This window comes from Hakea prostrata, unplaced genomic scaffold, assembly GCF_041222555.1.
Source record: "Hakea prostrata isolate BN-2017 unplaced genomic scaffold, UWA_Hpros_2 contig_64, whole genome shotgun sequence".
Taxonomy (NCBI): Eukaryota; Viridiplantae; Streptophyta; class Magnoliopsida; order Proteales; family Proteaceae; genus Hakea; species Hakea prostrata.
The window spans coordinates 183,918-252,042 of NW_028291183.1; the positions used below are offsets into that span (position 1 = coordinate 183,918).

General features: G+C 39.3%; 2 protein-coding genes and 1 long non-coding RNA gene across 5 annotated transcripts; 2 read left to right on the plus strand and 1 right to left on the minus strand.

The window, feature by feature from the left end:
* Positions 1-29,527: 29,527 nt before the first annotated feature.
* Positions 29,528-32,601, minus strand: LOC148999026 (putative inactive purple acid phosphatase 27). Its single transcript, XM_089141524.1, has 12 exons — positions 32,303-32,601; positions 32,108-32,195; positions 31,713-31,979; positions 31,506-31,614; positions 31,277-31,391; positions 30,989-31,121; positions 30,520-30,894; positions 30,352-30,419; positions 30,180-30,273; positions 29,873-30,061; positions 29,685-29,771; positions 29,528-29,620 (listed from the first exon to the last, which is right to left on the minus strand). The coding sequence occupies exons 1-12, from the start codon at positions 32,584-32,586 to the stop codon at positions 29,528-29,530; spliced, it is 1,902 nt and encodes a 633-aa protein (XP_088997650.1). The 5' UTR covers positions 32,587-32,601.
* A 6,895-nt stretch (positions 32,602-39,496) lies between these two features.
* On the plus strand, positions 39,497-42,426 carry LOC148999027 (uncharacterized). Of its 2 annotated transcripts, none has more exons than XM_089141526.1 (2): positions 39,497-39,762; positions 40,014-42,426. In XM_089141526.1, exon 2 carries the CDS (start codon positions 40,022-40,024, stop codon positions 41,438-41,440), a length of 1,419 nt encoding a protein of 472 aa, XP_088997652.1. In that variant the 5' UTR covers positions 39,497-39,762; positions 40,014-40,021; the 3' UTR covers positions 41,441-42,426. The 2 variants fall into 2 exon arrangements, with proteins under 2 accessions (XP_088997652.1, XP_088997651.1); XM_089141525.1 differs by having other exon boundaries at positions 39,940-42,425.
* A 4,616-nt stretch (positions 42,427-47,042) lies between these two features.
* On the plus strand, positions 47,043-51,858 carry LOC148999028 (uncharacterized). Of its 2 annotated transcripts, XR_016171060.1 has the most exons (4): positions 47,043-47,767; positions 47,908-47,992; positions 48,087-48,209; positions 51,670-51,858. It is a non-coding gene; the product is annotated as an uncharacterized LOC148999028 (long non-coding RNA). The 2 variants fall into 2 exon arrangements; XR_016171059.1 differs by having other exon boundaries at positions 47,043-47,992.
* Positions 51,859-68,125: the final 16,267 nt, after the last annotated feature.

Sequence of the window (68,125 nt, forward strand, 5' to 3'; positions counted from 1 at the left end):
TTGAATCAAACATTTCCTTTCGCCCCAGACCATCACTACACTTAGGATTAACTCCTTTCCCGGTAGTGCCCCTTTAGGTCGAATCTATCATGACCATAGGTAACACCCCAAAGTAGCCACATCAATCCTTCGTTTCATGATGTTGTTGAAAGTCACTAAGAACACTAATGGACCATAAGGTCCAAGACTCACACAATGAGAGGGGCAGGGATCCATCCTCTCATTTCCAATGATCGCTAAGCACACATAGTATGATATACGTGCTATGGTGGAGCATTCTATATACAATAGAACGTATGTCCATCTCAACACCATACAGGTCTTAGTCCAGTCGCAACCTCTTGCGCCTAACCTGAGTTTCTTTATTGTCGCCACCCTAGCGCCGCATAAAGTACTCGCACCTGGCTCCTATAGGCAACATGAATAGTGGGAACATTCATGTCGATTCTCTTCACAATAGAGAACTTATCTTGATTCCAAATCAAGGCGACATCATAATTATGAATTGACCTACACAAAGTTATTCACAATCCGTCTCATCTCTACTCGCCTCCAAGGCGCCAGAGGCGAATGCTCGTGTGAGTGAGCCATTCTCTTGCCTATTAACATATCTTGTTTTATGCTAGAAGAAACACAATCACACAGAAAGTGAATAAAAATAAATGCTGGAATGAACTCATATTACTCATTAATAAGAAAGTCTCAGTACAAAAGTAAGTCACAATCTACACAAGCCCAAGGATTTTACATGAGAAATAAAAACATCCTTGGCTATAGGTTTGGTAAGAGGGTCAGCTACCATCTGACTAGTAGATATGTGCTTAAGTACAACTTTCTTCCTTAATGTAATGTCTCTAACAAAGTGATATCTCAACTGTATATGTTTGGTCTTCCCATGATACTTGGGATCCTTGACATAGCTAAGAGCTGCCGTACTATCACAGTAGACAAGGGCAACCTCTTTGGATGTCATCACAATCCCAGTATGTCGAAGGAATCTCCTCAACCAAACAGTCTCTTGAACCGCAGCTGAGCATGCCACATACTCTGCTTCCATGGTCGAGAGGGATATACAAGTCTGCTTCTTGCTACACCACGAAATGGCCCCGCCATTCAGCAAGAAAGCATATCCGGAGGTTGATTTGCGCTCATCAATGTCTCCATCCTAGTCAGCGTCGATATAGCCAATCAACCGCAAATCCGATCCTTGGTAACATAGCATGTAGTTACTCGTTCCTCTGAGATATCTCAATATCCTCTTGACTGCTTTCCAGTGCTCTATGCCTGGGTTTGATTGGTATCGACTAACCAAACCCACTGCATAACAAATATCCAGCCTAGTACACATCATAGTGTACATAAGGCTACCTATTGCACTAGAATATGGAACTCTTTCCATCTTGGTTTTCTCCTCTGGAGTCTTAGGACCCATATCAAGGCTCAAATGCAAACCATTCTCCACTGGAGTATCAATTGGTTTGCAATTGTGCATCTGGTATCTCATCAAGACATTGTCAATATAGGTTTCCTGAGATAAACTCAGTAATCTCTTTTGCCTATTTCTGACAATCTTGACACCAAGCACATAGTTTGCTTCACCCACGTCCTTCATATCAAATACGGAGGACAACCATTTCTTAATGGTTTCCAATAGCTCCTTGCTATTGCTAGCCATAAGTATGTCATCTACATACAGTGTCAGAATGACATAATTACCATCAGATCTCTTAGTGTAAACACAGTGGTCTTCCTCAAGCATGGAAAACCCATTTTCCATCATAGCTTGGTGGAAGCGCACATTCCACTGTCTAGATGCTTGCTTTAAGCCATATATGGACTTCTTAAGCTTGCACAATTTGCGCTCAAGTCCATTAGCTTCAAATCCTTGAGGTTGATCCATATAGATCTCTTCCTCAAGTTTTCCATTGAGAAAAGCAGTTTTTACATCCATCTGATAAAGCTCCAAGTCCAACTGAGCAACAATGGCTAGTATGAGGCGAATTGAGGCAAACCTAACCACAGGGGAAAAAGTTTCCTCATAATCAACGCCCTCTCGTTGGGTGTATCCCTTAGCCACTAAACGAGCCTTGAATCTCTCAATAGATTCATCCGCCTTTCTCTTGATTTTTAGAACCCACTTGTTCCCAATTGCCTTTCGGCCCGGCGGCAAGTCAACCAAGTCCCAGACATGATTAACTTTCATCGACTCCAACTCTTCCTCTATTGCTTTCAACCATTCCTTTGAGCTTGACCTTGCAAGAGCTTCCTGCACTCTCTTTGGTTCATGCTCATCGACTGAAGTCATCTCACAGTCGATCTCTTCAGAAGTTACCATATAGGCTTCATCCTCTATGTTGAAACGTCGACGAGGAACTTGCCTGCGCCCACTACGGCGCAAGTGCATGTCAGATTGCTCACCCTCTGAGGTAGCTATCACATCTGCACTCCCACTCCCACTAGGATCTTTTGGATGAACCCCAGGTTTATTATCCAGAATCTGAATCCCTGGAGTGACAAGACCACTATCTTGTATTTCAAAGAATTCCGATGAGTCTTTGTTAACTCCTAAAAGAGATGAAGAATCATTCTCCAAGAATGTTGCATCCCTAGACTCAAGTTCTGTTTTCCTCTCACTCTCATCTAGTCCGTTGAAAACATGGCCCTTTGATGGTTCAGAGTATCTCACAAAGATACACTTTCTTCCTCTGGGTCCAAGCTTTCCATATTGGTGAGAAGTAGAGTGAACATATGCTGCACATCCCCATGTGCGCAAGTAACTCAAATCTGGCTTCCTTCCAGTTCACAACTCATATGATGTGGAAGGAACCGATTTGGTTGGAACTCTGTTAAGATATAGGCCGCAGTCAAGCAAAGCATCTCCCCAATAAGAGATGGGTAGATTTGCCTGCGCCATCATGGATCTCACCATGTCCAGCAAGGTTCTATTCCTCCTCTCAGCAACCCCATTTTGCTGTGGAGTCCCTGGAATAGTAAGTTGTCTAGATATCCCATTTTCATCACACAACCCTTTGAATATATCGGAGAGATACTCTCTACCTTTATCCGTTCTAAGAGTTTTAATCCTTTTATCTAACTGATTCTCAACTAAGCTCATGAATTTCTTTAAACATTCTAGAGCTTCTGACTTATAAGAAATTAGATAAATGTGACCATACCGTGTATAGTCATCTATGAATGTGATGAAATAAACCTGTTCTTTTCTAGCATGCACATTCATGGGTCCACTTACATTTGAATGGATAAATTCTAAAGGAAGAGAGGCTCTCAAAGCCTTTTTAAATGGTTTTCTAGTTGCTTTTCCTACTAGACATGACTCATAGGTTGGCAAATCAGATAGTGAACCTTGGCCTAAGAGACCTTCTCTTGCCAACCTGTTCATCCTATCTAAGCCAATATGTCCTCGTCTAGCATGCCACAAATTAGAATCAATACACACAGTATTTTGGCAAACAAAAACATTACTAGGATTAGATAAATTATCAATTGTATCCAATACACTAAAACCATTATTAAGAAAACCATAACCATAAACTATATCACCTAAATACAAAACCAAAGAATTGTTTTCAAATACAACTCTAAAACCATGTCTCATAAACCACTCTTTTTTTTGTTCCGACCTCTGTTACTTTGCCTAGACCACTGAGGTTGAGCTCTCTCCTTCTTGCGCTTGAAGCCTGCACCCTTACTAGTGCTTGCTTTAGCAGCAACTATTTTAGTGGGAGGGACATCGGCCAACATCCGATCCTCCTCTAGCTCAAGGTGCTTGGCAACTTGATCAAATGTCTTGACCTCATCAACATGAGTCAAGAAGATCTTCATATGCTCCCAAGACTTAGGCAATGACCTGATGACTGCAGAGACTTGCTCCTCATCAGTCTTTTGGCGCCCACATGCACTCAACTCACTAATTATGTTGGACATGATGGTTATATGATGCCTCATGGTGTGACCCTGGCGCATCTTATAGCCATCAAATGTGAGTCTAAGCTGGCGGCCTCTTGTGGTGGAAGTCCCTCCATACTGGAACTTCACAGCCTCCCACAAAGACTTTGCAGTCCTATGCTTCTCTAACTGAAGCATCAGGTCATCCCTCATGGAGCTTAGGATACTAATCCTAGCTACCCAATCTTTCCTCTTCCAGGCATTGTAAAGCTCAAGGTTCCTTCTATACTGTGCAGTGGTACCTTCCTCAGGTGGGGACATGGTCTAGTTTACGGTTTCCAGCATGTTCTATTCTTCTAAGAGATACTGCACTTTTCGGTGCCAAAGGTCATAATACCTCTCATTCAGTTTATCTCCTTTCGCGAAGTTAGCAACAATGCTCTTGGTAGCAGCCATTTATTCTAGAGATATTACATACAATAATGAGTTCAATTAATGTAGCATAAAACAAAACTCATGCAACAACAAATCATACTAGCATAGTCAACCTACGGGATAAGCATTTAAACCAAAAGAGATGCTAACAAACATTCAATCAAATTCTCATGCAAACCCACATAGACTTATACATTAGTTTCATTATGTGCAAGAAACATGACTGATAGACCAATAAATAAAAAACAGTTTATTAAAATAAAACATGCAATCATGTTAATGCTATGAGGTGGTTCACACAGAACACTTCTACCTCATTAGCTCCCACTAGGCCCCATTAGGCCCTCACTACTCAAACATCACATAGATTGTGAGCCATTGATGTCCAGTAAATAGAAACACATTATAAAATATCCATAACATAAGCCCCCCCCCCCAGCACTTGGTCACGTTACTTCCATGTTCGGGACCAAGGGACTAAGTTTCTTTTAACCATGATTCGGTCTAGTTGAGCGATTTTGGCTTGACTTATGCTCAATCAAATTTGAAGATAACCTATGCGGCTTATCAATTTGTAGAGTGACCTTTGACCCTGGCCTTTATGATGACCTCATAATTGCTTAATCATCTTGGATAGTCAGAGAGTAGAATATTTTGATTTGGTTCATCAACCACCATTTTCTATAGTCAAAAAAGTGTTCTATACTTGTTCGAGAAGTCACCATGTTTCTATGGCTGAGAAGCCATATGCTAAATCGCAAGGCGAAGAGTTGTTCAGCCAACGAAATATTTGCATTACTGCTTGTGTTGGATCAACCACTTTTGTTGGCCGATCTTGCTCGGTCCTCTTATACTTTATTTTGTAAAATTCCTTAACCTTGATCATGGTTTTCACATTTTTCGCAATTTTATCGGAGACTCCTTTGCTTTGTCTTCTTGATTGTCTCTTTGGCTATTGAATAATCATTGATCGTCCTCCTCTTTGATTAAAGATTTTTTCCAATTGCCATGTTTACCCGCTCATTATACATAGATATATGTTCGACTACTTCCTCCGAGCATGGTAACTTGTTGTATTTACACACTACAGTGTTTGTGATTTATTTGCACACTACGGTGCTCTTGACATATTTGCACACTACGGTGCTCGTGACGTATTCGCACACTACGGTGCTCTTCACGTATTTTCCCACTACGTTACCGGAAGCCTAAATTTAGGTCTTATACCTTTTTTATTTCCGGAAGCCTAAGTGTCACACCCCACCCATCGGTCTCGGTTACCCGCCCGACAACCCGTGGGTGCGATCCGTCACAAGATCCAAGGTTTTAGTCAATCAACAATATTTAAAACAAATACAGATAATCATGAGCAAAGAATATTCAATATCTGAATTAAATGAATTACAGAAGCCCAAAATGCTCCAATATCAAAGGAAAGAAAATAAAGAATAAAGAATAAAACAAAAATGAGGGCAGCGGAATAAAAGTAGTTATATCAGTTTCTTTCCAGTTTGTTTCTCTAAGTCAATGAACTTAGATTCCAATTTAATAAGGTGAGGGGTTCTCCAATTCTTCTCCAGTCTCAGTGCGAACTGCCTGACCACCTTTCGCCTCTGACCATCAACCGGTGCGATAAGCGCACTCCATGCACCCGTAGGAACTCCCGCACATGCTATTTCCATCTCCCATTGGCGGTGCTACATCTTCTTCAAACGGGATGGTTCCTTCATAGGGAACCAGCCCATCTTCAGATACAAATCCTTCTTCTGTATTGGCTAAAAACATACAAAGAATAAAGGAATGAGTTCTAAAGAACTCAGTAAGAAACAATCATATATCTCATCCATCATCCAAAAATGCCATGATACAACAGTAATATGAATGAATGCAAAACATGAATGATGTTATGATTTCTAACTATGCAAGTCTCTAAAAGCTGACATGCTTTAAGATATACACCAGCCCTCCTCTGAGTAAGTCTCATCACTCTGATCCGGCAAGGACTGGTTACCTCTGTAGGGATCCAGGGAAAAAGGGAAAGTCCACACCTGGCTCACGAACCATGGTTAGGGGGTTAAGTCCACACTCTCTCACCACGACCATTGGTAATGAGTACTGGCGCATGTCTGGGTTTCTAATCCAATGCAAGGTCATAATGGTTACATGTCTACATGAAGTCCAGATACATCCCCTATGGCACCAACCAACTCGGTTCAGTATCTTTCGCAACCTAGGAGTAAGAATCCTCACGGACTGGCTACCTCTGTTGGACTCTACTCCTTAACCCTATGGTCATCCACATATCATTGGGGCGGATACTCTCATGATTCCTCCCGACACCCAGTCCGGTCCTTGGACATCCATGAGCCCAACCCTAACATATGCAACCCTACCATTTCATGACCAACGGTGGACCACCAAGTCACATCACTTGTCATCACGGGTCACTCGGTTTCAATTCCCCTACCGAAAGGGTAGTAGCATGTGGGGTACCTAGCCATGCAATCTAGACTCATCCTAACAATGTCATCAATTAATCATGATAGTGCTAAAGGCATCAGCAGGCATGTGTCCCATTCCACAGCCTCCTGATAACATCAGCCAAGATATCCCAAAAGGAACTCCCCAACTATCATAATCACAAACCATAAAGTAAATATGAAATCAAAGTAAACAGCGAGTAGTATAATAGAATTATATATGAAACTACAGCAGTTTATATTGGTACAGATTAAGAATAACAATTAATAAATCAACATGCTAAAGTATACATAAATAGATGAGATAGACTGTCCTTACTTGCATACAACTGAAACGTCTGTAAAATAGAATCCAGTAACTATTAGTAGACTTTTCTTTTAAACAGTAATCACCTAAACACAGGGTTATTAGAATATATAAGTCACATAAATCAATTTGAATCAGAACCGAAATCCATTTGGTCACTGTTTACCAGCCGGTCGCTTGTGCCGGTCGCGTAGGTTAAGCGACCGCCACTAGTAACCGCCCCAAAAACAGTGAGTTTCAATCCGAAACTCAGGCTTCTGATTACTCGATTTCAATCCGGTTTTCGAGTAATCTCATCCTAAATCTCGAATTAAGCACTCCCTAGGCCAAAAGGTTGAAAGAAAATTAACCATCACCATCAATAGATTACCCCTGACCCTCTCCTTGATTGGATTTACCATCTCACGGAAGTAGGGTTCCGTTTACAGTTATTCCATCTCAAGTAGATTAAAAAGGAAGGTAAAATAATCAAGGGGTAATCACAGAGACGAGGGAAAAAAGGTAAAACCAATCTAACGGAGAAAAGAGAGTAGAGAACGAAGGGTTAGTTCAATTCCTCACACCAAAAAGCCAAAGAAGAAGAGAACTGATCTTCCAAGCCACTGTCAGTACTCCAGAGACTCTTTCGGATCTTCCCCGCAGCCGTCTAAACTCCCAAATAGGCAACCACGAATACAGTAATCGTTAATGAGACGGAGGTTGCCTTTTATAGAAGTCTGAGGGCAAAATAGGGCAAAATCCCCGAAAATAGACCGGGCGGTCGCTTGGGCTGGTCGCTTAGGTTAAGCGACCGCCACTAGTAACCGCCCCCATGTAATTTGCCATACAAGGGTGCTTTTACTAGGGGCTGATACCCAAGGCCAACCTAGCCCTAAATAGGAGATGGGGGAGATCTTACCTTCATTCTGGACATCTCTGAACAACATCTGACTTCCGGAAATCCCCGCTCCAGTCAAGATAGACTCTTCAGAAAAAGGATCCAGATCCATGGGTCCTGGGTATGGATCATGGGCTTCAATCCGGATACTCCACAAGTTCACCCGACTAGACCTTCGGGTTCTCGGACCTGGAATACGGATCTCGGGTTAGAAATACGGGGGGTATTACATTCCTCCCTCCTTAAAAGAAATTTCGTCCCCGAAATTACAACGTACCTGAAGGTCCAAAAAGGTGAGGATACTTGGACCGCATCTCATCTTCTTTCTCCCAAGATGCTTCCTCAAAAGAGTGATTCTTCCATCTAATCTTCACCAAAGGTATAGTCCGATTTCTCAATTGCTAGTCTTTTCGATCCAAAATCTCAGCTGGTTCTTCATCATACGTCAAAACCGCACTCAACCCTTCCGGTTCATGCTGAAGCAGCTGTTCTGCACTTGTCAAGCATTGCCTTAGCATAGATACATGGAATACATCATGCACACCAGCAAGAGACGGGGGCAAAGCCAACCGATAAGCTACTGGTCCAACCTTCTCAATAATGTCAAAGGGACCAATATACCTAGGGCTGAGCTTTCCTTTAACATTGAAATGCATGACTCCTTTCATCGGCGAAACTTTCAAAAACGCACGCTCACCAACTTGAAACTCAAGGTCAGACCTTCTTTTATCCGCATAGGACTTCTGTCAAGACTGAGCAGTTTTGATCCTTTCTCTAATCATATCCACCATAGTGCCGGTGGTTTCGATTAGATCGGGGCCAAGAACACGCCTTTCCCCCAACTTCATCCCAATACGAGAGGAGTTCTGCAAGTCTTCCCATACGAGCTTTAAACGGGGCCATTCCAATAGTAGGCGATAAGCTGTTGTTATAAGCAAACTCCACCAAGGCTAGGTGGTCATCCTAGTTACCACTCATATCTATGACACACGCTCTAAGCATATCCTCTAAAATCTATATGGTCCTTTCCGATTGGCCATCGGTCTGAGGATGATGAGCAGTACTCAAATTCAGCTGAGTACCTAGAGCTTTCTGCAGACTATTCCAGAAACGCGACGTAAACCTCGGGTCTCTATCTGACACAATGCTAACCGGAACACCATGCAATCTCACCACATTATCAACATAGAGTCGGGCTAACTTATCCATAGAATAGGTGATCTTCATCGAAATGAAGTGTGCCGATTTGGTTAATCGGTCCACTACCACCCACACCGAGTCATTCCCTTTTTCCGGATCGGGGCGGACCGGTGACAAAATCCATAGCAATGTCTTCCCACTTCCAACTAGGTCTTGGAAGAGGTTGCGAAAGGCAGACGAAGGCTGCCGGACAGCTTTCACACGTTGACAAGTCCCACATTTAGCAATGAAATCTTCCACATCATTCTTCATGCCGGACCACCAAAAATACCCTTTCATATCATGGTACATCTTCACGCTTCCGGGATGAATAGTAAAGATGGACTGATGAGCATCGATCAAGATTTTGCTTCGAGGTCTTCCACTGCGGGAACACAAACTCTTCCTCGAAAAACAAGAGCACCATCAAAGGCTAGGGAGAAATCTTCCACGTCCTTAGTCTTTGAAGTGATCAAGTCGATCTTCTTCTTCAATTCTGGATCAGCCGATTGTAGAGCAACAATTCGGTCCCTCAAACTCGGTCGGCCCTGATACGGTGCTGCCAAAACAGCACCAGAACTTTTCGACAAAATCTCAAGTCCAAATCTTACAATGGAGAACAATAAGGGCTTCTCGAGATACGTCGAACCACACTTCCTCGATTACTCTTTCTACTTAAGGCATCGGCAACCACATTAGCTTTCCCTGGATGGTCTTGAATATCACAATCATAGTCCTTCACCAGTTCTAGCCATCTTCTCTGTCTCATATTCAACTCCTTACGAGTAAAGAAATACTTGAGACTCTTGTGGTCGGTGAAAATAGATATCTTTTCACCATAAAGATAGTGACGCCAAATCTTCGAGCAAAAACCACAGCTGCCGGCTCCAAGTCATGAGTAGGATAATTATGCTCGTAGTTCTTCAACTACCTAGAAGCATAAGCTACCACCTTCCCATGCTGCATCAAAACGCAACCCAAACCAACCTTAGAGGCATCAGTATATACTGTCAAACCTCCAGAGTCATCTGGTATCGTCAACACAATAGTGTTAGTTAACCTTTTCTTGAGTTCTTGAAAACTCTCTTCACAGGCTTCCTTCCACTCAAACTTGACTCCTTTTTCCGGTAAGCTTTGTCATAGGTGCTAAGATTCTGGAGAAATTCTCAATGAAACGCCTATAATAACCTGCCATACCAAGAAAACTTCGAATTTCCGTGATTGACTTAGGTTGGTCCCACTCAGTCACAGCTTGAACTTTTGCGGGATCAACTTTAATTCCGTCGGCGAAACGATGTGACCTAGGAACATAACTTTAGGTAACCAAAAGTCACATTTGCTGAACTTGGCAAACAACTTCTTCTCTCTCAACCGCTGCAAGGCAAAACTCAGATGTCCAACATGTTCTTCTTCGCCCTTTGAATAGATCAGAATGTCATCAATAAATACAATGATAAATTTATCTAAGACATCCCGAAATACTCGGTTCATCGGATCCATGAACGCTGCCGGTGCATTAGTAAGACCAAAAGGCATAACTCGGAATTCATAATGCCCATATCTAGTCCTAAATGCGATCCTGCACACATCACTTTGGACTTTACTCTTAAGCGATGGTACCCGGATCTCGGATCGATCTTCGAGAACACAAAGGCACCCTTCAACTGATCAAACAAGTCGTCGATCCTAGGGAAAGGATATTTATTTTTTATTGTCAACTTGTTTAATTCCCGATAGTCATGCACATTCGCATACTACCGTCCTTTTTCTTCACAAACAATACCAGGGCTCCCCACGATGAAACACTGGGTTGGATAAACCCTTTGCTCAACAAATCATTTAACTAAGTCTGAAGTTCCTTCAACTCAGTCGGAGCCATCCGATGCGGAGCTTTCGACACAGGAGCTGCTCTAGGAATTAGATCAATTGAGAATTCTAACTCCCTCTCTGGAGGCAAACCAGACAAATCATCGGAGAAAACATCAGGAAAATCCCTGACAACTTCGATATCGGACAACCGTCTCACACCTTCCGAAACATCCGAGAAGAGGAAAGAAGTCCAACATTCTTAGTCCACTGCCTGACTTTCACAGTCGCAGCCACTATCTTCTTACTCAACTTCTCCTGACTACATTGATACTCAAACGGACTATCATTCGCAGGATGAAATAGTACCCTCCTTTTTGAACAAAGGATAACTGCACCATACTTAGATAGCCAATCTATTCCAAATATCACATCAAAATCAGACATGTCTAACTTGATCAGACGGGCTTCAAGGGTTCTACCAGCAATAACCACTGGACAAGATTCAACCACTTCATCTAATCTAACAACAGATCTGGTTGGAGTACTAATTACTAGTCCTCTTTCCAACTTCGCAAGTGTAACAGGAATACGACTCACAAAAGAAGATGCTATGAATGAATGCGATGCACCAGTATCAAATAATACGAAAGCAGAGGTAGATGATACTGAAATGATACTTGTCACAACATCGTGATCCGTCTCAGACTCAGAACCAACAACACTGTAAACTTTACCAGAGGGAACACTCGAAACAGACTTCAAAGCTGACACCTGAGAATTCGGCTTCTGAGTGCAGTTGAGAGAATAATGACCCTGCTTCCCACAGTTAAAGCAGATCAAATCCCTACCACTCACAGGAGCTGCTGAAGAAGGATATGCAGACCTCTGGTTATTAGCCACTGGACGAGGGTTAGCATAGATCGGCCCAGTACCCTGACTACCTGCAACAGGACGCACTGGTGCACCACTAGAACCATAGCTTGAAGCAAAGCTGAAACTGGAACTAGCTCCTCTAGGCTGAAACGAAGGGGCAGTATAAGGAGCAGGCCTAGAGAATCTGCGGTTACGGTCACCCGAATGATTCCTGTTCGAAACAACGCTGGAGCAGATAATTCTCTCTCTCATTCTCTTCTACTTTCTTCGCATTCTGTACCATCTCGGCATAATTCACAATAGGATGAATTGCCAGGTAAGTCTTCAGTGACGGCCTCAAACCTTTGAAGAACTTCTTTGCCTTCTCACGGTCACCTTTGAAAGCATCAGGGGCAAAGTAGAACAATTCTTCAAACTTCTTATGGTATTCTAGAACAGTACTAGGTCCTTGCGTGAGTGCCATGAACTCCGCTTCCTTAGCATCTCTCACAGACTCAGGAAAGTAATTCTTGCAAAATGCATCCTTGAAAATTTCCCAAGTAAGAACCGGGTGCGAAGCTTCCAAAATAGGTCTGGTAGCATTCCACCACGCATCAGCTTCATGCTGCAGTCTCTACTTTGCACAAAGAATCTTCTGAGCTTCATTGCAACGGAGGTTGCGAAAAGCTTTCTCCAACTCTCGGATCCACTTGTTAGGGAACAATGCATCCGATGAAATACCAGTAAAAGCAGGGATCTGAAGCTTCAAGAAATGCTCCATCAACCTTGCATGCGGACCAGGGGCAAAACCGTCCACAACCAGTACCAGCTGCGAAGTACCGGCTCCATTAGGATTAAGAGCTGCTGGGTATTCTCTCTGAGTAGTCGCAAAACCTTGCATCATAGTAGTAAACTGATTATGCTGCTGATGCATCATATTTCCCAGAATGTTCATCACATCCTGAATAGAGACTACTTGCGGTGCCAGTGGAGGATTCCCACTGGTGGAAGGAATTTCAACTCGGGGAGGATCAGTTCCAGTGTTTACTGTAGGTATCTCAACACGGTTCTGATTCCCACTACCTTCTTCTTCACCTTGACCATTAACAGCACGATTCCTTAATTAAACCATTCTGCGAAAGAATTCCAGAGATTAGCAACACTCAATGATTAAGTCCGGAAAAGATTCCACAAGTCAAAATTACTTCACAACATGGCCAACATTCACAAACAGAAGAAGCAGCAAGCACAAATTCCAAAAATCAACAAAACAGAGCCAAAATCCAAAATTATGTGCAACAGTAACTGGACCGGTCGCTTGAGCCAGTCGCTTGGGTTAAGCGACCGCCACTAGTGACCGCCCCAAAATACGCGCGACAGCAACGTTTCAAATACGGTTTTTGGGTCTCATTTCATTTCTACACTTCTCAAAACGCAATTTGGGCTTTGGGGATTTCGTGCAAAGGGGTAGGAAGATATTTTGGGGACTCCGTTGGCTTCGGATCTACTTCCCACGCGACGCATACACGCTACACAGGTAAACATCTCATGAAACCCTTTATTTTCATGGTTTGCATGATAGAACTACAATGTGTAACTATTTTTAGGTTTTCTTTTGTGCAAAAATGTTTCTTTTACATCACATAACATGTCTAGGCATAGATCTACTGTTCACTATGCATTTTACACAAATAGGTAATTATTAGACATCTCATGGCTTCTCATTTTGCATTCTTTTTCGCCTAAAACAGATTTTCTCACTAGATGGCTGCCCGTGGAGGTAGGAGAGTACCCATTCGCGGCCGAGGTCATGGTCGAGGTAGAGGTGACGCACATGACCCAGTCCATCCAGACTACTTTAGATCACTGGAGGCACAGGAGCTATACTTTGGCCACTTCAGTCATCGCGCGATCGAGTATGGTCGACCAGTAGTGACTTCAGAGGTAGCACAGTTCCAGATCGAGAGTAGATTTGAGGCTGTGGGTTGGAGAAGTACCTTGTTTTTGAACGAGGATGCCTATCCCAAGCTAGTCAGGTTATTCTACAGCAACTTTGACCTTCCACGAGAGAGATGGATGGAGAGCACGACACTAGGCTAGTGATTGAGAGCCGGGTGAAGACCACAGACATACGCTTCACCACAGAGGAGCTGGCTCACATCCTAGACGTGCCATACATCCACGGTGACAGGAGATGGTTCGAGCCGGGGGCTGAGTCGGACGATGTCATACACTGGGAGGAGAGAGCTCTCGTCTTCTCGAGCATTTGCCCACAGGAGTGCAGCGGGGTAGAGTCAGTGACTAAGTTGTATCCCTCATGCAGGATCATCTCTAGGATCATAGCACGAAACTTGCTGCCAAAGGCAGGTCATCAGAGTGAGATTTCACTCATGCAGGCTATGATGACCTTTTCAGTGTACACTCGCTACCAGGTAGACTTGGCTTACATAATCCAAAATGCCATGATCTACCGAGTGACACATCCGGGGGGAGCAAACCTTGGATACGGGCGGCTTCTGACACGGATCTTTGAGCACTTCGGGGTCGACTTCGAGGGGGAGGAGGCTATCCCAGTTGGGCATGGCGGTACGATAGGGTACAGATTGGTCGCTCAAATGCACTTAACGGGCGGACCAAACTCACCAGAGATGCCAGCCGAGCAGGAGGACATGGATGTAGAGACTGATGATGAGGATCATGCAGACTCGCCACCACCTTCCCAGTTCAAGACAGGAGGCACATCCGGGGCTCAGGATACTTCAGAGGTTGCACCACCTTGGGCTAGGGGTCTGTTCACTCGGATGGACCAGTTCGAGCGAGGGCGAGGTAGAGATGAGGGGCCGAGATAGCGAGTGCCTTGACATACTCCGCCGGATGAGACTAGCTCCACCACCACCACCACAGCAGATAGATAGATCTAGGTTTTGATTCACTTTGATTCAGTACTGACCTTAGGGTTTAGATATGTTTATTGTAGTTTTTATTCAGCACATGTTCATTCCCTAACATTTTGTAAAGCGTAGAGTACGCTCCAAGTTATGTAAAGCTTTATCTTATTAATGAAACACAATTATGTTTATTGCACTTGTATTATTGTCTCTTATGCATTTTCTTGATAATTACAGTGTGAGAATATATTTCACTTGACTTATTGTAAGTTATTCAAAATAAGACCCACTTACTTTATCCGTTTGTTTCTAACAAAAGGTGTTCTATTACTCACTCTAATTCTTTTGAGTCACTTCCGGATCTATGACTCAGATTGCTCATCTAATACTTGTATTAATTATTATTGACTTCGTAAAACCATGGCTCTGATACCACTCTGTCACACCCCACCCGTCGGTCTCGGTTACCCGCCCGACAACCCGTGGGTGCGATCCGTCACAAGATCCAAGGTTTTAGTCTATCAACAATATTTAAAACAAATACAGATAATCATGAGCAAAGAATATTCAATATCTGAATTAAATGAATTACAGAAGCCCAAAATGCTCCAATATCAAAGGAAAGAAAATAAAGAATAAAGAATAAAACAAAAATGAGGGCAGCGGAATAAAAGTAGTTATATCAGTTTCTTTCCAGTTTGTTTCTCTAAGTCAATGAACTTAGATTCCAGTTTAATAAGGTGAGGGGTTCTCCAATTCTTCTCCAGTCTCGGTCTGAACCGCCCGACCACCTTTCGCCTCTGACCATCAACCGGTGGGATAAGCGCACTCCATGCACCCGCAGGAACTCCCGCACATGCTATTTCCATCTCCCATTGGCGGTGCCACATCTTCTTCAAACGGGATGGTTCCTTCATAGGGAATCAGCCCATCTTCAGATACAAATCCTTCTTCTGTATAGGCTAAAAACATACAAAGAATAAAGGAATGAGTTCTAAAGAACTCAGTAAGAAACAATCATATATCTCATCCATCATCCAAAAATGCCATGATACAACAGTAATATGAATGAATGCAAAACATGAATGATGTTATGATTTCTAACTATGCAAGTCTCTAAAAGCTGACATGCTTTAAGATATACACCAGCCCTCCTCTGAGTAAGTCTCATCACTCTGATCCGGCAAGGACTGGTTACCTCTGTAGGGATCCAGGGAAAAAGGGAAAGTCCACACCTGGCTCACGAACCATGGTTAGGGGGTTAAGTCCACACTCTCTCACCACGACCATTGGTAATGAGTACTGGCGCATGTCTGGGTTTCTAATCCAATGCAAGGTCATAATGGTTACATGTCTACATGAAGTCCAGATACATCCCCTATGGCACCAACCAACTCGGTTCAGTATCTTTCGCAACCTAGGAGTAAGAATCCTCACGGACTGGCTACCTCTGTTGGACTCTACTCCTTAACCCTATGGTCATCCACATATCATTGGGGCGGATGCTCTCATGATTCCTCCCGACACCCGGTCCGGTCCTTGGACATCCATGAGCCCAACCCTAACATATGCAACCCTACCATTTCATGACCAACAGTGGACCACCAAGTCACATCACTGTCATCACGGGTCACTCGGTTTCAATTCCCCTACCGAAAGGGTAGTAGCATGTGGGGTACCTAGCCATGCAATCTAGACTCATCCTAACAATGTCATCAATTAATCATGATAGTGCTGAAGGCATCAGCAGGCATGTGTCCCATTCCACAGCCTCCTGATAACATCAGCCAAGATATCCCAAAAGGAACTCCCCAACTATCATAATCACAAACCATAAAGTAAATATGAAATCAAAGTAAACAGCAGTAGTATAACAGAATTATATATGAAACTACAGCAGTTTATATTGGTACAGATTAAGAATAACAATTAATAAATCAACATGCTGAAGTATACATAAATAGATGAGATAGACTGTCCTTACTTGCATACAACTGAAACGTCCGTAAAATAGAATCCAGTAACTATTAGTAGACTTTTCTTTTAAACAGTAATCACCTAAGCACAGGGTTATTAGAATATATAAGTCACATAAATCAATTTGAATCAGAACCGAAATCCATTTGGTCACTGTTTACCAGCCGGTCACTTGTGTCGGTCGATTAGGTTAAGCGACCGCCACTAGTGACCGCCCCAAAAACAGTGAGTTTCAATCCGAAACTCAGGCTTTTGATTACTCAATTTCAATCCGGTTTTCGAGTAATCTCATCCTAAATCTCGAATTAAGCACTCCCTAGGCCAAAAGGTTGAAAGAAAATTAACCATCACCATCAATAGATTACCCCTGACCCTCTCCTTGATTGGATTTACCATCTCACGGAAGTAGGGTTCCGTTTACGGTTATTCCATCTCAAGTAGATTAAAAAGGAAGGTAAAATAATCAAGGGGTAATCACAGAGACGAGGGAAAAAAGGTAAAACCAATCTAACGGAGAAAAGAGAGTAGAGAACGAAGGGTTAGTTCAATACCTCGCACCAAAAAGCCAGAGAAGAAGAGAACTGATCTTCCAAGCCACTGTCAGTACTCCAGAGACTCTTTTGGATCTTCCCCGCAGCCGTCTAAACTCCCAAATAGGCAACCACGAATACAGTAATCGTTAATGAGACGGAGGTTGCCTTTTATAGAAGTTTGAGGGCAAAATAGGGCAAAGTCCCCGAAAATAGACCGGGCGGTCGCTTGGGCCGGTCGCTTAGGTTAAGCGACCGCCACTAGTAACCGCCCCCATGTAATTTGCCATACAAGGGTGCTTTTACTAGGGGCTGATACCCAAGGCCAACCTAGCCCTAAATAGGAGATGGGGGAGATCTTACCTTCATTCTGGACATCTCTGAACAACATCTGACTTCCGGAAATCCCCGCTCCAGCCAAGACAGACTCTTCAAAAAAAGTATCCAGATCCATGGGTCCTGGGTATGGATCATGGGCTTCAATCCGGATACTCCACAAGTTCACCCGACTAGACCTTCCGGTTCTCGGACCTGGAATACAGATCTCGGGTTAGAAATACGGGGGGTATTACACTAAGTATCTTAGGTCTTACACCTTTTTTATTTTCGAAAGCCTAAAGTATCTTAGGTCTTACACCTTTTTTGGAAACCCTTAGTTCTTACACCTTTTCTGGAAGCCCTTAGGTCTTACACCTTGTGTTTGGTTATTCCCCGAACACGACATTAGTTGAAGTAAATAGATCTCTGTGTTCGGTCAAATGTTGTGCCTATTTATCATCCAAGACATGCTATTCGGTAAGGGTTTGTTCGGTCATAAGGCCAAGTATTTGTTTGTCAACAACTGCTCGGTTATAACCAACTACCCCTCGGGCATGATAACTTGATGAAAAATCGTTGAAGTTTTTGTGCCTAAGGAATTTTAGGGCTTGTCTGCCTAAGTATCTTTAGGTCTTTTCTGCCTAAGTATCTTTAGGTCTTTTCTGTCTAAGTATCTTAGGTCTTTTCTGTCTAAGTATCTTAGATCTTTTCTGCCTGAGAATCTTAAGTCTTTTTTGCCTAAGTATTTTAGGTCTTTGTGCCTAAGTATATTAGGTCTTTTCTACCTAAGTATCTTAGGTCTTTTCTACCTAAGTATCTTAGGTCTTTTCTGCTTGAGAATCTTAGGCCTTTTCTTCCTAAGTATTTTAGGTCTTTATGCCTAAGTATATTAGGTCTTTTCTACCTAAGTATATTAGGTCTTTTTTGTCTAAGTATCTTAGGACTTTCTGCCTAACAATAAATCTTAGGTCTTTTTGCCTGAGTATTTTAGATCTTTAGCACGCAGAGTTCCCTTAGGATGAGAGGAGATGGAGGAGAGAGAAACTCTGGAGAAAGATGGTGCGCCTAAGCATCAATGTTTCTGCGTTTGCAACCTTTGAAAAAGGCTGGTAATGGCTTCACTCAAATGGTGGATGGTGGGAGATCTTTTGCATGGGTGGTAGGGACTTCAATTATGCCTGAGATCGATTCCCTCCCATCTCCTATGCAGGCAGGATCTTATCGGCGCATTGTTATTCCTCAAACTGAGTATGAGCTGTAGCGTACTCAATTTCGTTTCTCCTTGATTGGGAGGGTAAACTTTCGTCAGATGACAATGGATGCTCTACGTGATCTGGCATCAAAATCTTGGAAACTGAAACAAGGAGTTTTTTTTACATTCTTTGGGGAAGGGTTTCGTGATTTTTCAATTTAGATGTGAGGAGGATTTGACAGAAGTTTGGAGACGAGGTGTCTGGAATATTGGCAATCAACTGATTTGTTTCCAACGTTGGCGTCCAGATTTTAACGTTCATGCTCCCCAACCTTCTGCTAAACTGGTTTGGATTCGCTTCTCTGATCTTCCTCTTGAATATTGGCACCCAAAGGTATTACTCTCTATTGCCAAGATGGTAGGTGGTCCGGTTTCCTTAGATCGTCGTACTCATCTAGGTTCGGTGGGACATTACGCTAGAATTCTGGTGGAATTAGAATTGGAAGCAGAGCAAGTGCCTGAAGTTCAAATAGAACACCTTGAACCTGGTTCTACACGTGTTTTCAGCTTTATTCAAAAGGTGATTTATGAGGATGATATTCAGAGATGCTTTCGATGTAATCGGGAAGGCCATTTGGGCCAAAATTGCACTATTAATGTTCCTTCTGCGAAAGAGAAGCTTGTTCCTCAACAACTGGCGCATGAAGATGATATTCAGAATGAAGGTCCTACTTCTATTAGGAATGCAAAGTCGCTGGAGGTTGAAGGTGAAAGAAATTCGTCCTCTTTAGTGGTTCATGCGGCTTTAGTGGAGGCAGGTTTGGTGGATTCTCCGTCGGCCAATGGGAATTTAGATAATTCCTCTTTAAATCCAGAGTTATCTGCTAATGAGGTTCTGGATTTGGGTAAGGATTCTTCTCCTAATCAATCTTCTTCATCTCCTACCCAAGACAACGACCCTTTTGAAATTCAAAAAAATACTAGATGCGGGACAAAGTTCTAAACTACTTGGAAACCCTAATTTGAGGAGTTATCAAGTGGGCCCCAAAGATGAATTGGGGGTTAGTGGTTCGACCAACAATTTTGAATTTAAAAAATTCTTAGATGCAGCTAAGAGTTCTAAATCAATTGGTAACTTTCCTCTGGGGAGTTCTTTTGTACCTGAATAGGAGCCATTTCCCCTCCACTCCCATATTGGGCTCCTCTCCCACCTGACCTCACCTTCATTTTTCCCCAGCAAGGTATAACTACTATTGGATACTAGTATAATTTGAATGTTCCATTTGACTTTTCACATAAGTACTCTAAGAAAAAAATGTCAAACAAAAGAGAGAACCATTCAACACTAAAAGGTGGTGTCATGACTCATGACTTTGCTATTTTAAGACAACGTAGTCACATGGGCAATTGATTATTGAAGTTGTTAGGTTTTTTATTAAAATCTATATTATCTATATATTAAGTTTCAAAATTAGTTTTGCATTTCTTTTATTTAATTATTTTGTTAGTGTGTGGGACCCATGAGGAAAGGGTGGTAATAAGGCATCATGAGTAAAGGAGGCCTTTCATGACCTTGGTTATGAGGCTCTTCATGACATTGGTCATGGGTCTTAAAGGTCTTGATCATGGTGATGAGGTGGGCTTACTTGAATGATGGAATTTATTGAAATTCTAACTCTTGACCTTCATTTCTCATTTCAACTTCATGACCATTCATGGCCATTACCATGAGTGGGGTTAAGGTCTTTGAATGGATTAAATCCAATTTCTTTCAAAGAAGTGAATATGAGAGTTACTTCTCCAAGTAGTGGGGAGGTTAGGTCAAGGTGGTTTATTCTCATTAGTGGAGGAGGGACAAGCATTGATTCTCCATTAGTGGAGAATTGATTCTCCAATTCATTGCCTTAAGAATCCTAAGGGGTGTAAGGTGAGGTTTGGGCCTATATAAACCCAACCTTTCCTTGCATGTGGTGAGTAAATGAGACACTCCTCACACTTGCATATAATTTGTGTTACAAAGTTAATTTCTTTCTTTGAATTTGTTTATGAATTCTGCTCTAGCTTTTGGCTCCTTGAAGGGACTAGAAGAACTACCTTATCTTCTAGTTGGAGGTTGCTTTATCTTGGAGGTGGTGGTGCGAAGAATCCTTGGTAGTAGGGTGCATCAATTATACCTTAAACACAGCACTCAAGGTGTGACTCAACCTCATTGATCGGTGGTTCGTTCGGTTGCAACTTCAAGCTCTCCGGATTGTCTAAAGATCTTCATCTCTCAATTATATTGCAATTTCATTTTTGTATGTTTGAAGAATTTGTAATACAATTACCCCAACAAGTTTAAGGTAATTGATTTCTGAAAGATCCAATGACAAGTCTTGGAGATGGCAATTTCAACAAAGACGAGAACAACACCATTGAGGTTGTTGATGGAGTTAACACCGGAGGAGATCCTTCAAACAATACCGTTGAAGGCAAAATCAACAAACAAGGTGACGACACATTTGTTGCCATAGATGGTATGAAATATCCATTCCTTGCTACCCATGATTCAATTCCCACTAATGTAATTCCAACAGTGACAGATCTTATCCCAAACTTGGGTAAGATGAGGATTGTCTTTTAGTTTGACAAAGTCGAACAGTTTGGAGGTCAAAACTTCAAACGGTGGAGGCAAATGTTGTTGTTTGCTTTAGCCCAAATTGGGGTGGCATTTGCCTTGATTGAACCCATGCCAAAAAAAAGTATTGATCCTATTAAGGATGGCAAAAGGGTGGCTTGGATTCAAGCGGACTACCAATGTAAGAATCGAATTTTGAATGCATTATCTAATGACTTATATCATGTGTATAGTTCATTAGAATATGCCTATTCGATTTGGGATGCTTTGATTAAAAAGTATTCTCTTGAAGATGCTGGTTCAAAGAAATATTTGGTGGCTAACTTTCTAAATTTTTCTATAAAAGATAATGACACCATATCAACCCAAATTGATTTATTTCAAATTGTGGTTGGGAAGCTAGCGGAAAGGAAAAAATCGATCTCTTGAAGAGATGATGAACTCCATGTTGTTGAGTTATAATGTACCACTTGATATGTGGGGGGAAGCCATGTTGACATCTTGTTATCTTTAAAAAAGAATAAGGTGTACAGTGGTAAAAGGATGCATATACGCCTTAGACACAATCTTGTGTGACAGTACATAGATGAAGAAATGATAGCTATTGATTATGTGAAGTCAGAAATGAATCAAGCTGACATGTTCACAAAGGCTATGTCTATCAAAAACTTGTGTATTGCATCTACAGGAATGAGGTTAATGTCTAATCCTCAGGTCACATGATGGATACCCTACCTATGTGAAGAGGCTAAATACTTGAACTAGGTTCAAGAGGTACAAACGAAGTCATGGGAAGACTAGTTTAGTTCTACTATTTATAATTATTCCATTATAGGGTGTAGATGAAGGTAATAGTACTACCACAAGGGTAAGGTTGAGCAAAGCTCTTAATTAGTCTAATCCCAAGGAATGTGGGGGTGTGTTAGTTGTGGTGCACATCAAAGACTAACCTAAGTGGATGTAGGTGGTTTGGCCGCCGCCAATGAGAACTTATACGCGAGTTCTCTGAACATTCATGAATCCAGGATAAGGGACATGGCCGGTTCAAAAGTCCAATGCATAATATAAAAGGTAGCTCCAAAAGTCGACCTTTGGGACATGGATGATGGGGCGGTCAGCTACACTAATAAGGAAAGGTTCAAGGAGTCTAACTCTACCCGTACTCTGTAGCATGACTCATTAGACCCAGTGTAGGTTCAAGTCCGAAAGACACCTACAACGATGTGTCCTTTAGTGTCTAATAAAGTCACAACACGAGTCCTTTTTTGCAATTTTGAAACTTGTGGGGGATTGTTAGGTTTTTTATTAAAATCTATATTATCTATATATTAAGTTTCAAAATTAGTTTTGCATTTCTTTTATTTAATTATTTTGTTAGTGTGTGGGACCCATGAGGAAAGGGTGGTAATGAGGCATCATGAGTAAAGGAGGCCCTTCATGACCTTGGTTATGAGGCTCTTCATGACATTGGTCATGGGTCTTAAAGGTCTTGATCATGGTGATGAGGTGGGCTTACTTGAATGATGGAATTTACTGAAATTCTAACTCTTGACCTTCATTTCTCATTTCAACTTCATGACCATTCATGGCCATTACCATGAGTGGGGTTAAGGTCTTTGAATGGATTAAATCCAATTCATTTCAAAGAAGTGAATATGAGAGTTACTTCTCCAAGTAGTGTGGAGGTTAGGTCAAGGTAGTTTATTCTCATTAGTGGAGGAGGGACAAGCATTGATTCTCCATTAGTGGAGAATTGATTCTCCAATTCATTGCCTTAAGAATCCTAAGGGGTGTAAGGTGAGGTTTGGGCCTATATAAACCCAACCTTTCCTTGCATGTGGTGAGTAAATGAGACATTCCTCACACTCGCATATAATTTGTGTTACAAAGTTAATTTATTTCTTTGAATTTGTCTATGTGTTGTGCTCTAGCTTTTGGCTCCTTGAAGGGACTAGAAGAACTACCTTATCTTCTAGTTGGAGGTTGCTTTATCTTGGAGGTGGTGGTGCGAAGAACCCTTGGTAGTAGGGTGCATCAATTACCTTAAACACAGCACTCAAGGTGTGACTCAACCTCATTGATCGATGGTTAGTTCGGTTGCAACTTCAAGCTCTCCGGATTGTCTAAAGATCTTCATCTCTCAATTGTATTGCAATTTCATTTTTGTATGTTTGAAGAATTTGTAATACAATTACCCCAACAGAAGTTAATACATTTCACGTCTAGTGTTTCTTCTACCATGGCTTTCAGTCAATTGTGCAGCATCAAGTTTGAATAGTGGACAAAACTAGATGCATTTTCCATTGTCTACAAATGATTTGTATGTTCTTTGATTCATATGTTTTCATTAGTCAGCTTCAAATCAAGTGGTCAGGATCCAGTCTGGCAGCATAGCATACAAGCACTTTCATATGTCTCTCTCTTCACGAAAGTCCTCTTTTTTAGGAAAATTACATAGACCCCTTATGTTTGTAATCAATTACATCTACTACACCTAGGGGGGGAAATCAATTATAGATGCCCCCTATTGTTAAGAATTGAAAGCTATAATTGGGCAGCTCTGTTGATACAGTAAGGGGCCATCTGTAATTGATTTTTTTTAAGGGGTAGTAGATGTATTGACTACAAACACAGTGGATCCATATGTAATTTGCCCTTTTTTTTGGTAGAATTCTCAAAACAAATTTAAAAAAATGTCATTTCTTAGGAAGGTGTCAAAATAGTTTTATCGAGATGCTATCATATGCTATGACTGCATGTTCTTTTCTCCACATAAATAGAAGAGGACAATATAGATATGAACTTTCAAAAAAGATGTCAACTCATGCTTCATTTATGCTGAGCTGATCAGATATGGTCTAAAATCTATTGGGATTGACTCCAAGGCATCCCCATTTATCAGTTCTATCTCTATCCCCTTGAGGGATATCAAAATTTTCAACCCTTTTTTTTTGTTTTTTTCAAAATAAAGATTAGAATTTTATTTAAATAAAGAGATAAGAAAGGTACAATAATATGGAACCACCTCACTCAACCTTGCAACATCAGTTGCCCCACTACATCGAACCTAACTGGTTCCAAGAGATGGATAATCACTCAACTGAAAGGTACAATAATATGGAACCATCTCACTCAACCTTGCAACATCAGTTGCCCCACTACATTTAACCTGACTGGTTCCAAGAGATGGATAATCACTAAGCCAAAGAATCAACTAAACCTAAACCTAGGGAGCTGTAAAGCATCCCAGTTACATCCCTTTTTGGATGTGATCAGGCCACACTTCAAGAGGTTTGCTACTAACTTAGCTAGAAAATTAGTGATAGGGTTTGCCTCACGGTGTCACATCCCCTTCCTGAGGGCTATCCAGATCAGCCTGACTGTTTGGGATTTCTACACAAGCCCCCCCCCCGACCAGCCAGATGCAGTACCATAATTGATGCACATTCAAGATATCCAAAACAAGAGATAGCAACAGTTCACATTGTCTTACTATGTACTATACTGAGTGAGTTAATTGATCAACCTAAGCTTACAGCTCATCCAATACTAAAAAGTAAATAAAGTTTTTTTTCAATTGTTTTTTCTACGAGCAGGATGACCCCTCTTATATAATTCCCAACTCTAGGATATAAATGATCCATAGGAACAGGTGTAGCAATAGTAGAGAGCATCATGAAGCGGGACGAATGGCACCTCCTAATCCGCAGCACTAGACTTCTCCGCCTGCACGGCTTCCCCACAAGTACAATCTCAAGCCTTGTATTAGCATCTAAAAGAAAGAATTCATATGGGGATGAGTTCAAACTCGTGAGGAGGAAACAAGCACATCCACAATGCAATATGACGCAGTCCTAGATACCATCCAATACATGCAAGGTATGTAGGTCTCTTATTTTGGTAACACGCCTTCAACACATACTAGTCCACAATGGTGGCCTCATAGTCCATGAAAAGAAAGTTTACAATTGGGTGTTTAGGGCAAAGGCCATACTTGAAACCACAACTAGGGTTAAGGGGTTCTTGGTCCACTCTCATCATTTCATCTCACCACACTCATCATCCTTACCACACACTCATCATCACTAGTGAAAATAAAATGCACGACTGTGGGTTTAGGACCGGCATGTGTCGGGACTTACCTAGCACAATTCAAAGTCTCTACTCTAGGTGCACTCCATGGTTTGGAGATACCATCCTCAAGCACCATCTATCTTGGCACCCCTTACCATTCTAGGAGTGTATATCCTCAAGCACCCCCTATCTTGGATGTACACCCTGGCAACCAAATTCCACTACCTCAAACGCCACTATCTTGGTAGGGCATGAATGGTACACTAGGGTACTCAATGTCCCTTCACGGCTCTTATTCGGTCTATTGGGAACCCCTTGGTAACACTACACAACACCATGGGTTGCAAACCCAAATTCTCTTGTTGGTATGGTGTTTCACTCTAGGATTGTTCCCAACCCAATGCAACTACATGGACATGGATGTGTATGCAAACATGCAGGATGATGTATTTTGGAGGCAATGGCCATATTCATCACCCCCAAGATATTATAAGAATGCAACCCCCCCCCCCCCCCCCCAAATAACCTGTGATCATATTACATTCACATAAAGCATTGAGATAGTAGTAAGTAAGACATTAACATATAAGCATAATGTGTGTGTTGAGTGTGGGACCCACATGTTATATTCTTAGAAGCATGCAGCATGTCATGCATGGCTTCACATTCATATTACAACATAGACATCCTTTACAGTATGAGGAAGTATTTAAATAGCATCCTAGGTCTAGTATCCAATTTCTCTTCATCTTGTTTGGGTTTTCAATTCGATTCAATTGTGGTTCAACGAGCACTAGTGGAACCTTATTAACCATGATTGACATGCTAATAGCAAGCATGGGCTTTATGTCCTGGCCGATCAAAAAATTGACATAACACTAGGGGATGCTGTTATTGTAACCACCAGATGGATAGAAATTTACCGTGAGATTGAGGGATGAGTAGCATCAGATTGTCAATAGTAAGATCTGCCTTGGTGATTGGTGCAACCTCTATAAGCATTGAATGGAAGACGAACACCACCGATTGGCCATCCATTGAGAGGAATCAGAAGGCACTTGAATACTTCAAAATGGATAACAAAATAGTTCAAAACTCCACTCATCTGATGAGTAGCTAAGCATCGTCCTTGAACTAAACACTAAAAATGGTGGCACTAGAATGACAAAAATAAACTAAGACCTAGGCTTCTCCTCTTTTTCCTTGATGAGGGCAAGAATAGGCAAACCAGACAAATTCACAACTTTGAACCTGACTCTAGGAACATCTCCGACAGCATGACCCTTACGTCCAAATCCGGAAATCAACACCCCGTCATTCTCTTCAATGTAGTTTCAGCAACCATCATTAGGCACAAAGGCTGCTATCTTCTTTTCATTCTTAATCAATTGAACTCAGGCACATTTTCTAATAGCAGAGTTAGGTTGCCTGGCCTCAATACTAATCTTCTCAAGGGAAGAACCAGAAAATGGCTTCTTCCACTCATTGCCAAGGTGAGATTTCTTGTATCATTTATCGGCCCATCTCTACCTTCTACAGTGGGACTTGAGCTTCCCCCCACTCCCATATCTGTTTTCCCCATGGTTGCTGAGTAGAGAGATCATCTGGCTGTGTTAACAGGAAGGTAAAATACTAAATATCCCTAACTAGTTAAAGTGAAATAAAATGCCAAAATCGGGAGAAAGGGAAAGAAGCCAAAGCTTGAAGTGGAGTCGTGTTTAGTGTTCCTTCAAAGAGCGATGTCCTGACACTCTCAGATTATGATATTTGGGTTTCAAAAGAAGGAAAATCTGGGCTTAAGTCTAAGAAGGGAATAGAGAAATAAACCAAAAGAAATGGGGTAAAAAATTTTGAAAATGGGTTGGGGAGAAGCTACAGCCAGCACTCATTGCAGGTGCTATATTATCAATGATACAATGTCGGGGCTAACAATAACACTTCGTTCTTTCTCTTTTAATGTAGGTATTTGATCAGTGTTGAGGCCGGGACTGCCAATCGTGGTCTCAACTAATAATTAAGACCCTCTTGACAAGTTTTGTATGCTAACCTCGAATATATGCCCTTCAGTAGAATTAAAAGGGCATACGACCTCCAGCGCACAATGGAGAGACTTCACTATTGCGCCAGGCCCGCCCTTCATGCCCTTCAGTAGAATTGCCAACTGATAATTAATTAGGCTTTTCTTTGTTAATTTTCTGAGTTCAGCTCTTCTTCATAGAGAATATCTCCTAGAAAGTGCCCAGTGAGCTTTGTGGGTTTACCATGTGTTATACCAATCTAAGGGCTGAAATAAAACAAAATTATTTTACTCTAACTGAACCCACAAACCTAAAAACCCAATTTGAAGTCCGTTCTTCATTTTCATCTTCCTAAAGTCAGCCAAATTGGAGACTGCCATTTCTCATCATGAAGCCTGCTGCCATTTTTACGAGAAAAATCTGCCTTCTCCCGTGAATGACATCCTCTTCTTCCTTTTGCGAACCTTTTTGACCCGTGCAGAAAACTCCTGAATTTTTTATCTTTGCACGATTACAACACAGGTGGTTTTGTCCCTACCAGGTTGCCAATGAAACACAGATTTGTCCCTATTGCTGTATCATTCTCCTGTTAAAGAAGGGAACTGAACATACGTTTATGGCGTACCAGTTGCAGCCCTTAGACTGGAAGAAAGGGAGTGAATAAAGCAGGAAAAGTAGATGCAGAAAACACGAAATCGGCACTAGCTAGGAAGTCAGATAGAGTTTCCTTGTGGGTCTACATTTGTGCTTCAGTCCGATCTTCTATTGGTCTTCCCTGCTCGCTTGTTCACTCAGTCTCAGGAGGAAGAAGAAGATGTTCTTCAAGGGAGCAGGAACTTTTGTTTTTTCTTTGTAAAAATGGGAGCAGGCAACTCAGTCTCCACTCTTGCAGTCTTGAGGAAGATGAAAACGAAAGAGGGACTCCAAATCGGGTTACTGAGTTTGTGGGTTCAGTAAGGATAAAAACAAAATTTTTATTTCATCCCTTGGATTAGTATAATCCACATGGCAAACTCATGGAGTTCATTGGGCACTCCCTGAGATATATTCTCCAAAGAGAGGAGCTGAACCCTGATTTTCTTGCTTTATATTGGTCATTAGTCTAAGGATGAATTGGAAAAAAATCCTAACTAGTTGGAATATAAAAGGAACACAAGGCTGCGGACAATTTTATCAAAATGGATATTAAATTATCCAGAGAATGCATCAACAACATCAGTAAATTTTATTTAGAAATATCTGTGCAAATTCTTTTTACAAGGCAATGAATGTACTCTCTCTCTTTCTCACACATACAAACACAAACACACATAAATTCACGACCAACTTTTGATGCTCTGAAAGCTATCATCAAAGACGAGCCTAATTGTCTAGCTTTTGATGATGTGAAAGCTATCCTCAACCATCATGGTGCTTGCAACCACCATCTAGAATTGGGAAGACAAAGAATGAAGTTAGTTGACTGCGAGTACCAAAAAAACCAGGAAAAAGGAGGAATCGGGAAAAAACTATGAATAGATTTTAGTTTGTGAGAAGTTTATTTAGTCATCTTCCGATTTGTTTATGGCCTCTTCTATGTCACTGGGGATAGGTTTTGGTTTGGTATTCACGGTTACTATGCTCGATTTCCACATTAATAATTCTATTTCTTTTCACCTGTGCTCATCTGAGGCTTATTTTTTATCTTAATTTTTCAGCTTGTAATTACATTGATGTCTCAAAGCTAGCCTTACTCAGCCATTTATGGCTAGGAATATAAACCAAGAAGAAAGGGGGATTCACAAATCAAACTGAAAAATCAACAATTGGGTGAAGATCGAAATGACCTTAAATTTTAGTTTAAATGTTTCCTATGAAATGAACTGGCAATATTAGGGGAAATTAAGGATCTCTGATCTCTCTTGCCAGAGCCGAAAATCTAACACTTACCCCTCTCTTGTCTCTCCTTCTTTCTCCTTTATCTTCTACATCTTGCAGGTACTACATTCCAGGATTTTACAATCTACAATAGTTTTGGGCGAGCACTTATTTATTGAATTATCTTTGCCCTGGGTAAAGGGTGGTGGACTTACTCTTGTTGATTGTCTTTGGATGGGTAAATTGTGGTGGACTTAGCATGGAGAGTATTACATTCTTGGTTTTCATTTAATGAATTTGTTCTCTGACAAGTAAAAGAAAAACAAAAAACGTTTACATAGTGAAAGTTTGGTTTCATTTTTACTAACCTCTGCACTTAAGTCTTGCACTGTTGCTGAGAATCTTACATATCCATATTCAGCAATCCGAACTAAACTCCAACTAGCAGCAGTAGTCTGTCCAAAGCAAAAAACACATGAATACATGATGATCAATACTACTTGAAAAAACTGCAATGGGCTGCATGTACTATGAAGATGATACTCATTTAGCTTACATTAGTTGGAAACTGATCCAGTGTGAACCCTGCCATACCAATAACTGCATGAACTGGAGCACTGTAATTTGTATTATCATATGTGTCAACCCCATTTGCATCTTTAGTAGGCATGGCCTTGCAAGCACCTTGATAAACCGCACAAGTTCTTTCATAGTTGTGGACATGGCCCCAGAAAGCAAGATCCACCTGATGATTCATGATCACAAATTTTTCATGTTCTAGCTCAATACACGATCTCTAAAAACTCACGTTTCTTTTTAAAGATACATTTATCTTGTTGGTAGGATGGATATATTTAACTTACCTTGTAGTTCATTAGTAAAGGTTCTACAGTTGATACAAAAGTTGGATCTACACTAGGAAGTATTCCTGATATGGAAGAATACATTGGTCTGTGCCTGCAAGTGGAAATGTTTCAGTGGCTAATATTACTTTCTTTAACGCAAGCAATAATAAGATTGTTGGGTCATACTTACCCTATGAAAATTAACCAAGGAGTTTTCGATCGATCAACCGAACCCATGTCTGTTTCCATCCATTGGTACTATTATGGATTTCACATTTGTTAGAATATGATCAAAGAAGGAGATTTATAGAATTTCTATGAACATAATATTATGGAACAGGAAGATCATTTAAGTTACCTGTTCTGAGCTTGAGCTCCAATCATGCTCAGTAGAAATCACGGTGAAATGGATGGGCCCTTGTTCTATGGAGTACCATGGCTTGTCCTTAGCACTTGTGGGCATAGGGAAATAGGTCTCATAAGGGACTCCACATTCACCACCTGAATCAGTAAGTTCGTAGACCGATCCGGAGTCTGGATAGTCTCTCTCATGGTTTCCAGTTGCAGTCATGTAGGTAACACGAGATGCTAGAGGGGTTATCTGGTTAAGGAAGAAATCCCATTCAACTAAGAAGCCCGTAGCATAGCTGATGTCCCCAATGTGGAAAATGGAGTTCACATTGCCTGATGCAACTTCTTGGGTCATGGCATCTGTAACTGATATTGATCCGGGCTGTTTATTTAAACAACATTACACAAACTCAAATAAGAATTGCATGAATGTGTGTTTTTAACAAAATGGATACAAAATCTTTTAAGGGTATGACCTGAATGTAATGCTCAACGGAGGCATCATGGGGAGCCTTCCCCATGTCCCCAAATGCAAGGAAGCTAAGTCCAGCTGATCCTCCTGCAGGAGGTGTCCAGAATTGAATCTGAGAACTCCAACCGACTGAATCACTGCAATGTGACATAAGGTTTCTCTGTTTAATGAAGATTGATAGAAAAAAGAAATTTGAGAACATATAAACACACTTCTGTATCATCTTCATGAATTGATTGGCTTCAAGCTCTCTCTTTCTCCCCTAAAGTTTTTATATTTGTAATTCACTTGCCTTCCATAACTGTAGGAGTAACTTGTTGAAGGTTGCAGTCCGGTCATAAGCGCAGTGTGAATATAACCAGGGTCATGCCATCCAAAATCCTTGGCCGGGCTTATTGCATCAGTACCTAAATTCCAATTTCAGAATTGGGGGTATAAAATTAGATTCTGCAATATCTTCCCTCAGAATAAAATTAGGAAATTGAATAACAAAAGAAAATCAATAGATCACAAGTACTCACCACACATATCATTTTGGGTAAAGGTGGTAACTTGTGATGTTGCAGTGTATCCATTCCCATATTGAACTTGTTGAGGGTTTTGGTCTCCACTCACCCATGTTAATCTCATCTGCCCCCAAAATAAACCCAAACACTGTCTAATTAGTTCATAATCTCATCACATACTGATGTAAATCTAGTCTATGAGATCAAGATGACCGATATTACCGATTGTCCAGTTGAATCCACACTTGAGAGATGACCATACATTGGACTATTTGGATTAGCAAAGCTCACAGGATTTGTTCGTTTTAAGATGCAAGGTGTATCAAAACCCCCAGTCATGAACACAAACTCTATATCAGTTCTGATGTTAGTGACATGAAATGTTATTGTACCACTGCATGTTTTCACGATACACACGCCACCCAGGGATTCCTGGCATACGGCATTGTTACAATTAAGATAATTTGGATCGTTCTGCACATATTGAGCCTGTAATACCAAAGAATATCCTTTAGTTTCCATATTTTTTAATCATGTTAGAGAAAATATAATTTTATATTTCTTAACTAGCATTAATCATGTCAAATTTATGCATTTCTTATTTTGCTAGTAGTTACCTTCACAGGATAATGGCAGAGTAGAGGAAGGTCACTAGTATCTCCAGTCTCAAGGTACAAAGCTTCATTTAGAGGACAATCTGTGACACTGCACACACAACCAAGAACCCTAATTTTATCAACCCACCAAAAAAGAATCTTCAAAGTGGGAAAACTGTGATTTAAAAGAAGTCTACTTTTCTTGTTTTCGCTTACTTGGAGTAAGAAGGTGAGACCATGGCAACCCAGTCAGAATCTGCAGGAACTATAACACCACTTACAGTAACTGTTACATATTGTTCATTCAAAAGTCCAGACGCTGCAACCGAACTGAAATTGATCTTAAGATATGGATTTGGATCTTCACAGCTCAGTAAAGATCTTCTGTTCAGTAACCGAAAATCTGATATTGAACTGTCACGATGAAAAGAAGGAGAAAAAGAAGAAGAAGGACGAAAAGATGAAGATAGCAGCGGTCTTGCTGATGATGAACCAAACATGAAAGAAATAAGAACAAGAGAGAAGTGAAACTAGAAGATAGACGAGACTTCATGATTTCTAAAGAAAATGAAACAAGAATAGGAAGACGAGTGAGAAAGGAAAATGTTGAGGCTGCTATATATAATGTTTTCTAAATTGACTTCCAACGTATTTGGCAATTGGCATGATTCTTAGCAGTTCTGTGTCATGCACTTGCGTAACATAATTAAAATTGGAATAAACTTTTAAAAGCCATACTTTCTTTGTTAATCAAGATTTGAATATCCGCGAAAGTATTATTAGTTTCTACGTAATCTTTTATTAATTACTTTGATTTATGTGTGGTTGACTTCTATTTCTTGTTTATTATCTTTAAGTTTATTTTAAAATGCTAGTAAAATATTCTTCAAATATCCATTATTTTTTCTCATAGCTTGACCCATCTTACACCTTCACGATAGCTTTTATATATAATTTAAATATAGTATCAGGGTGAATTGAACCATAATTTCTTTACTAAAAGGCATTTAATTTTTATTAAGTTTCCTAAAAGCAAGTATTGCCTTGGATGATATTTCCACTTTTCCTGGGGTTAGTTTTGTAATTTTATGTACCTTTGTATCAAGTTGTAGAGGTTTAACACTCCCCTCCCTCCCACCCAACCTACTCATCTCCTTCCCCCTCCCCACCTAACCTCGCCTTCTTCATTTTTCCCCGTTTCATTAGTGTTTGCAGAGTTTAACTGGTACATTTCAAGCGAGATATAACTACTATTAGAAGAATATTCTAAGAAGAAACCAAAACATGAAAGAACTTAATTATAGTGTTTCTTCTACGGTTGCTTTCACTCAATTATTGTGCAGCATCAAATTTGAATTTTGGATAAACTATTACGTGGTAGTTGTGCTTTCACTTGCATCATGCCATGCTAATGATTGAGGCTAATTTCTACAAAAACCATACATGGTTTCTCATCGTTGGACCTCACTAAGTCAAGACGACCAAGATCTGATCCGGTAGCATGGCATACTTTGGCACCAGTATCTCTCCTTGCAAAATAGAGTCGAATGTCTTTTATGGAAGATGGGGCGCAAGTTTGGCCCTTATGGCCCTAACCAGCTCCAAGCTTGAATAAGGCCTGCGCTAATGATTTTGGCCCTAAGAATAATGCATGGTCAAAATATCCGAGTCCTAATTCAGGGTCAACGATAGGCCGCCCGAGAAACAGTATTTGTCTTGTCTGACCCATACATGACTTTTAGGCCCATATTTTGGCCCTGATCCCATCTTGATTTTGGCTTAATCTAAACTCTAACTTTAAACTAGATTTAACTCTAATATTGACCCTTACATTAATCTTAATCAAGCCCTGATTTTGATCTTGAGTCTCCCTTTTTTTTCTTCCTTGATTTATTTATTTGTTTTTTCCTCTCCTCCTTAGCTAAGAAGCCATTTATGTTAAATGGAAAAAATAACTACCCCATCAAGCTAATGATCAAGAACCAAACACACTTGTCCCTGCAACATCAATTGCTGCCTATACACTCTTCCTCACTAGTTCCTTCCTTTTTTTGAATAGGAGGTCAAAATTCACGCTAGGTACATATAAAAATCGTCAAAACAAAGCATCAGTAGCACCGGCCTCAAACTCGAAGCTTAAAAACTAACCAAACCAAAATCTAACTCTATGCATAGCATCCTAGCTTATCTCTCTTCGAAGGTTGTTTTCTAGTGAACACTAGTTTCCTTTCTCTTGATGCTAAGGTTGCAAGAAAATCCGCTATTGGATTTGCCTCATGAAAACAATGTGTTTTTCACACTATTGTTTCTAGGTATCATTGAATGCTTACCATCTTTACATGATAAGCCAGGGTAATCGCTTCTTGTTTATAGCCATAGCCACTACTACTGAATTTGTCTCAATCCAGAGCTTTGAAAGATTCACCTCCCTTGCCATTGACACCCCCCTAACCAGCCCCTTAAATTCAGCTTCATAGATGGATCACAAACCCAAATGAGAGCAAAAATATTTCACCGCCATTGCATTGTCGCCCCTAAGCAAACCACTCGTTAGGGTGTCAATTTGCAGCCTGAACCATTAAGACCAAATCAAACCGGACTATTATATCTTGAACCGGCCCAAACCAAACCTTAATACTTTGTGTTTAGGCTACGGGGCAAAGTCTGAACTGTTTCGGGCTGGTACAGGCCAACTTGTGTGCAGCCCGTTAGCCTAAACCAAATGGCCTCAATCAACCTATTAGTGAAGTACCTCTCTAACTTAGCTATATATTTCAGATTTAAAGTAGGTTAACTTCATTTTTTTTCTTTCATCAATCTAATTTCTTCCCTCAAGAGTGCAGTTGTTCCCATTACCTCTCTCTTATATTTCCTATTTTAATTCTAGGGGAGAAGAAAAAAGAAAAGAAAGATGAAAATCGTTAGTCATGGAGCAACTTTTATTGTTATTTTGCAAATAGGTTGTGTTTGGGCTTAGTGTTTTTCAGCCCGAAAATATTATGCCTAAACCAAAACCACCCAAATTGCACAGTTGACACCCATTCCACCAACACCAACATGTCCTGGATTACTAAGAGCAAGCCATCTATATTCAGTTTGAGCCACCTGATTTCCAGAAGCAGCCAATGAACCTCAAGAGGAGCTTTGATTGGTTGAACCTTCACCTGCACACTCAACTGATCAGCAATACGTGCATCTTCCTGCCCTACCCTCCCCAAGACATGATAACTTCCCATTAGAAGTTCAGTGCAAAAAAGCCCAATACACCCAAACTTTTTTACCAAAAGAAGCGGATTGTATGATTGTAAAGTATTTTATAGTTTATGGAATGGATAAAGTAACAGTTTACTTGGTATTGGAGGAGTAAGTTCTAAACTTATATAAAATCATTTCTTAGCAGAGATACACCAAATTAACGTATTTTCTACTGTAAAATCTATTTCATTTATTGTTTACTGAACGCTTTTATATTTTGACCCAAAATGAGTCCAGTACTGTTTTTTGAGAAATATGTAATAATAAAAAATGAAAGAGAAAATTATAAATTGCACGCTTTCTTTGGGGCTTAAACTCTGGGTTGCACGCTTTAGTGCCCTAAAGCAGATTGCATGCTTTAGTAATTACAAGTTGAACACTCATAACATTCCATCCAAGACTTCATTAAGTCATGAGCAAAATGACCATTATCCTCATAAAATCAAATGACTTAAATAGCCTTTTAAACACTCTCATACCCAGCCCTTCACCCATCTTCTACCTACACGTCCCCGGAAACCAACACCCCTTGCTGGAAAATCTCTCCGCCATCATCCCCTGCCAGAAAATATCTCCAACACCCCTTGCTGGAAAATCTCTCCGCCATCATCCCCTGCCAGAAAATATCTCTCCTCCCATGAAAACAATCCGGTTGGTGAGGATGGAAGAGGATTTCTTTCGAAATTGGGGCTTATTTGTGCTAAATGTTGTCATGGATGTCATCGCAGGAAAATCTCTCTCCTCCCATGAAAACTATCCGATCAGTAAGGATGGAAGAGTATTTGTTTCAAAGCTGGGGTTTAATCGTGCCAGATGTTGTCGTGGATGTCATTGTCCCGACTGTACAAAGGATAAGTTGATCAAAGGGTTGAGACGCCAAGCTGGTGTAAATATGTTTAAAACTTAATTAATATTATTTTATATTTTTATATAAATATGTTTTTTAATCGTGTATTTTATCCTATGATTTTTGTTTAGTCACACATCGGGTTGAGAGGAATTGATTATATCGTTTATATTTAGTAAGGACCTATGTAATATTAATTTGAACTAATGGTCGAACCCTGTGCGACATGAGTCAAGCCTATACCATGTTGTGACCCAACCATGGTTATATAGATATGTATTAATTAATACTAATAATTCTATATGACTTGGGACTTGAGACCTAGGCCTTGATCCGGAAGGCCCATTTTGTCATGGGCTCTATTCCAGAAAGCCCACTCTGTGGGTGAAAATGTGGAGGTGCCATTAGAGAAGCACTTTCCTTTAGGGAAGTCAGCTAGATAAATACCTTTCTAAAGGGAGTTGAGCTAAATAGGTACCCTCACTAAGAGAGGTGACCTTACCCTTTCACCCACAGCCTTTGGGGCTCTATATAAACCTATTTTTGATTTCATTATTGAAACTGAATTTTCTCCTCCTCTTTCTCTCTCTCTCTCTCCCCCTGTTGTTATTCTGTTAAGCAGTGAACATAACCTAATTACACCTTAAGTAACCTTTCTGGGTTATTTTGTTAAGCAGTGAATATAACCTGATTACACCTTAAGTAACCTTTCTGGGATGCAACCTTAAAGGCTTGGGCTAACTGATCTTAGGGTGAAGACACTTTTAGAACCCGTATTGCACAAATCGGGGTGTCTAAATACCTTAAAGAAAGTACCTCTGGTACGTTTCAGCTCTAAAGAAGTATTGTGAGAACAACCGTTCGAGTGTTTGTGCAGATTCCTCAACCAGTTTCATCACATGCTTCCATGATAGAAGAGGTTGATTGTTAGGAATTATGAAATGATGGTTATCTTTAACTAACTAAACAGAATAACAGAAATTGGACATCATTGTAAACCTTGGGCAACGCCATTGCTGCTACTTAAGAGTTTCTTAGTTTGAGGTTTCAGAATTTGTTCTTCATCCCGGGTATGTAGAGAGAGTGTCATACAAAAGGAGGAGCAAAAAGGTGAGAGAAGCAAAGTAAAGGATATTGTCAGTGGGTGACGAAAATAAAAGGGAAAAGAAATTAGAGCCCACCGGTGATGGAGTAAAATCCATCGTGAACACTTGAAAGGGAATAGGCTTCATATAATATTTAGATGGATTGTAGAGAAAACCAACATTATACTGCACTTCTGAGAAAGATAATAATCGATGTTTTATGTGATGAAATTGTAATTTCAATCCATCCCATAGCAAATCGAAGCTAAAACCAATAGAAAAATTAGTTAGCAATAGCAATGAATGAATAGAAATGTACCTAGCTGAGTTTAGTTTCTTTCTACAATTTACTTGTGTTGGAAAGGAGAGATCGGACTAGGAAAGAGATTTTTTGGCAAGGGACGGTGGGCGGAGAAATTTTCCGGTAGGGGTGTTGGTTTTTGGTAAAGATAGGCAATTTTCAGTAAGGTGTAAGTAAAAGATGGGTGAAAGGATTCTCCCTCATCCACCCAAAGGGTTGAGTATGAGAGGATTTTAAAAGGGTACTTATGTTATTTGACTTTATGAGGGTAGTATGGTCATTTTCCTCATGACTTAACAGAATCTTGGATAGAATATTAGGAGTGTGCAATTTGTAATTTAAAGTACTAAAGTGTGCAACCTAGAGTTTTAACCCCACTAAAGCATGCAATTTGTAATTTTCTCAAAATGAAAACTATATCAAAGACAGCTTTGAGCTTTAGTATTGGCTACTCTGCAAGGGGATTGTGTTGCTTTTTTGAATGACATGTGGTGGTGAAGTGCCGAACACTTTTTTTTTTTGCCAAATAAGTGCTAACACTTGTAATTCATTATCCGGAGCTGCTCTATGGGGCTTCTTATTGTCACAAAAGAAAAAGTTGGGGAAGGCGCGGCAACAAAGTTTGGATCAGCTAGCTAAGGTGGATAGTAGATTTAGCTCATTCTTGCCTTAACTTGATTTAAGGCTTAAGATTCTTGTCCCTAATTCTAAGCCCTGATGATCAAGCCAAGTCCAATCGGCCCTAATTGTATCTGATTAGGCTAGGAAGGGAAAGGGTTGGCCTTGACCCTCTCTTTGTACATGTGCTTGTTTTTCCCTATATCCGTAATTGGTCCTATCCTTAATTGGCTCTATTTCTAAAGCTAGCCCTAGCCCTAGCGTAATGCATCAATTATAGAAAGTATGCTAACTAAATCTAAGTTCCCAATTGAACAATGAAACTTCTCAAATCTTATAAAGTTTAAAATAAAATAAAATAAAATAAAATAAAATAAAAATTCCAACCCACAATTATTACATTTTTTTATTTTATATTTTGGTGGGAAGTCATAAGTATTACATTTGATATGATAATATCTTAATTATTATATGTAAAATCAAAGAAATAGAACTTTTATAATTTAACTTATTATTAACGCTCTTTTGGTATCAATTATCATTCTTAATTGTGAGAAATTTTCATTATTTTAAATTGTTTGGCATCTAATATCATTTTTTAATTTAAAATAATAAAAAAGCCTCTAAAATTCATAATAGACTTTGTGTATATTATGGATTATAATTAAAATTTCATTCTCTTTATTTATGCAAATGTTTACTTAAAATTTTATAGTTAAGATAAGGGTAAAATAGTCAATACATATTATTTTATAAAAAATTATATATTTTTTCTTTTTTCTTTTTGCACTTGCTCACTGTCATTTTTTAATAATTTTTTATTTTGACATATTAAATTTATTTTTCATTCTATAATTTATTTTTGACAAAATTCACAACACCATTTTTCATTATTGACCAATAATGAATTCGTGTACTTAATTTTTTAAAATAGGTATAATAGAGAATGAAAATTGATAAAAAAAAAAAGAGAGCCTAAATCTAAATTGTTTGATATGAAAATATAAAATAAAGAAACAAAATGACTTCCAAGATCAAAATGAATGAATGAATTTTGGTCGTGAATTGATCGATTAATGTAACGTATCCATTAGTCCATGCATACAGCATAACCAGTACAGTAGACATCTGTGACCCAGCACAGTCTCTGTAACTGAACCATGTTCGGTTCACGGGGTCAGGTAGATTCGCGTTGGGCCGTCCTCAGATTCAAACCGGAATTATATATTGACCAAACTAGCCTCATACTCTTATTTAATTCTGCCTCTTTCCTTCTCTTCCGAAATTAAACAAAATTAAAACCAAACGCCCGACCTAAGGCACAGGCGCACAGTGACGCCTGCGCGCTCCCTCTTTGGCTTAACCTGAGGCAGCAAGCAGAGTTCCCCATGTGCTAAAGCAAACGGAAGAAACCCAAAACCCGTTTCAGTGCCGCTAGGAACTGAACTAGAATCTATTCCCTCTATGCCCATTCAATCTGAATCTTGCTGCATGATGAATGCACTGGTTGACCAGGAATCCCTTCAATGATCCCTTGGATAGGAATGTCAAAGATATACCGGAAACTCAGGTATTATTCGAACTCTAGTTGTCTTAGCTCTCTTTTCTATCCATTTCAGACTCTTCGTCTCATTTGCTCTCTCAAGAACCGAAAATTCACTGAAGATTCTTGCTTTTTTTGAATTTTTTGTTCGAAGCAACTCTAGTCGTAAAAGTGACTGGTTTTCGCCATTTTTCTGTTTTGCAGAAATGAGCCTAATTTGTATAGATCGAGTTCAATCGTTTCTCAGGATCTAACATTTTTATTGTATCAACGTCCAGAAACTGTCATGTGCAATAGAAGTGCCAACTCTGTAATCAGATACTTCATCTCTAAGTTTGCATATGCGGGTCCCGTCAATAGTGTTTCTCGATTGTCTTCTACGTATTCTACAGGCGCTTCTCCATCACCAACGTCATGGGAAAGCTCCAATTCTAGTGAAATACCTTGTCTAGGGGCACGTAGCATAGGTGTTCGTGGTAAGTCCCAAGAGAGTAGAAAAGGTTTTGATGTTGCAACCAGGAGAAAAAATATGAAGCATAAATTTTCTGCTCGCAAGCCAAGCAAAGAAGTGTCCGACTTTGTTGAGTTGATTAAACAAGGAGAAGACTATATGAAATCGGAGCTCAGTCAGAGAGGAAAAATATCACCTGCTTTAATTTGCGAGGTTATGCAGGTCTTGAACTCTGAGAGAGTGCCGGCATTACATTTCTTCAATTGGGTTAGAGAGGCTCAGCCCGAAATTAACTGCAATTCTCATATTTGGAGCCTGGTTATTGCTCATCTTGGTGGCTTGGGAAAGTATGATTCAATGCTTCTTTTATTTAAAGTTCTTTCGAAGAAGAGGATTTGTCTGACAGAGAAGGCATTTGGGTTTTTGCCTCTTTCAAATAAGAATGGGGCTTCGGTTACAGGTTCTGTTAAAAGACTGATAGATATGTTAATTGAAGCTGGAGGCTCATGTCGTGGCTCTGGCATTTATTCCCTGATTAAGTTGCTATGTGCTTCGAATGCCTTTGACCTGGCAACCTTTGTGATGGAAGAGACAGATAGGAAGACATCTTATTACAACCTAATGATCTGGGCTAAATGTAGGAATGGCAATTTTCAAGCAGCACGGGATGATTTGGATGACATTAAGAAATTTGGTTGTCACCCAAATGCTAACTCTTATAATTACTTGCTCAGTGGACTCTGCAAGAATGGACAAATTGTTGAGGCTTGTAATCTGCTTAATTCTATGGAAGAATCAGGGTATATCCGAGATGCTCTGACCTTTGAAGTGCTTGTGTATCATGCATGTAGACTTCAAAGGGTGGATTTTGCTATGGAGTTCCTTAATCTGATGATATCATGTGGTTTAGAACCTCGCCTAACGACACATGCTGCCTTCATCAAGGGATACTTCGATGCTGAAAGATTCCAAGAGGCTCATAAGTATGTGGTTGATATGAGTAACAGGTACAAATCTTCAGCCAATACAAATTACAGCCTGCTTGCAAGCTTTCATCAGCAGAAAGGGTATGTTATTGAAGCCCATGAGATTCTTGTTGAAATGATTGGGAAGCGTCTGAAGCCCAACTTTCGAATTTACAAGAAAGTATTAAAGGATCTTTCTAAGTTACGGAAGGCAGAGTTGGTTACAGATTTAAAGAGAAGATTCATAGAGTTGGTTGTACCAAATCAACAGCAACAATTATCAGAATAAATTACCATCATTGCTCTCTTCTCTTGCTATTTGAGACAAAACATTCTGTTTTTTCAACAATCACTTCTGTCTGATTCTTGTCTCTGGTTCATTTATTTTTAATGTTGACTTATTTGGGTTCTTTCTCAAATGCAGTCCAAATCATCCTTTTTGATTTGGTATGTTACAGAAAAGTTAGTGAGACAAGTATTGTTTGGGGTTTCTCCTTGTTTTGTTCCATATAAATGGTAGCTTGTCTGCTTGAGTTAAGATACTTTTTCATTTACTCATGTTCAGTTTTCTGAGACGATAAGTTTGGCTTGTTGGGCACTTGGGGTCATTTCTTCTAGGTTGGGTAAATTTTTGTAGGTTTTCAGCTCTTAGAGGTGGTTGGGGATGGCTCCTACAGAACCTCTAATCGTGAATTTGAATACTTCAGTTGATTAAAATGCTGTTTCACATGACTCTATAGAATGCTGTCATAAATTGTATCAGTTTGTTTGATTTGATTAAAAAAGAAGGTTTACAGGCAGGAAACATAGCACTCAGCTCCTCTATTCATTTCAATGCTGACTGTATGTTGACGCACAGGGCATGGGATACATCAAGCGCTAGCGAGGTGTGCAGGACTTGAACCGACAATGTGCTGATGTAAACCCAGTTTTAGGGTTAGGGTTTTGATGATGTTTTTCCTAAAACTAAGGGCTGTCCATAATTCCAGCAAATAAGACTCTTAATGAGGTGTTTTTAGACTGGTTTTAGTGCTCACGAGAGTGATCAAAGCCCAAAGGGGATCGGCGAAGCTTGAGGTAAAGGGGATTGTGGGTTTTAGACTTAGAACCTTGCTGAAAAATAATTTCAGATCTGGAAATTAACAGTAGGGTTTGGAAACTAGGATTTTAGGGTTTCGATTAGGTGGGTAATGGGACTGTGTTGCTGTTTTTGTAATTTCAGATTTAGTTCTAATGGTTTTAAAGTATGGGTGAGGGTTTAGGTATAGAGGTTGAAGATGAATTGGAGAAATTTTGATAAAGAAGATGAAGTGTAGAATTACTCTTAGGGTTTTAGGTTTGAGATGGAATTAAGGGTAGGGATGGGGTTAGGAGTTATATGTGATCCAATTAGGTAGGAAAGGTGAGGCAAGGGGTGGGGATTAGGGAGGGCCGGATGGGTTTCGGGAGGGGGGGTGTTGCAGGATGGGGAGAGGGTAGGGGAGGGCCTAGGGAGTATCGTAGGGGGTGGGGTTAAGGTGCAAGGTTGTTGTGGAGGTGGGGCAGGTTGCTGTCAGGTCACAGCAGCAAGGGGGTTGGGCAGGGAAATTAGGGTGCGCAGGACTCCCGGGGGGGGGGGGAAGGGGAAAGGGGTGGGTTGCCTTGTGTGGTAGGGAAGGGAGGGGAAGGAGCTGGAGTTACTTTACTTGGGTGCTGGAGAACACTTGCTGGAATTCTGAATGTGCTGAATATTGAGGAAGAACTTTACTAACATCCGCCGAGGCCCCCTCAACAAGACCTTTGGTCCACAAACTCAGTAACTTTTCATTCAATAATCAGACTAATCTTACAAAGAAAGAATAGGCCTTAATTTGTAGCCTACTAAAAAGAACTCACTAAGTGGGATTTCTTTATATATTAGAATCCCACCACATAATCTTGACCACTGAAATAAATCTAAAAATCCAAAGGTCCATAATGGACACACGCTGAAATAAAAGTTTTAATTAATTTAAACTCTAATCAGCACATGCTTAAATTCTGTTTAATTAAAACTCTGATTGTCACATGTGCTACAGTTTAAAAGAACTAAGACTCAATAACTAACTCAACTATTAACTTAAGATTGGACTCTAGAAGTTAAACTGGAATTAAATTTCAGCAACTAATTAGGGTAGAAATTCCCAAAATACCCCTTCTAGGGGGTTTGGCCAGCCTAGGGAGGCTTCTTAGAGCCATATTATGGGCCCCACTTAGGGTTTTGGCCAGGGTCCAGATCGTGTTCACATCACATGCCCACTCAAGTGATGATATGTCTCATATCATAGTCATATCAATGGTCTATAGAAAAAATGATTTTGAGAATTGTATTCAGAAATACATCAATAAACTTAATTCTTCATTTCAGCAGGAATTATAGAGCAGAAATCTGTTTGGCTCAACCAGTTTACTTTTGTTTTCTGAGGGACTGAGCTGGGGAATAAGAACAAGCATAGAATATAATTGAGACACACCAATTGTCTTGTTTGTTCTGTGAGGCAGATGAAAGAATGGAAGGTGAAAAAGAATTACATTTTTCTGATAGAAACACCAACATTGGACTTCTTTTCCCAAAACATGCACAATTAGCTAATCTTATCTCTTTCTCTCTGCAGCTCTGGAGTTCTAGGGCCTATGTATTTTGATGATTACATAAGTGTGCAATTATGTGATTCAGTGATCTTATAGTTCTGTTTTGTAATTCCATACACAAATCTATTGTGCAATATAACTCTAAATGTCAGCATTTACGTTAATCCACTTATTCATACCTTTGTCGCTTAGGCGGGCACCTTGTCTATGTGCTTAGCTGTAGCTTCACTGCCTTAGGTCACCTTGACAACTTCGTTGCTGGGTTATGTTACTTGCATCAAATTCTCTTCTTGGTGCTGTAGGATGGCGTGTGGATGATTTGTGTCCCTATGCAAATGAAGGAAAAATTTAAGAGGATAAATAAAAACAAATGAAGTAGTTAAAGCCAACAATCTGAAGTCATTCTCATTATTACTTCAAAGAACCAGAATTTTATAAATTTTTTGATATTAAAATAATTCTCTTTTTTGTGGTTGTTTTCCACCCTTTTGTTTTATCAACTTAAAGGAAATATGTTCACACATAGTTGTCCATATATTTGCTCTCATGATATGAGCTTGAATTAGGTTCCTCTTATTGATAAAACTTGGTTATTTTCTCTAAGAAACACCAATGACTCTGAGCTGTGGCTGCATTGCTGCTAGCAAGGAGGAACTCCATGAAATTCATTTGTGGGTGGATTTTGGTTAAGGTTGGTTCATTACTTTCTGATTTGTTGAGGATAAGTCGCTTTGAGTAGATAGAAAACCCAAATCATACATTGGGATTTTACTTCTGATTTCTGTTTTCTGCATAACTAACTTCTCAGACAAATGTGATTCTGAGTTTGCTTCTTTTCTTTTCCTTTTTTATTTATTTATATTTTTTTGGGGGTTATATCTTGAGAAGGTGTTGGCGGTTCATTAATGGAAGATGTAAGAAGTATAGTTGCCTTTTGTAGCCATGCTGTCATTATTGTTGTTTTGGTTTGACTCAATCCTATTGACTCTTTATTTTCTTGGCTTGATAAATTCTTAGAAGCGTGTAGCAAGGAGATATCTCTCACGTCCCTGTTTTTTATTGTCTGTTATCTAGTTGAAAATAAATGAAGTCATATGTGCTGGCATAGGAAATGCCTTGGTTCAGAGAACCTTTTCCAATAAGTAACCATTGAATTCTGTTGGAGTGTAGTATGTCTTTCTTTCTTTCTTTCTTTTTCCCAGAATTTTGTAAATTTTTTGATATTAAAATATTTCTCTTTTTGGTTGTTGTTGCCCACCCTTTTGTTTTATCAACTTAAAGGAAATATTGTTCACACACAGTTGTCTGTATATTTGCTCTCATGATATGAGCTTGAATTAGGTTCCTCTTATTGATAAAAACTTGGTTATTTTCTCTAGGAAATACCAATGACTCAGAGTTGTGGTTGCATTGCTGCTGGCAAGGATGAGCTCCATGAAATTCATTTTCAGTGGATTTTGGTTAAGGTTGATTCATCTCTTTCTGATTTTGTTGATGGATAAGTCGCTTTGAGTAGATAGAAAACCCAAATCATACCTTTGGATTTCACTTCTGATTTCTGTTTTCTGGGTAACTTACATCTCAGACTAATGTGATTCTGAGTTTTCTTTTCTTTACCTTATTTATTTATTTATATATTTTTTCGGGGGGTGTATCTTGAGAAGGTGTCGGTGGTTCATTAATGGAAGCTGTAAAAAGTATAATTGCCTGTTGTAGCCATGCTGTCATTATTGTTGTTTTGGTTTGACTCAATCCTATTGACTCTTTATTTTCTTGGCTTGATAAATTCTTAGAAGCGTGAAGCAAGGAGATATCTCTCACGTCCCTATTTTTTATTATCCGTTATCTATATGTTGTTGTTGTCTTTCTTTCTTTTTTTTTCTTTTTCTTTTTCCCGGGGGGTGGGGGGGGGGGTTACTTCTAATAAGTGTATTTAGTAATTTTTTGTTTCTTGTCCCCCCGCCCCCCTTCCCTTTCTTCTTCTTCTCCTTCCCTCTCTTTTTTTTGGGTTTATTGATATATTGGTATACCTAACAAATGTTGTCCCATGTATGAATCATTATCACTTTGTGTATGTCAGAAACCCTGCGGTATATGGTGCAAATGTAGATAGAATACTATACTTTTAAAATGAGAGGAATTCATGAATTGGTGGTATTTTGTTACATGTGCACAAGGGAGCTGGAATTTTAGTAAGATTTATTGCATTTAATAAAGAATCATATTGAAGGTGGAGAATGCACTTGTAGGCAATCAGACTTGAGTGGAAGTTCCCTTGATTTTAGTTATTATGCAATCCATATATTTCCAGAGATGGATGCCTGTTGCTGGTCCAAATTTTTTTTGATGCCAAGTAATTGGCTTTTTTAAGGTATATTGTTAATTCTCATCTTAGGCAATTATTTATATCTGGCAATTGGATATATTGCATTGATATAATTTATATATATTGTCTTTTATAACATTGTTGTATTACATATAGGGCATGCGTAAGGTGCTAGGAAATGATGCTGGTGCGTTGTCATCCAGGTACCCCCTCCAATGACTTGGGTTGCCTAATTGCCATGACAACCATACTGTGAATGATGGCTTAACTCAGACTGCTATGGTTGTTGATCCTAAATCCCTTGACTGGAGTTTGGTTTACTACTTCCATTTTGTAAGTGTTGTTCATGCAACTAATTGCGGACCCTGTCGTATCAATTGGTAACACTGGCAGCACAGTTTGTTGTTTAACATTTATGTTTACATGGAATATCCTGTTGAAAACCCATTTGCTAAGGGAGCATTTTACTCGTTCCCTGTATAGCAACCAGCCAATCAACTGTTTTCTCTTTGATAAGGACCAACCCGGTGCTGAAGACTTCAACACAAGCAGAATCCAGAAGGAAATTTTCGTATGCAGCCTTTACCCGTGTAATTTTCTCTTTGATGTAATACTTAAATGTCACACAGTATTCCTGTCTCATGTTTTTTGCACTAATTCTTTTCCTTTATTGTTGAAGGACATGTATCTGAGGATTCAGCAATCCTGTGGAACTACCTCATTATCCTAAAAAAATAATCATTGATTGGAGATCCGTGGGTTTGCCACTTGATTTCCATTAAGTCTTGGATTTTTTGGCTTTCTTCTTTTTCTAATGGAAAAATTAAATTTAGGCGAGTTGGGTAGCTTAATTTGATATTCCTCGTCATTGAACAGAAAAATGTGCATCTTTTTGGGATCAGAAAGTAGTAAAAACTCACCTGCAAAATCCTTCCCCCCGGGGTGTTGTTGCAGATAGTAGGTATTGAAGTATAGTTTCTTCTTGTTGCCTTTTATGCGTTCCTGGAGCCTTTTGTAGGAGACAGGCTAGAGGTCACAGTCATCATGCTATTCTCCATCATGGTATGATCAATCGGATATCCGAATGCAGTCAACTAGATTCTTGTTGTCAAAGTGGCTAATTTATCATAATTCACATCTTTGCAGGCACTGCCTGTGATCTTTCTGTTTATGAGGTGTACTGCCATAGACCCTGCTGATAAAACCAGTTTCAAGAATAAAATAAGGCCCAAGTCTAGAAGGTTTTTGAAGCTGAACTATTGATTCATGTTGACTCAGATTGTATTTAGATTATCAGGAAGATGGAGACAAATATCTCTATGTATTGGATCAGAGGGAGATACCTGAACCAAATTGAGAACTGGCTTTCAATTGGAACCCTTGCTACCATTTTCCCTTGTTGCCAAGGATGATGCAATTCTGCTTGATTTGGAAGAGGACATCTCGTTTTGCTCGCTATGTGATTTTGAGTTGTGATGGGAAGTGATACTATTTTGAGTTGTGATGGGAAGTGATACTATTTTGAAATTAAATCAGATTACGTATGTTTCATTAGGGTTTAGGGTTTATGTTGTATGCTATACCTCAAGTTTACTGGAAATTTCCTCTCAGGTTAGAAGGGACAGCAAGCACTGCAGGATCTGTAATCAGGGCGTAGAAGGTTTTGATCACCATTGCAGGGTTAGGGGGTCAACTCCGGTCTTCTTTCACTTCCTTTTTCATCTCATCCTCCAATAATTGATTTGTTATTTTCTGCTACTCAGTAAAGAGGAGAACTTTAGAGACAAAGGTGCATGCTCTGATTATTTCTTTGGTTGCAGCAACTAAAGCTGCTAAACAACTGTCTTGGGGGAAAAAAAAAACTACACGACCTTCATCCTCATGATGGTTTCAGTTTTAACAATGGTTAGTTTCTTCATGTAATTCCTCCCTAAAGTATATTTGGGCTGTATCAATGTGTTAGCACTTCATCATCGTCCCCACTTCCATTTTGCTGCAGTTATTTATAGGAGGAAGTGCTGTTGCCATTTTCATCCAGTGTTTTGTTGATAAGAAAGGGATTGAGCCAGAACTAGTGAAAAAGCTGCAGTATATTTCCCCAGGGAGTTCTTGCAACAATTCGGTACAGTTTTTTGCTTGAGTTGTTTCACCATATTACTCAAAGTTAATATCGTATATTTGAGTGACCAGGCTCTGTTCTTGTGAGATTGCCTTCTGCTTGAATAATTGCCATATTTACTTCTATATAGCTCAGTATAACCGTTCTTGCATTTTTTATTGTGAATATTAACTCTTGGATAAACCCTGCTCCTCTGCAGTTAGCCACCTGATTGTTCGTCTTCATAGTCTTATTAATGTATAGAAAGTCCTTAATTATTGCTCCAGGGAATGAGAACGTACAATTGCATACTGGTAGTGAAGGAAGAGAACTAATTTGAGAAAGGGGAAATCTTAAATTATTCAGATTTTTTTTCTTTCAGATGAAAGTACTGACTTTGACCTCCTAGGGAGAACCACATTTATGCCCAGACCAAGTTTAAGTGCATAGAAGGCAAAACATCCCAAGTTAGATATAAGTCTGTTGTATACTTTTTTGTGTCTTTCTTACCATCTTCCCAATTTAACATGTTGAAGTATGCACAAGTTTTGGGCTGGTTTACTGTTCACGTGAAGAGTACTATGCTAGTGATGCTACTCTACTTTATATTTCTAATGTAGGAATTTTGTTACACAAGTTTTGAGAGTTTCAAGAAGCATAGTTTCTGTTTTCTGTTAGTTACTAATTTCAGAACTTTCCTTTTTTAGTACATTCAATTTTGGATAGATTTTAGGAGTTAGATTTCTATTCATAAGTTATACTATTTATTTTCTTTTTAGAGGGCAAGATGGTTTGCTTCTCAAGCTGTAATCTAGAGTATTGATATTTATAAATAAGAGGCTGCGATTTTAGGAGTGCTAAGCTAGAATCGCACGCTTGTGGGATTCCTATCAATTCTTCTTCTTTCTTCTCTTTTCTTCTTCTTAGTTTTTCTTGTTACTGCACTATTTTGGTTCATTAAAGTTTATTTTCTAACATGACAACAAAGCTTTTTTGAGTCAAAACAGTACTGTTCTTGGTGTTCTCTTTTGAAGTTCTCTTTCGGTGTCCCTCTCTTTGGTGCGTAGCCACCTACTGCTGTACTTTATCATTAGATCAGATGATAATATAAGCTGATTTTTTATACCTTTTATTCCTACTTATTCCTAGAATTTGATTGATTACTTTGATCTATTATTTTCTACAGTTCTACATCTTTCTGTAGATCTATTTTTCTTTGCAAACACCTATTCGATTATGTGTTGCAGAATTTTTTTGCTATTCTTCTTCAAATTTTGGTGCGCAACCACTTGTTGTTGCAAATAATGTGCTACTTAGGTTAGGCTTAATTACGTAAACTGATCTCTTCTATCTATCATCTGTACTTAGATTCTAGAACTTGGATCTGATTTAGAAATAGCTACATCTTCTTTTCACTTTTCAGTTCTGCATTGTGCAATTTTTTTTCTTGTTTGTTTCTACATACTGCAGAATTTTCTTTTTCCATATCATGATTTGGTTTGGTGTGATTCATAGCTAGTTCAATTCTGGTTCAAGTTTAATTGGTTCAGTCTTCATTCATAGTTGGTTCAATTTTTGTTAGTTTATTTATATTTTTCTTACTTCCTATTAAAGTCTTATTCAATTTTGGGTTCGATTCTTATTCTGTTCCAAATTTGCCATCTCTACTTTAACTTCAGTTTATCTATAGATTTGCCATCTTTGTCCTATATTTACAAATAACTCATTGAAAAATTATGGTTTATTACAATGTTGCTATTATCTTAATCTACCATGGGGAGAGTTTAGAAGTTATTTCTTGGATTTAGACTTACTAGACGAATGAAGATTATATTTACCATAAGGTCTCATTTGAAATTGTTGCTTGGGATCTTTTTGTACTAGATATTGGTTGACACTAGTTGTCTACATGTAATGCTACACGTGAGGGGGAGAATGATACCTTATTCTATATCTACTCAAGGTGTTTTGAAGGTTATTATTTGTGAAGATCTTTGACTTTCCAATATGGTATTCTACAACAATACCTTTACCTACCTACCATTACTTATCCACTTGTGATCTGTAGTAACTTATACTACCTTTTACCTGTTTGATCCGTAGTAACCTATACTACCTTACCTACTTTGTCCGCTGTAACCAATACTATATTTTACCTATTTACTTTGTCCATAGTAACAAATATTTGATAAGCATGCATTTATCATTATTTATTTGATTTACTTTCCCATACATAGTTAATTAAAAGAGTAATTGAGTATTTTTAATGTCTTTTTCATGAATAAGGTGATTTTGGTTATTATAGATAACATAGAGCAAAATTAGCAAATATATTAGATATTGGAGGATTATAATCAAAATAAAATCATGGGATTCAATGTTACTGCCCAAGAAATGATAAATGTTGAGATCCAACTTAATTAATGCAAGGAGAACGTGAATCTTAACTAAATTGAAAACAGGTGGAGGTCCAATGAACAAAATTGGTAATAAGATCTGAAAATCGTGCCAATAGGCCCACCTTGAGTATTTTGGGCATATCTCTCTCGTCTGAACTCAGATTGGGGTGATTCAAAATGCTATGGAAAGATAACGAAAATTTCTACAAGTTTTTAGTTTTGAGTTTCCCATAATTCGAATGAATAGAGGTCGAATTGATGGATAAAGAGGACAAATTAATTGTGTTCGAGATATATAAAAAGGAGAAGCCAGCCACGGAGAAGAAATGTGACAGCGAACACGGATCTTGGCTCTCACCTCTCTCTCATTGCGCAAGAAGAAGACCACAACCCTCTCTCTAAATTTCATCTTTATTTGTTTTATGAGCTTTGTTATAATGAGTAGCTAGTTCATTTTCTTTGAGATGTAGATGAGCCATTGCTTATTTCATTAATTTGATTGTTATATATCTTCTAGTTGATGTTTTTAATTGTGTTTGAGTCTTGCCAAAGATGCTCTATAGCTAAGCAAACGAAGTGTGCCAAGCTTCGGCGAAGGACGATAGTCTTATGAAGATACGACATATCTAGGAAAAACCATCCTTTATTTTGAAGCGTAGTGTTATATCAGTTAGTGGAAAGCATTGGGGATTCAAAATCTTAAAGATCCTCACACATTCATAGTTAAAGTTTTTGCATTGATTAATAGTTTAATTTATTTGTGTTTTTCTTAAGTAGAATAAAAACCATTTAGATTTACTTTAAGTTAGGTTTTGTTGAATTCAATCTTAGTATCTTAGCCTTTTAGTTTTCCGTAGTTTTGACCCCGTACTTTCTGCTAGGCGCTAGCTAGATTAGTATAAGATTTTATTTTTGATTGGGTTAGTGACACGATCAAATTTTGGCGCCTTTGCCAGGAACCAAAGCACGGTTGTTAAGATTGATTTTTGTTAATTAGGCATACTTTTTAGAGTAATTTTAGTGTTTTAAATTTCTAATTTTTTTCTTTGATTATTTAACTAATCTCTTTTTCTTTTGTTTTGTAGGTAACTTCAAGAATAACAATTTGATAATTCATTTAGGTTTTTATCTTTTATTTCTTAAATATAATTGTATTCAGGACATTTCAATTGTAATATTTGAATTACATTGGGGGTGTTTAGGTTAATTTTTAAAATCACCATCCTTGTGATCCAAAATGTGTAATTCTTGTTCGAAAGATCACATGGATTGCGTTTCAGGTACGTCCTAAACCCTCTCTTTTGTTGTAGTTATTTTTTTTTTTTTTTTATTTAGCTTTTTTTTTTCTATGTGTATGCATGGTCGCGGATCCCTAAACCCTGAGTTGACCCCACTTAACTTAGAGTTAGAACATACTTTGGCTAACCGTAGAAGGCAAAGAACCATGGCAAACAATGAGCCTCCAATGAGGCCCTTGAGTGTGCATTTTTCATTCTTACAATATATACTCTGATTTATGGTATTAAGTTGCCTGATATAGAGGCTTCTCAGTATGAGATCAAGTATATTGTGATTCAAATGCTACCATCTTTTTATAGACTTGCTAATGAAGAGCCCTATAAGCACTTAGATGAGTTTTTAAAGGTGTCCTCCAAGGTTAAAATTCAAAACTTCTTAGTCGATGCTTTAAGGTTACTTCTTTTCCCATTCTCCCTTGGCTTTCATTATTTGGATAACGTTAAAATTTTCACTTGGATAGAAATGCAACAGGAGTTCCTTAAAAAATTATTTTCCATTGGTTGTACAAATAGCTTAGGAGAGTGATAACGAGTTTTTTCCCCACCATGCTATTCCTAAATGCCAATTGATTTAGTGTTTTTATGATAGTCTTAGAGACTGACATAAGCAAATGGTTGATTCTTCTTGTGGGGGACTTTCATGCACAAGAATAAGAATGAGGCATGAAATTTTTTTTAGACCCTTGGTGAAAACTCCCAACACCATGCTTCAGCAGTTAGGTTGAGATTCCATCCACTAAGCAACTAAATGAGCGGTCTCTATGAGATCAATCCTACCGTTGGGATGAGCACTAAGGTTGACTAACTAACAAAGAAATTGGACCATCTCTGGTCATTAGGACAACAAACACCATCTCTCCACCTAATCAAAATGAAGTATGTGCTTTATGTTTTGGCATTTTTCACAATTTCATTGATTGCTTTTGGCTACACAATACCTAAGTTCACTCAAGAGTATGCACATTTGGCCCAAGGAGTCTCTAAACTAGGCAATGATCCATATTCCAATACCTACAACTCAGGATGGAGAAACCACCATAATTTTTCATGGCGAAATCCAATGCCCAATCCCTCTAATCAACTACCTTATAGGCCACTTTATTCATTTAATATGCAACAGAATGCCTATAGGAATGAGCATTCATTAGCTCTGCGACCCTTATAGAATTCATCATTTGAGGATAAGGTACTAAAGGCACTTAGTGAACTACAAAAAACACTCAATTATTGCATTCCCATTCTCAGTCTAATAAAAAATTGGAAACCCAACTTGGTCGACTGGCTAATGCCATTTGTAGGGGGAGGCTAGTCAGTTACTTAATCAACCAATAGGTAATCCTAATCTTCAAATTGGGTCTAAGAAAGAACAAGTTCAAACAGCCTTTATTGTGATACGCAATGGGAAGGAATATTATGCACCTTTGCCAACTCTTAAGCCATTGTCTATTCTTTATTGTGATACGAAATGGAAAGGAATATTATGCATCTTTGCCAACTCTTAAGCCGTTGTCTATTGATCTTGAGAGTCAAGAAGATGTTGATTTGATTCATGAGAATGGTGATGATATATACAAGCTTAGTAAAGAGATTCTACATGTGAGTATCCTCCATCAATTTCCTCGTAATGGGTTGCACATTTTGATTGTGGAGGGTCCTACTCCTGTCTTACACATCAAAAGCCTCTTTTCCTGAAGCTCTTAAGTCTTCGATTTTAGATTCTAGAAAGAATGCTAAGATGTAGGAGATGATTGACTTATTCCAACAAGTTCGTATCAATCTCCCACTATTTGATGCTATCAAGTATGCCTTAGCTTACTTCCCGTTATGGAGCGGATCTGCTCCTTTACTGTGCACTTATTCCCCAGTTTTGGTGTTGAACTGCTTTATAGCTGATGCATTTTTCCCTAGCGAGGGTTCTCAAGAACGAAGATAGTAATTTCATTACCCGGTGTATTTATCGATTTGAAGGGAGTTTTGCTTGGATTTTGAGGAGGACCTGCCTTGCACATTTATTCTGTCGGATCTTGCATCGTCTACTTAGCCATCACCCTCTGGCACATCTTGGTATTATCACCTATCTCATCTATGTTAGCCAATATAAATCAAGGTTAGAGCGAAATCCCCTTTTCCCAGTCACACTTTACATTTACTTTATTTGCACATTTTTGTTTTGAATTTTTGTTTTATTTGATCTCTTTGCATGCATTCTTTCTTGGTTGTATCATCTCTGTTTTCTGCAACTTCATTTCTGTGGAGCTCAATAAGATACCTGAGTATGCGCCATCATGAACCTATTCTTACCCCCCACTTCCCTCCCACCCTCCTTTGACCCTGCATCTTCGTTGACAGCAACCCAAACTCTGCCTCAGTCGGCGTTCAGCTACCTTATGTAGCCGCCCAATTTGATGTTTATCTACTAATCTCTCCTTGGACACCCTCTTTGTCTCCATTTATTCTCCCACTTCATCTCACCTCATCTATTTATTGGAGAAGATGGTTCGGTCATCCTTGTCACTTAGAATATCTACATCTGATTTTCAAACTCTCTGTGTTAGTAAAACTGTGGTCAGATCCTTCGTTGATAAGGATATCATGTCCAACCCATCTTCTTCTTCTTCTTCTTCTTCTTCTTCTGTCCCTCTTATCCACACTGATTATCTTCATTTCCTCCTCAATGATCCTTCTGCGGAGAGATTAGCTGCGGATTTTGCAGCTAAGATAGACATCCCTGTTCGCCCTGTTAGCAAGGTTACCTTGTCCTCACTGTTGCTGGAAGAGATCAAGCAGGATCTCAAATATACCATCATTGGTTGGGTCCTTGATGGCATCCACATCACCTACTCCGAACTTCAAAAGATGATTCAAGGTGGCTGGAAATCCAAATCTGTTGAAGTCGAAGGTTTCCATCTTGTTGAAGGAGCTCATGACAAATTCATCATCAAATTCGACAGAGTTAGAGATCTGAATGTTGTTCTATTCTCTCAGCCTTGGTACTACAAAAACCATATTATCTTTATGCAACCATGGAACCAATTTATACCTGCTAGTCTTGCTACCTTTTCCTTAGAAATCATGTGGGTCCAAATTACCAACCTCCATTGGAGCCTTCACAAACCTGACATCCTTATTGATCTTTTCTCTACTGCTGGTCATGTTATTGAACTGGAGAATCCAGAAGGCCCCATTGCCTTAAACAATCTCCCTCCCGCTCGCATAGCCATCCCTTTAATGCTTGATCTCACCACTTCTGTCATCTTTGAAATTACCCCAAACAAAAAACAGATCATCCACTTCAGCTTTGAGTATCTCCCATCCAACATTTGCCCAAATTGCATCAGAATTGACCATAAATGCATTGATTGTCCACACAAGAACACAAAAGAGCTCACCCAATCAATCTCTTCCACCTGAGCTGCAGAAAAATTGAAACTAGGCTCCCCACAGGTGCCATACCTGCTAGAAGAGCAAGTTCACTTGTTGACATCAGTAGGATCTATGATGATCTATTCCTCGGATCAATTCCTTTTAACCCTACTGATCTAAATGGTATCCCTAACCCTCCCATCCAAGCTCCATACACTAAAGACAGACAACTTTGTATTCTGAAATCCTTCCTTTGGATTGCTCACTCACTCAACCTTGAAATCCCGAGGTATCTGACTGTTGATGATCGCATCCCAATCAACATCATTGAACCACTGAAGGATAGAGCCCAACAGACTGATGAATCCCCCACTGAATTTGAAAATATGGAATTCACAATTACTCCTCCAACTGATTCCAGCTCCCAACCCATTACAAAGCTATCTCTAGCTACCCCAAATGACCCACAACACTTGGTAAGTCAAAGCACCATCCACTCTCCCATCACTCCACTCTTTCAACATTTCCAATGGATGATCCAACAGGTTCAAAATCAAAATTTTCAAACAACACCATCCAGCCAATAGAGCAACATCACCTTAGCTGAAAATATTAATCACTCTTGCTCAAAGGGGTGGTCCTCACTTTCCCCCCACACATCTACCCTCCCCTCCTACAAGAGAAAATGCACCATCAAAGAAATTGGGGAAGGTTCTAGTCATCCTGATTTTCTCCTTAAGAAGCAAAAGACTGCTGAATCTGAGGTGTCGATGGCAAACCGTCAATTGCCATCAAGGAAGCCATGATGACCTACTGCCTGAATTGTAGAGGGCTCGGCCAACCCTCTACACAAAAAGAAATCAAAGTGAACATCCATAAACTGAGGCCACATATTGTGTTTTTATCTGAAATTAAAAGTTCTACTGTTTGTCCTAGCTCGTTCTCTAAGAAATCAGGTTTTGATTCTCATTTTGTTATCCCCCCCCCCCCCTTCACAATAGTGGAGGTGTTCTCTTATGTTGGTCTACTACAGTTAATGTTCATGTCTTATGGTCCTCTGATTGGTGTATCCATATTCATGTATCTTACAACTCCATTCAATGGACAATGACTTTCATTTGTTTGAGTTCCTTTAGTAACATTAGGAAATACCAATGGTTAACACTTCACAATCTTGCACAATTTGTTGATAATGCATGGCTTTTATGTGGTGACTAGAACTCTTACCTTTTTGAACAAGATAAACTTGGAGGTTTAGCCCTTAAATAGCATCGAACTAAAAATTTTCAAAATTTCACTTTTGATGCTAACCTTGTACCTTTACAAGCCCATGGGAACAAACACACCTGGTGTAACAAACAGAAGGGGAAAAAGAGAGTCGATTCTGTACTTGATAGATACTTGGCTAACACAATCTGGATTAATATCTTTCCTGAAGCCTTTGTTAAACATCTAACTGTTACAAAATCAGACCATTGTGCCATTCTTCTTCATCTAGACCCCCCCTCACCGAATACCAAAAAACCATTCAGATTTGAAAAATTCTGGTTACTTGAACCATCATTCTTACACATAGTTCACCAATCTTGGTCTTGTCAATTCAAAGGATCCTCTTCATACATCCTTGCATCCAAACTCCAACAGAAACTCAAGAAATGGAATTGGTCCCATATTGGTGACCTACATAAAAATGAATCGCTTTTTAGGATGGACATTGACAATCACATGAAATGTCCCACTAATCTAAGAGATTCACATTGGGAAATCAAAGAGAACCAACTCCTTGCCTCACTTAGACTCACCCTCAATCAGATTGATCAAAAATGGCTCCAAAAATCTAGAACTCAATGGGTTCAATTGGGAGATAGAAATACCAAATTCTATCACACAACAACCATGAAGAGAAGAGACATAAATAGAATCAGATTTATCAACTATAACGGCATCTGCTATGAAGATTCCAATCAGATTGAGGCTGCATTCATCTCACACTTCAAATCTATCTTCACCTCAACTAAATCGAGCTTTGATGAGTCCTACCTTGATCCCATTAAAAACAGAATCACTGATGATCATCTTAACATTCTTAACTCTCTCATCACTGAAAATGAAATCAGAAATACACTTTTCAGCATCCCTGAACAAAAAGCCCCTGGCCCCGATGGATTCTCTAGTGGATTCTACCAATTTTCATGGGAAATCTGTAGAAAAGACATCATTGATCATGTTCATAACTTTTTCAAATCATCAACCTTCTTCTCTCCCATCAATCACACTTACATCACTCTCATCCCCAAAGTTGACATTCCCAGATCTGTTAACGACTTCATGCCAATCAGTTTATGTAATGTCAGCTACAAAATCATCACCAAAATCATGGTCAACAGAATCAAACTCATCCTCCCATCAATCATCTCATTTAACCAAAATGGGTTCATCAAAGGTAGACATATACAGGACAACATCCTCATTGGACATGAGATTATGCACAAAATCAACCAAAGAAGAAAAGGAAAGAGAGGTATCATGGCTATCAAACTCGATATGAGTAAGGCTTATGATAGACTTGAATGGTGTTTCATTGAGAGAGTTCTAAAGGCATATGGCTTTCCCCCCAATTGGATTCAATGGATCATGTTTTGCATCACTTCTCCCCAATTGTCCTTTCTCATCAATGGCAATCCATCCAAAAACATTAAGCCTGAAAGAGGTCTTAGACAGGGAGGCCCTCTCTCTTCCTATATTTTCGCTTTATGTGCTGAAGTCCTATCTTCTCATATTGAAGAAGCTAGATGGAAGAAGAAAATCAGGGGTATTAAACTCAATAATGGTGGAGAAAGCCTATCCCACTTAGCTTTTGCCGATGACCTCATTCTTTATGCCCAAGCCAACTACAAAGAGATTGCTCAATTCTACAAAATCATCTCCCATTACTGTCAGGCTTCCGGTCAAGTCTTGAACTCCCAAAAGACCAGAGCCCATTACAGCAAGAGCACCCCCAACTCAATCAAAAACAAACTCAAGGAAAAATTCAATTTGATACCCACTTCTGAACTTGATATTTACCTGGGTATCCCCCTCTTCAGTGGTAAAATAAAGCATCTACATTGTAACAATCTCATACAAAGAGTCAATCATAGACTCCAAGGTTGGAAAGCCAAGCTCCTGAGCTATGCTGGGAAATCTATTTTGATTCAATCAGTTACACAAACTATGCCTAGCCACTACATGTCATGCTTTATTCTGCCAAAAAGAACTCTCACAACCATTGAAGCTGCCAATAGAAATTCTTTTGGTCCAATGGTGACTAGGATCACATTCATACCATTGATTGGAAAACCATTTGTCTTCCAAAAAGCTGTGGTGGTCTCAATCTCAAAGATCTCGAGTCCTTCAACTATGCTCTTCTAGCTAAGAAAGCATGGGACCTAATCACAAAGAAAGATTCATTGTGGTACAGAGTCATGAAAAGCAAATACTTTGATAATTGCAGTTTCCTCCATGCTACTGCCAACTGAAGCTCATCTTGGGGTTGGAAATCACTTATAAGAGTCCGAGATGCTATCAAGAACAACCTTTTCTTTCAAGTGGGGGGTGGAGAAACTATTAATCCTTGGTCATCGAGATGGATTAATCCTAATCAGAAATTACAAGTGCTTCACCCAATCCCACTGGATGCTCCTAAGAAAGTCTCTCACTTCATCAACCATTCTACATCATCTTGGGATGTCCACACTGTGAAGAAATGGTGGCCCCCAGATGTAGCTCAAACCATTTTGGAAATACCTTTACCTTCAATCAAGCAACAAGACTGCATCATTTGGGATCAATCCCAATCAGGGAACCTCACAGTATCTTTAGTCTACATACTTCTTAGTCTCAAGAAACAACAGGTTCACACCCATTGGAAGAAGCTTTGGCACCTCCCTCTCAACCCTCAGATTTTACACTTCACTTGGAAGCTGCTCCATGAGAAACTCCTAACACCTTCCCTTCTCAGAAACAGAGGATGCGATATTCCTGATAAATGCCCTCTTTGCTCTGATGTTTTGATTGACATTAATCATATTTTCTTGAAATGTACCTTTGTCAAACAGATCTGAAGCAATTTCAAAGTATGTTGGTGGATACAAAACGCTGACATCTGCGACCAAACTAAGAATTGGATTTCCAAAATCAAGCATCATTCCAAGGAAGAACAAGCATTATCTCTCCACCTCACTACACTCTGGATTATATGGTCGAACTTCAACGAAGCAGCTCACGGTCTTCCCAGCAAAACTCATAAACAGATCTGGCGACTTGCATGGAATTTAAACTCAGAATACTTGCAACTTTGTCAAAGAAGAACTCAAAAATCGAAGCAGCACCTGAATCTTAAATGGTCTCCTCCCTTAGATTTCATTAAATTTAATTTTGATGGCTCTTCATTGTTGGATACATCTAGCAGGTTCAAATCCGGCATTGGAGGTGTTGCTCGAAACTATCTTGGTCATCACCTCCTCAGCTTTGCATTCCCATGTGGCAACATTTCTGTTATTCAAGCCGAAGCTGAAGCTTTAAAAAAAGCCATTCATCTTGCCATAGCAAACGGTTTCAAGAAAGTGATATTCGAAGGAGACAACAAAATTATCATTAATCTGCTCAATCAGCCATGCCCTTCAGTGCCTTGGAAGATTAAACACATTTTAGATGACATCAAGTTCCATATTGTAAATTTTGACTCTATATCCTTCATTCACACTCTTAGGGAGGGGAATTTTGTGGCTGATAGCCTAGCCTATTATGCTGCCAACTCCTAGTCCCTCATCCCCCCCTCCTCCACCCCCCCCCCTCATCCACTAGTTTATGTACTTTGATGCCTCCGGGAATTATTTCCCTCGAGGCTTTTCTTTCAAATAAATTTCTTTTGTTACCAAAAAAAAAGTATGCCCTAGCTTATGCTAAATTTCTAAAAGATTTTTGCACCCAAAAGTGTAAGTTGAGGACTCACACACCTAAAACTGTGCACTTAATTGAACAAGTTAGCTTAGTAATTTCCAACCAACTGGCCCCTAAATTTAAAGATCCAGGTACACCTTTAATTTCATGTGTCATTGGAGATCTATCCATAAGTAAAACATTGCTTGATTTGGGAACCAGTGTGGATATTTTACTTGGTTTAATTTATGATAGGTTTGGTCTAGGAGATTCGAAACTCATTGATGTAATTCTACAATTAGTAGACCGTTCAATCAAATGACCTCGTGGGCTATTGAAAACGTTTTGGTAAAGGGTGAAGATCTATATTTTCTTGTAGATTTTCTGATCCTAGATATGGACAATACAACTACCAATAAGTTACCACTAGTCATTCTTGGATGACCCTTTTTAGCCACAGCGAATGCTTGCACCAATTGTAAATCGAGTGTCATGGACATATCATTTGGCAATAAGAAACTTAGAGTCAACATTTTCAATACATCCTTAAGCCCAAATAGGGATGAAGAGTGCTTTGCAATTAACCTTATTGATGAGGTAGTGGCTGATTATACTTCAAACATGCTTATTGATGATCCTTTACAACATCACTTGACATTTGGGGAATTTGACCTGGATATTGAGGAAGTCAACACATTTTGGACTCTTCTACTCCTTTAGAGCAGTTACCAGTTACAATTAAAGTCGAGCCTCTACTTCCATTAGTTGCATCTCCCCAACCCTCATCCCTCGTATCTCCTCCTAAGTAAGAACTTAAACCTCTCCCTTCCAATATAAAGTATACATTCTTATGGAAAAATGAAACCTTGTCTGTCATTATTTCTTCTGATATATTACCTAGGCAAGAAGACCAACTTTTAGGAGTGCTTTCTGAATTCAAGGAAGCCATTGGCTGGTCCTTAGCTGATCTTAAGGGCATAGACCCTTATTGTGAGGATGGAGTGAAACCCTGTAGGGATCCTCAACGTCATTTGAATCCTACTATGAGAAGGTAGTGAAAAATGAGGTGATTAAGTGGTTAGATGTTAGAATTATCTACCCAATCCTGATAGTGAATGGTTCAGTCCTACTCAGGTTGTTTCTAAGAAATCCTGCGTTACTGTGGTTCCGAATGACAACGATGACCTCGTCCTAACTCGTACTAGTACAGGTTGGTGTGTCTGCATCGATTACCGAAAGTTGGACAAAGTTACCAAGAATGTCACTTCCCCTTACCATTTATTGACCAAATTTGGAACCCATAGACTGGACATACTTTAAAGGTTACTAGTTAGCAACTAAAGTTGTATGTGGATGGCCTTGTTGATGGCCAACTTATTGAGGAGTTGGACCTAAAAGACTTGCCTCAAGATTCTTCATAAGTCTCTCACTCAGTCTGGTTGAAGACTCTAAACTTAGCGCTTTATAGGAGGCAACCCATTTGTTTATATGTTATTTTTTTATTGTTCTTTGTTTGTTAGGATTTGCTGTTGCATGCTCTATCACGAACATCGGGTACATTCTTTCCTCTATTTGCTTCTATTATGTTATTCTTTTCCTTTCCTATATATCTTGCATGCACTGAGGTCACTGCATAATTTAAGTGGGGGGGGGGTGTCAACTCAAGTAAGACTTGTTGATAGTTGGTAGAGCATTGTCACAAAGATAAAAATTGTCCAATTTTTTAATTTTTTCTGGCTTTGGTAAGATAAATGTTTTATTTTTTTTACTTGGATGCAAAATGAGAGTTAAGGGTTTTAGAAATCCCATCTGATGTGATGAGCACCCTCTTGAGAGAATATTAATGGGTTTATATTTTAAGACTGAGGTTGAATAAAAAAATAGGAACTCCAAGTAGTCCAAAAGGTTTGACCATCTAGTTGTCTTGTAGTGCTTTATGCTTATGGTGACAAGTTGAGACCGATTTTAGACTATTTAAATGTGAATTAAATTGAAGTACAATCTAAAAAAAGAAAGAAAAAAATCTTGCTAAAGTTTAAAGTTTAGACCTCTTTCTTAGTAACTAGGTCTCGGTGTCACCAACATCGTGCCTTGGGTCAAACAGTTGGGGTGTCTTTGGTCCAGTCTTGGCCTATAGCCTATTAGGCTTTGAGTAAGTAAGTTCGAGGGGTGTTCTACATTTAGTCCCTTAACACCATCTGGCTTGAGAGCGGCTAACCCAACATTCATTACAAAGACCATCTAGAAATTTTAAGAGACAAGACATTGCACGGACTAGAATTGTGAGCATTAAATAAATAAGTGAATTAATGTGCTTATAAAGGTGAAATGTGTAAGAAGGTCAATATTGCTTAGATCTTGAGTTCTTGGTATTACTTGGTACCTAGATTAGTCTTATTTGAGGGTGAACTGGTGGGCTAAATATAGGAGGAGACTTCTTGATTGAATTGTTTGCATAGAGCTACACTTAAGAGAGGGTGTAAAGAGCTTCAGTGTAAGGGTGTCTATATTCCCTTTAATCTTTAAGAGTGTCTTTGTTTCGGATTCTATCTTTTTACTCTTACTATTGCTAGAATGATTAGAAAAACACTTAAGAATTTTGTGTGTATATTCTATACAAACACTCACAAGACACAACTCGTCCACTAGGGTAACCTATTTAAAGGTTTGATGCATATGCTAAGTACAACCGTGTGTCCTACAAACGTGAGTTAGGTTTTATTTATTTATTTTCAGTATTGTTTTTATTGTTTCATTTTGCTTGAGGACTAGCAAACACTTAAGTGTGGGGTTATTTGATAAGCATGCATTTATGGTTATTTATTTGATTTAGTTTCCCATACTTAGTTAATTAAAAGAGAGCTAATTGAGTATTTTTGTGTCTTTTTCATGGATAAGGTGATTTTGGTTATTACAGATAATGTGGAACAAATATTTTAGATAATTGGAAAATTTTAATAAAATAAAATCATGGGATTCAATCTTGTTGCCCAAGAAATCATGAATGCTGAGTTAATGCAAGGAGAGCATGAATCTTAGCAAAATAGGAAACAGGTGGAGGTCTAAGGAGCAAGATTGGTAATAAAATCTGAAGATCATGCAAACAGATCCACCTTGAGTATTTTGGGCATATCTCTCTTGTTTGAACTCGGGTTGCAATGATTTAAGATGCTATGGAAAGATAACAAAAATATTTACAACTTTCTAGTTTGAGTTTTCCCATAATTCGAATGAATAAAGGTCTAATTGATGGGTAAAGAGGATGAATTAATTGTGTGCGGGTTATATAAAATGGAGAAGCCAACCACGAGGAAGAGAGGAGACGGTGAACATGGATCTTGGCTCTCATCTCTCTCTCATTGCGAAAGGAGAATACCACAACCCTCTTTCTAAATTTCATCTTTATTTGTTTTATGAGCTTTTGTTATAATGAGTAGCTAGTTCCTTTTCTTTGGGATGTGAATGAACTATTGCTTATTTCATTAATTTGATTTTTTTTGTCTTCTAGTTGATGTTCTTAATTGTGTTTGAGTTTGACTAAAGATGCTCTATAGCTAAGCAAACTAAGCATGCCAAGCTTCGGCGAAGGATGATAGTCTTGCGAAGACAGGACATATCTAGGAAAGACCATCATTTATTTGGAAGTATAGAGTTATATCAGTTAGTGGAAAGCATTGGGGATTTGAAATCCCAAAGATCTTCACACATTCATAGTTAAAGTTTTTGCATTGATTAATAGTTTAATTTATTTGTGTTTTTCTTAAGTAGAATAAAAATAATTCAGATTTACTTTAAGTTAGGTTTTGTTGAATTCAATCTTAGTAACATAGCCTTTTAGTTCCCCGTAGTTCGACCCCATATATCCTGCTAGCTAGATTAGTATATAATTTTATTTTTGATTGGGTAGTGACATGATCAATACCGCATTTACCTACTTACTTAGTCCACAGTAACCAATAGTACCTTTACTTACCTACTTGATCCACAGTAACTGATATTGCCTTTTACTTACCCATACTTTACCTATTACTTGTCTTCTTGCAAAGTGCTTATATGGACATTGATGCTGCAATTTTGAAGAATTAGTGTGGAGATTCCTCCCTACTATTGACATTATTGGATAATGCCTTTACAACAACAACAACAACAACAACAATAAGCCTTGTCCCAACTAAATGGGGTCGGCTACATGGATTCTTGCCCTCCAATCAGTTATGTTCGAGGCCATGCTAGATACAAGGCCTAAGCTATACATATCATTTCTCACCACTTCTCCTAAGGTTATCTTAGGTCTACCCCTAGCTCTTCTAGTTCCTTCAATATGGATTATATCACTTCTCCAAACAGGAGCATTTATAGATCTCCGTTGAACGTGGCCGTGCTACCTCAAATGACTTTCTCTAAGCTTATCACTTATGGGAGCAACTCCCAGACCAACTCTATATGATTGTTTCTTATCTTATCTATCCTAGTTTTGCCACTCATCCATCTTAGCATCCTCATTTTTGCTACACTGAGTTTATCTATATGATTCTTTTTAACAGCCCAACACTCTGCACCGTACATCATAGCTGGTCAAACAATGGTCCTATAAAATTTTCCTTTTAAGTTTTAATATAATATGCCGATCACATAAGACCTCGGACGCACCTCTCCACTTCATCCACCCTATTTTAATTCTTTGGGAAACCTCATCCTCTAAATCACCTCTTTTACTTATGATTGAACCTAGGTACCTAAAACAATCACTCTGAGGAATCTCTTTATCGTCAAGTATCACTACCTCATCATCTACCCGATCATGACTAAAGTTACAAACTAGATATTCTGTCTTCGATCTACTAAGTTTAAAGCCTTTTGATTCCAAAGCTACTCTCCATGATTCTAATTTGATATTAATCTCCACTTGGGTCTCATCAATCAACACAATATCATCCGCAAAAAGCATACACCAAGGGACCTCATCTTGAATGTCTTTGGTTAATTCATCCATTACCACTGCAAATAGATATGGGCTTAAAGTTGACCCTTGATGTAGCCCAACTGTTATCGGGAATTCATTACTTTGTCCCCCCATTGTTCTAACACTAGTCACCGAACCATCATACATATCCTTAACTATATCTACATATTTACTTGCAACATTTCTTTTCTATAGTACTTGCCAAATTAACGCTCTAGGGACTCTATCATAAGCTTTTCCTAGGTCAATAAATACCATATGAAGGTCTTTCCTACATTCTCTATACCTTTCCATAAGTCTCCTAATTAAGTAAATAGCCTCCGTTGTAGATTTTCCCGGCATAAACCCAAATTGGTTCTTCGTAACTGTAGTTAAGTGTCTCAAACGGGTTTTAATTATTCTCTCCCATAATTTCATCGTATGGCTCATCAATTTAATGCCTCTATAGTTATTACAACTTTGAATATCTCCTTTATTTTTGTAAATTGGAACCACAACACTTCTCCTCCAATCATCTGGCATTTTCCCTGTGCTCATAATCTTATTAAACAACTTAGTTAGTCAAACTAGTCCATGGGATCCTAAGCTCTTTCATACTTCAATTGGGATTTCATCAGGACCTTGTGTCTTGCCGAATTTCATCCTCCTTAAAGCTTCTTTTACTTCGAACATCGAAATTCTACGTATATAAGTTCGGACACTGGTGCCTTGGTGAAAAATGTAATCTTCCGAAACATAAGTGCTTGAAGAATGCTCATTTAGTAAACTAGAGAAATAGGTTTCCCATCTTTTCTTAATATCCTCCTCACAAACTAATACTTTACCATCTCCATTTTTAATACATCTAACATGGTCAAGATCTCTACTCTTCATATCCCTCATCTTAGCTATCTTATAAATAGATTTTTCCCCTTCGTTTGTACCCAACTTATTGTATAACTCTTCATACTTCCTTTCCCTTGCTTTTCTCGCAATTTTCTTAGCTTCATTTCTATCCAACCTATACCTTTGAAGATCCTCAACATCCTTAGTTCTTTGCCATGTCTTAAAACTAGCTTTTTTTTATTCCTAATGGCAACTTGAACCTCACTATCCCACCACCATGTCTCTCTATAAGAATGGATCTTTCCTTTTGATTCACCTAGAACATCTTTAGCCACCTTCTTAATACACATAGCCATCTCATTCCACATTGCATTGGTATCCCCTTTAAAATCTCATTTTCCTTGTTTGACTACTTCATTAACGAAGGATTTAGAGTACTCTCCTTTCAAATTCCACCATCTTATTCTGGGATAGTTTACCTTGGACCTTTTGTGTGTTCTTGGGACTAAGCACATATCCAAGACCACAAGTCTATGTTTTGCAGTTAAGCTTTCCCCTAGTATCACCTTGCAATCCTTGCACAACAATCTATCAGTCCTTCTAGTTAGGAGAAATTTATTTGGCTTCTATACTGTCCAACTTTTGAAAGTAATTAAATGTTCATCTCTCTTTTTGAAGTAAGTATTTATAATAGTGATACGGAGAAATTATGATCAAATCGGGTTCATACCTGGTCCGACCCACGACCCCGGTCGAGACGGAGGGAACCGACTCGCTCCCGAGCGAACCGGATCCAGAAGATGGCTTGCTGAAGAAGAAAGTTTATTCGGCTACAAGCGTGCCCTAATCCTACTTATGGATTAGGGTAATTATCCTAATGATGGCAGACTCGAATTGACGGCTGCGGATAATCATTATCGAAGGGATAATCATCAAATAACCTAAAGGTTATCTCAGGAGTCCTCTACTAGTCCAAACTAGTAGAAGTCTATTTCTCAACGGATCTAACTATTAAGATCCAACGACTACCCGAAGAAGGCTCAAGTGCATCCAATGAAGGAGATTTGAAGGTACACTCTATATAAACCTCACTACCATACGAGGTGAGGGGACCGAAAAAACAAACAATCTGAGACTCAGGTTTAGATACATACTGATAGACTTAAACTATCAGCGCTTTGCTATCTAGATCACCTTTCCCAGTTCTTCGTTCCTTAGCTCTGTGCTTCTAGCAGAGCCGTTTGTGATTAAGTTCATCAACTGACTTAGCCTTCGGAGGTGGACTCTCGACCCCAGCGGTCGGGCCACATCTGACACTTTCGTTTTGTAGGTCATTACGAGGAGATCTAAGGGCTGAGCAGATTTTGGACGCATCATTTGGCGCCGTCTGTGGGAACGACTTGAAAAGCCATGGTGACTAGATCAGCAGCCGCAGCAGCCGCTGCACTGCGCAATTCCGGTGTTCAGATCCCTGGAGCGAATAATCCAGATATTCCCTAGGGAAGCCAAAATCCTATCGAGGTAGATGGTGGCCTGGGAGGACGTAATCCTCCTCCTGATACACTCCAAGATCAATTGGATCAGGTAAAGATTCAACTCTTGGAGGTGAGTCAAGCACTCCGCATGCTCACCAGACGAGTGGTTTTACCACAAGAACCTGATCAGCGCGATTCAGGGAGACGTGCATTGCCACGTGATCAGAGATTGGCTGAAGACCGGAATATCGGTCAGAATTTTCGGGAAGGAGACCGAGGACTTAGGAGGATTGATGATCAACCTAGGCGAGACGATCGGTTCGACAGACCGCAAAGAGTACAACTGATTCAAATACAAGGTTGGATACAGGGGTAAGAACTCACTCACCCACTGTCAGAAGAACCGTTCGTGATGATCGAGCAGTTCGCGACGAGCGGAATGCTCGGGAAGGACGGGCTATTCGTGATGATCGAGTAGCACGGGATGATCGTGTTAATCAAGGTCGTGATCATATTGTTGAAGATCACCCGACCCAAATCGGTCAGGAATTGGCCAACATCAATGAGAAATTAGGGCGGTTAGCTAAGGGAAGAATAGCGAGGATATTTACTCGGTCATTCGGAAGACTCCCTTTGCCGAGCCAATTGCGGGATATCGGTTTCCCGTAACTTCCGTTTACCTACCTTTTCAACATTC

Excerpts from the sequence above, each read along its gene's own strand:
- LOC148999026 (XM_089141524.1), bottom strand. The coding sequence starts at position 32,586 with ATGTTTGGTTCATCATCAGCAAGACCGCTGCTATCTTCATCTTTTCGT. Across the intron at positions 31,615-31,712 it reads TGGATTCAACTGGACAATCG|ATGAGATTAACATGGGTGAG; the intron begins GTAATATCGGTC and ends TTTTGGGGGCAG. Across the intron at positions 29,621-29,684 it reads TGCAAGACTTAAGTGCAGAG|AGAACAAATTCATTAAATGA; the intron begins GTTAGTAAAAAT and ends TTTACTTGTCAG.
- LOC148999027 (XM_089141525.1), top strand. The coding sequence starts at position 39,719 with ATGATCCCTTGGATAGGAATGTCAAAGATATACCGGAAACTCAG. Across the intron at positions 39,763-39,939 it reads AAGATATACCGGAAACTCAG|AAATGAGCCTAATTTGTATA; the intron begins GTATTATTCGAA and ends TCTGTTTTGCAG.